General features: G+C 48.4%; 2 long non-coding RNA genes across 2 annotated transcripts; one reads left to right on the plus strand and one right to left on the minus strand.

The window, feature by feature from the left end:
• Nucleotides 1–26,508: 26,508 nt before the first annotated feature.
• On the minus strand, nt 26,509–27,213 carry LOC134943319 (uncharacterized). The gene is made up of 2 exons (XR_010181464.1): nt 26,941–27,213; nt 26,509–26,757 (listed from the first exon to the last, which is right to left on the minus strand). It is a non-coding gene; the product is annotated as an uncharacterized LOC134943319 (long non-coding RNA).
• Nucleotides 27,214–29,245: 2,032 nt separating this feature from the next.
• On the plus strand, nt 29,246–30,247 carry LOC134943320 (uncharacterized). Its single transcript, XR_010181465.1, has 3 exons — nt 29,246–29,541; nt 29,637–29,742; nt 29,926–30,247. It is a non-coding gene; the product is annotated as an uncharacterized LOC134943320 (long non-coding RNA).
• Nucleotides 30,248–72,089: the final 41,842 nt, after the last annotated feature.

The following is a 72,089-nucleotide window of genomic DNA, read 5'->3' on the forward strand; positions in this document are numbered from 1 at the left end:
GGATGATGGGAGTAGGAGAGGCACAGTACAGATAGATGATGGGAGTAGGAGAGGCCAAGTATAGATGGATGATGGGAGTAGAAGAGGCACAGTATAGATGGATGATGAGAGTAGGAGAGGGCTAAGGAGAGGGCTAGAATAGATGGATGATGGGAGTAGGAGAGTCCTAGAATAGATGGATGAAGAGAATTGGAGAAGTCTAGTATAGATGGATGATGGGAGTAGAAGAGGCACAGTATAGATGGATGATGGAAGTAGGAGAGGCACAGTACAGATAGATGATGGGAGTAGGAGAGGCCTATAATAGATGGATGAAGAGCATTATAGAAGTCTAGTATAGGTGGATGATGGGAGTAGAAGAGGCACAGTATAGATGGATGATGGGAGTAGGAGAGGCACAGTATAGATGGATGATGGGAGTAGGAGAGGCCTAGAACAGATGTATGAAGAGCACTGGAGAAGTCTAGTATAGGTGGATGATGGGAGTAAAAGAGGCATAGTATAGATAGATGATGGGAGTAGGAGAGGCACAGTAGAGATGGATGATGGAAGTAGGAGAGGCACAGTACAGATAGATGATGGGAGTAGGAGAGGCCTAGAATAGATGGATGAAGAGCATTGGAGAAGTCTAGTATAGGTGGATGATGGGAGTAAAAGAGGCACAGTATAGATGGATGATGGGAGTAGGAGAGGCACAGTATAGATGGATGATGGGAGTAGGAGAGGCCTAGAACAGATGTATGAAGAGCACTGGAGAAGTCTAGTATAGGTGGATGATGGGAGTAAAAGAGGCATAGTATAGATAGATGATGGGAGTAGGAGAGGCACAGTAGAGATGGATGATGGGAGTAGGAGATGCACAGTACAGATGGATGATGGGAGTAGGAGAGGCCTATTATAGATAGATGATGGGAGTAGAAGAGGCACAGTATAGATGGATGATGGGAGTAGGAGAGGCCCAGTATAGATAGATGATGATTGTCCCATAAGTCACTTTGACAATAGTGTTGTAGAGAATCCTCTAATTCATTAATTCTGTTGTTAAATAAATTGCAGATTTCGTTGCCACCTAAGAGTGAATCTCTTTTTAGGGAATCTTTTTAATCTGATGGTAGCGCGGCTGCTTGGCAGTGAGACAGACACCATAAAGAAATGAAAAGTTACAGTATTCCATTAGACGACAGATATTAACCCCGAGCTTCCGTACAACCTTCCTCTCACTCGCCACAGTTACTGCAGATAAAACACGCCGATGTGTCAGGTGAAAGATCTCCTCGCACTGAGAGTCTGTTCTCCGCCTCACACAATCCGGGACTCATTTCTTTTGCTTTGTTTTAACCTGAATTAAAGGCTTGTTCTGAAATGCTAATGTATTCCCCTCTGAAGGAGAACGCTTCATATCAGATCTCAGAGATGAGAAGAGGAAAGCTGCTGCGGAGAGACACACAGGGGCTCATCCTCAGTGAGTACGGCGCAGTGTGCCTTGCGTGAATGCGTGCCCCACATGGGGGTCATTCTGACCCGTTCGCTCACTGCGTTTTAATGCAGCAGAGCGAATGGATCCCTGCTGTGCATGCGCCGTAGTGCGCCAGCGCATGCCAGACGTCCAAAGGCCGTAGCAGTGATGCGATCGCCTCTGCCTGATTGACAGGCAGAGGCGATCGCAGGGCGGGAGGGGGCAGAACGGCGGCGTTTGGCCGCCATTTCGTGGGTTTGTTCCGGCCAACGCAGGCAAGGCCGGACCGAACAGGGGGCGGGCCACAGCGGCTGCGTGACGTCACACGCAGCCGCTGCGGGTCGGGGAGCGATGAGTAGCTCCCGCCCAGCACGCTAAAGCTGCGCTGTCCGGGAGCTACTCTTACAGTACAAAGGCATCGCCGCTGTGCGATGCCTTTGCACTTCTACGAGGGGGGGCCGGACTGACATGCGGGGTGGGCTAGCCTTGTGCTGGGCGTCCACCCGCATGTCAGGGAAGAAGATTGTAGCTGTGCTAAATTTAGCACAGCTACGATCAACTCGGAATGACCCCCATGTATCGAATTGGTGGAATGACCATGGTGGTCATTCCATGTTGATCGCAGCCAGCAACTTTTAGCTGCTGGTGCGATCAATAGTCCACGCCTATGGGGGGAGTGTATTGTAGCTTAGCAGGGGTGCAATCACTTGTGCAGCCCTGCTAAGCTAAAAAAATTTCAAGCAAAACTAGACTAGTCCTGGACATACTTACCCTGTGCGACAGATACAGCGATGATGGGCCCGGCTTTGACGTCACTCCTCCACCCTCCGTTCTCCTGCATACGCCTGCGTTATACTCACCACTCCCCGAAAACGGCTCCAAACGGTCCGGATCCGCCCTGGAACGCCTCCTTCCTGTCAATCTTCTTTGTGGTCCGTCCTGCGACCGATTTCTTCTTTAGACGCGACGTAACCCAGTGACCCCTGCCGCCGCGCAACGTTGCGCACTGCGGCCACGGCGCATGCGCATTCCGCACCAGTTCGCACCGCAGCGATAAACCGATGCGTGCGAATGGGTCAGAATGACCCCGCATACGCACCTGCATAGAGACGCATGCAGCGCTCATAGTATATCAGACCTTACGATTGGTGGCTTTGGGCAACTTCTGTCCTTTATCCAAAGCTTGATACATCTCCCCCATAATATGTCAAGATGCATTGGACGGCACAATCCATGTATTGTGCATATTGGGTTATTCTTGAGCCTTTAATCAGCTAAACTAAAGAGCTGTGTTCATACGGTAACAAGTACAAATAAGGAACATCTGTCTGCGGCTCAGCCGGGCTGATCCCAGGACTGACAGCTGGAAGCCGCAGGCCTGAGGAGTATTCCGATCAGAGGGAAATTCCGGTGACAGTATAAGATGATGACGTCTCACATCTCTTTCACTGAGATCGCCTTCGCATCTCCTTCACCTGTAACAAGGGAACGGAGCAATTATTTGTAGAGAAAGTAAAATGACGAGCGAGGCTGCAATTTCTGTGTTGTCACCATAACGTATGTGTCACTATCAGCAGGCAGGGGGCGCCGTGCAGCCTCATTGGTGGCGCTATAAAAACAGATCATAATAATTATATCATGAGTTAACCAGGTGAGGCAGCTTTTGGTACTTGGTCACACAGGTGACAGTGTTACAGTAAACTGAAGCAAAACAAGGTCAAGGTATGAGCAGGTCACAATGGTATCTCTGGGGATGATTGGTGTTATATTAATAAATAATAATATAATTTACATACATAACCATTATAGTGCAATGTTAGGCTGCTGGAGGAAAGGTGAGAGTTAGGCACTAGTGGAGGGTAAGGCTACTGGAGGAGAGGTGAGAGTTAGGCACTAGAGGAGGGTTAGGCTGCTGGAGGAGAGGTTAGGGTTAAGCACTGGGACTGGGGGGGTAGGCTACTGGAGGATAGGTGAGGGTTAGGTTACTGGAGGAGAGATAAGGTAAGGCACTAGAGGAGGGTTACGTTAATGGAGGAGAGGTTAGGGTTAGGCACTAGGGGAGGGTTCGGCTACTGGAGAAAAGGTGAGGGTTAGGCACTAGGAGAAGGTTAGGCTACTGGAGGAGAGGTTAGGGTTAGGCACTAGGAGAAGGTTAGGTTACTGGAGGAGAGGTTAGGGTTAGGCACTAGGAGAAGGTTAGGTTACTGGAGGAGAGGTTAGGGTTAAGCACTAGTGGAAGGTTAGGTTACTGGAGGAGAGGTGAGGGTTAGGCACTAGGAGAAGGTTAGGTTACTGGAGGAGAGGTTAGGGTTAGGCACTAGTGGAAGGTTAGGTTACTGGAGGAGAGGTGAGGGTTAGGCACTAGGAGAAGGTTAACCTACTGGAGAAAAGGTTAGGGATAGGCATTGTGGGGGGGGGGGGGGGAGGTAGGCTACTGGAGGAAATGTGAGGAGGGTTAGGTTACTGGGGGAGAGGTTAAGATTAGGCACTAGGGAAGGGTTAGGTTACTGGAGGAGAGGTTAGGCACTAGGGGAAGGGTTGGGGTTAGGCTACTGGAGGAGAGGTAAGGCACTAGGGAAGGGTTATGCTACTAGAGGAGAGGTAAGGCACTAGGGAAGGGTTAGGGTTAGGATACTGGAGGAGCGGTAAGGCACTAGGGAAGGGTTAGGGTTAGGCTACTGGAGGAGAGGGTTAGGCACTAGGGAAGGGTTATGCTACTAGAGGAGAGGTAAGGCACTAGGGAAGGGTTAGGATACTGGAGGAGAGGTAAGGTAAAGTACTAGGGAAGGGTTAGGGTTAGGATACTGGAGGAGAGGTAAGGCACTAGTGGACATGTAAGCACTAGGGGAACAGTTAAACTACTGGAGAAGTTAGGGTTAGGCACTAGGGGAGGGTTAATGTAATGCACTAGGGGAAGGGTTACTCTATGAGAGGGGAGGTTAGGGTTAGGCCCTAGGGAAGGGTTAAGGTAATGCACTAGGGGAAGGGTTAGGCTGAGAGGGGAGGTTAGGGTTAGGCACTAGGGGGTGGGTTAGGCTGTGAGAGGGGGGGTTAGGGTTAGGCACTAGGGGGTGGGTTAGGCTGTGAGAGGGGAGGTTAGGGTTAGGCACTAGGGGGTGGGTTAGGCTGTGAGAGGGGAGGTTAGGGTTAGGCACTAGGGGAGGGTTAATGTAATGCACTAGGGGAAGGGTTAGGCTGTGAGAGGGGAGGTTAGGGTTAGGCATTAGGGGGTGGGTTAGGCTGTGAGAGGGGATGTTAAGGTTAGGCACTAGGGGGTGGGTTAGGCTGTGAGAAGGGAGGTTAGGGTTAGGCACTAAGGGGGGGGGGGTTAGGCTGTGAGAGGGGAGGTTAGGGTTAGGCACTAGGGGGTGCGTTAGGCTGTGAGAGGGGAGGTTAGGGTTAGGCCCTAGGGAAGGGTTAAGGTAATGCACTAGGGGGAGGGTTAGGCTGAGAGGGGAGGTTAGGGTTAGGCACTAGGGGTGGGTTAGGCTGTGAGAGGGAAGGTTAGGGTTAGGCACTAGGGAAGGGTTAAGGTAATGCACTAGGGGAAAGGTTAGGCTGCAGGAGGGGAGGTTAGGGTTAGGCACTAGGGGAAGGGTTAGGCTGAGAGGGGAGGTTAGGGTTAGGCACTAGGGGGGGGGGTTAGGCTGTGAGAGGGGAGGTTAGGGTTAGGCACTAGGGGTGGTGGTTAGGGTTAGGCACTAGGGGGGGGTTAGGCTGTGAGAGGGGAGGTTAGGGATAGGCACTAGGGGGGGTTAGGCTGTGAGAGGGGAGGTTAGGGTTAGGTACTAGGGAATGGTTAGGCTGCGAGAGGGGAGGTTAGGGTTAGGCACTAGGGCAGTGATTTTCAACCTTTTTTCACTCGCGGCACACCAAACAATATTTTAAAATTGCCAAGGCACACCATCCGTTCCCCACAGAAAAAACCTAAAAAACACACATTGGCCTTCACAGTAATAAAAAATCCACACATACATCGGCCTACACAGAAAAAACAATCACATTGCTCCCCACATAAATCCTATTGCTCCCCACATAAATCATGTTGCTCCCTACATAAATCAATCACATTTCTCCCCACATAAATCCTATTGCTCCCCACATGATTCATTCACACTGTTCCCCCCATAAATCCTATTGCTCCCCACAGGAGAAATAACGTAAAAAATATTAGCCCCTACCGGTCAGCTGTCCTCCTCCCTGTCCCTCAGTGGCGGGTGTTGTTCATAGTGGAGTGCTGCGAATACTAAGCAGCGGGCGGTCAGGCAGGTGTGGATGTGGGTGGGCAAGGAAAGCTGTGGATGCACGCGGGAACTGGAAGAAGTGTATGCAGGCAGGTGGGCTGGCTGGGTGGTGACATGCGGCGGCCGTGACCTATGATATCACACCGCCGCATCAACACGGCACAGGTCACAGCCAGAGCATAAATGATCCTCTAAGAAGAGCACGGGCCAACAGTTCACTCTGAAGGGGCAGGAAGCTGCTCTGGCTCCGCGGCACACCTTGCAACTGCTCGCGGCACACCAGTGTGCCACGGCACACTGGTTGAAAAAGCCTGCACTAGGGGAAGGGTTAGGCTGAGAGGGGAGGTTAGGGTTAGGCACTAGGGGAAGGGTTAGGCTGAGAGGGGAGGTTAGGGTTAGGCACTAGGGAGAGGGTTAGGCTGCAGGAGGGGAGGTTAGGGTTGGGCACTAGGGGAAGGGTTAGGCTGAGAGGGGAGGTTAGGGTTAGGCACTAGGGGAAGGGTTAGGCTGAGCGGGGAGGTTAGGGTTAGGCATTAGGGGGGGGTTAGGCTGTGAGAGGGGAGGTTAGGGTTAGGCACTAGGGGGGGTTAGGCTGTGAGAGGGGAGGTTAGGGTTAGGCACTGGGGGGGTTAGGCTGTGAGAGGGGAGGTTAGGGTTAGGTACTAGGGAATGGTTAGGCTGCGAGAGGGGAGGTTAGGGTAAGGCACTAGGGAGAGGGTTAGGCTGCAGGAGGGGAGGTTAGGGTTAGGCACTAGGGGAAGGGTTAGGCTGAGAGGGGAGGTTAGGGTTAGGCACTAGGGGAAGGGTTAGGCTGAGAGGGGAGGTTAGGGTTAGGCACTAGGGAGAGGGTTAGGCTGCAGGAGGGGAGGTTAGGGTTAGGCACTAGGGAATGGTTAGGCTGCGAGAGGGGAGGTTAGGGTTAGGCACTAGGGGAAGGGTTAGGCTGAGAGGGGAGGTTAGGGTTAGGCACTAGGGGAAGGGTTAGGCTGAGAGGGGAGGTTAGGGTTAGGCACTAGGGAGAGGGTTAGGCTGCAGGAGGGGAGGTTAGGGTTGGGCACTAGGGGAAGGGTTAGGCTGAGAGGGGAGGTTAGGGTTAGGCACTAGGGGAAGGGTTAGGCTGAGAGGGGAGGTTAGGGTTAGGCATTAGGGGGGGGGTTAGGCTGTGAGAGGGGAGGTTAGGGTGAGGCACTAGGGGGGGGGTTAGGCTGTGAGAGGGGAGGTTAGGGTTAGGCACTGGGGGGGTTAGGCTGTGAGAGGGGAGGTTAGGGTTAGGTACTAGGGAATGGTTAGGCTGCGAGAGGGGAGGTTAGGGTAAGGCACTAGGGAGAGGGTTAGGCTGCAGGAGGGGAGGTTAGGGTTAGGCACTAGGGGAAGGGTTAGGCTGAGAGGGGAGGTTAGGGTTAGGCACTAGGGGAAGGGTTAGGCTGAGAGGGGAGGTTAGGGTTAGGCACTAGGGAGAGGGTTAGGCTGCAGGAGGGGAGGTTAGGGACTAGGGGAAGGGTTAGGCTGAGAGGGGAGGTTAGGGTTAGGCACTGGGGGGGGGGGTTAGGCTGTGAGAGGGGAGGTTAGGTTAGGCACTAGGGGGGGGGGTTAGGCTGTGAGAGGGGAGGTTAGGGTTAGGTACTAGGGAATGGTTAGGCTGCGAGAGGGGAGGTTAGGGTTAGGCACTAGGGGAAGGGTTAGGGGTTAGTGATATTTGACACTGGAAGTGCCGCTGGATCCACCGGGAAGCCATCATCAGCTGACCGCCATGAAGACATACTCTATTTGCCGTACTTATCGTACCAGTTAAGTCACAACCAGGGGCATTTTGTGGACATTCAAATCATGTCATCATTTCTACAGTGTCGACATGTAGTGGTGTCACGAAGTAGGTGCAGGCTGCACCCGGGTGCCACCCTCGGAGGGGGCGACACCAAGATACCAGCTCCTCCGCAGTGACAGGTCCCAGTTGCTGCATAACGTTGACATTCTGAACACGTCGGCATTCTGACTATGTGACTGCCCCCCCCCCCCCCGTTATTTTTTTTTACTTCTGATAAATTGTGGTTTAGCACAAGATTATTATTATTATTATTAATATGAAATGCTGCAGGTTTCTGTAAATGGTAGTAATTTCCTATTATGCTCTAGGACCATTTCTGTGTATGTAATGTAAGAGATTTATAATTAGACCCCTTCAAAATGTGTCTGTGGCCCCACAATGTTCTAGTTACTACGCCCCCTGGTGGAGACACAGTTACAGGTGCCTTTTTACCTGTAAATGGACTTTTCTGGCATGTCTTAGCTGGCGGACATTGGGCCTCATTCTATACTATAGTGTAACGCGCTGTGCACCTTCCAGACGCACTACTGTATGACAATGCAGCATAATACTTTCACACACACAAGTGCCAGCTATAATAAAAGCAATATTTACGTCACCTCATTTTCATTATTATTTGAAGCAAAATGAATTGATGTGGAGACTGAGCAGTAAATTAGCGCTTTCCCCTTCATCCACTATGCCTGTACGATTCTCATCTAAAGCGATAGGCGTTTCATGTAATGTTTTGTTATTTTCACACCCTACGCCTTTCCCAGAGCATCCTCCAACCCGCTAAACCGGGCGCAGATTGATTTGACAGGAGCGCTTGAATATACTCTGAAGGGGTGAACTTTTAAATGCAGGAGATCGGCAAATAGATACAAATTCTCAGAGGGGCAGATGTATTAACCTGGAGACGGCATAAGGAAGTGATAAACCAGTGATAAGCACAAGGTGATAAACTCACCAGCCAATCAGCTCCTAGCTGTTAATTTACATATTGGAGCTGATTGGCTGGTGTGTTTATCACCTTGCACTTATCACCGGTTTATCACTTCCTTATGCCGACTCCAGGTTAATACATCTGCCCCTATGTTCTGCACTTTGGGGGTCATTCCGAGTTGTTCGCTCGTTATTTTTTTGACGCAACGGAGCGATTAGTCGCTAATGCGCATGCGCAATGTCCGCAGTGCAACTGCGCCAAGTAAATTTGCTATGCAGTTAGGTATTTTACTCACGGCATTACAAGGTTTTTTCTTCGTTCTGGTGATCGTAATGTGATTGACAGGAAGTGGGTGTTTCTGGGCGGAAACTGGCCGTTTTATGGGTGTGTGTGAAAAAACGCTACCGTTTCTGGGAAAAACGCGGGAGTGGCTGGAGAAACGGAGGAGTTCTGTGCGAACGCTGGGTGTGTTTGTGACGTTAAACCAGGAACGAAACTGACTGAACTGATCGCAGATGCCGAGTAAGTGTGGAGCTACTCAGAAACTGCTAAGTAGTGTCTATTCGCAATTCTGCTAATCTTTCGTTCGCAATTTTGATAAGCTAAGATTCACTCCCAGAGGGTGGCGGCTTAGCGTGTGCAAAGCTGCTAAAAGCAGCTTGCAAGCGAACAACTCGGAATGAGGGCCTTTGCTGGAGCATCCGCGCAGTTATCGGCAGAGCGCGCATATTCCGTAAATACATGCCGTGCGCAGTGGCTGGGGGCTCCGTACGTGTTGGATCTCGAGCAGACATGTCCTTTCTGTTGGAGGGCGTTTCTGGGCTGATGCCATGTGGATGATGGAACAGATGAGTCTCCCCTTGTCATGGGAGCAGCGAGGGCATGAAGCCCAAATTCCGTGCTTTTAAACAGTGGTCGCATACGCATGAGGCCGCACAGATACGCGAACGGAGGGATACTGGCGTTAGCGGAGGGTAGTAAATATGGCTGCCACAGATTCCTACAGTGCTGGAATAACAGGAGTACAACATGTAGAGGCCCCTACATATAGCATGGGGCACTGTGGCATAATGTACACTGGGCGTTCTGTGTGGCATAATGTGACATGGGGGCACTACATTGTATTTACACATTATGGGGATGAGTCTTCATGCTAAAGCCACAACCGATGACTTTCCTACTGCTCAGTGGCTGCTGCGCAATTCCGTCTCTGTGCGCCATGCATACTACTTAAGCTGGCCCTGAACTTCTGCCCTTGTGGCCATTCTGCATAGGTTGCAAATGAAGCTTACTGGACATGATACAGATCAGTGTCCAGCTGCCACAATTATGGGTGTGGTATAGAAAACCTACAGTGTCTAGGTAGGCAGTCATTGGGTCGACCCGTTATAGTTGGTGGGTGTGGTTCATAGGGTCGACCACACGTAGGTCGACAGTGTCTAGACACTGTCGACCACTATTGGGCGACAATAACTAAGTCAACACCCAAAATAGGTTGACACAAGTATTAGGTCGACTTGAGCAAGGTCGACATGACAAAAGGTCAACATGTTCTTTTTAAAAAAAATGTAGTGCCGTCTTTTCTTCGTAGAGTGACCGGGAACCCCAATTAGTGCACCGTGTCCCCGCGCATGGCTCGTTCCGCTCTGCTACCGCTGCGCTCGGCACAGGTTACCGTTCCCAATTGTAGTCCACGTGGATCGTAAAGTATGAAAAAGTTTAAAAAAATGAATGAATTTTTTTTGTGAAAAACTCATGTCGACCTTTTGTCATGTCGACCTAGAGCACGTTGACATAGAAACCCTGTCGACATAATGCATGTCGACCAATAGTGGTCCACCTGACTGTCGACCTAAGTGCGATTGACCTAGTGACCGGATATCATAGCTGGCACGCATTAGGTCGACGGGGTCAAAATGTCGACAGGGACAAAAGGCCGACACGACAAAGGTCAGTGCAGAAATGTTTTTAAAGTGTTTTGGGTGTCATGTTGTATGTGTCATATCATATGGGACCACTAGCAGTGGAAACGTGTACCCTCCCGGGCTCGCTCGGCTCACCACGCTTCGGGCAAAGGTGGCTCGCTGCGCTCGTCACGTGTTGCTATCCCCAATCGTCGTCCATGTGCATGGTAAGCCAAACAAAAGTTTGGAAAACATGTAAAAAAAAAAAGTTGGCAAGTCAACCATTTGTCATGTCAGCATTTTTAACCTGTCGACGTAATATACATGTCGACCATACGGGGTAGACCTATTGACTGTCAAGCTAGACACTGTCCATCCAGCTATCATCTGGATACCCATATTTATTACTCCTGAGAGTCCTGATCCGCCCCATGCCAGGGTGGTCCTGAGTGCCGGCGGGGAAGGTCGTCTGCCAGGGTGGTCCTGAGTGCTAGTGGGGAAGGGCGTCTGTCAGGGTGGTCCTGAGTGCTAGTGGGGAAGGGCGTCTGTCACGGTGGTCCTGAGTGCCAGTGGGGGAGGGCATCTGCCAGGGTAGTCCTGAGTGCCAGTGGGGGAGGGCGTCTTCCAGGGTGGTCCTGAATGCCAGTGGGGGAGGGCGTCTTCCAGGGTGGTTCTGAGTGCCAGTGGGGGAGGGCGTCTGTCAGGGTGGTCCTGAGTGCTAGTGGGGGAGGGCGTCTGTCAGGGTGGTCCTGAGTGCCAGTGGGGGAGGGCGTCTGCCAGGGTGGTCCTGAGTGCCAGTGGGGGAGGGCGTCTTCCAGGGTGGTCCTGAGTGCCAGCGGGGGAGGGCATCTGCCAGGGTGGTCCTGAGTGCCGGTGGAGGAGGGCATCTGCCAGGGTGGTCCTGAGTGCCAGTGGGGGAGGGCGTCTGCCAGGGTGGTCCTGAGGGCCAGCAGGGAAGGGCGTCTGCCAGGGTGGTCCTGAGTGCCAGCGGTGAAGGGCGTCTGCCAGGGTGGTCCTGAGTGCCGGCGGGGGAGGGTGTCTGCCAGGGTGGTCCTGAGTGCCGGCGGGGAAGGGCGTCGGTAATCCGGTGGTATACATTGTCTGTGTTTGATCTTTGCTGGAATTACACATCATACAGAGAGCATTGTACAGTATATGAAATGTAACCTCTAGACACACTGAAAGCAGCTTGCGCCCCAGCGTGCTGTAACTAATCCTCTATACAAGTTTAATTAAATAACTCTGGGTTTTGCATTCAACAATTGTTACCTACCAGAGTGATTTCATATTAGATTTCTGCATCAATAACTTCTGCAATGTGAATTAATTGAATCTGCCTTGATAGCTGATTAAACAACAAACTGCCCTAATAAAAAGGGCTGTAGAATAAGGATTGACTGCGATTCTGAAAAATAAAAGGGTTTATTTTATTTGAGATTTTTAATTCAAATTCAAAAGGAAAATGAAGTGAACGTTTCTGTCCGTCGCTTGCCGGTAACAGTTTGTAGGGTTGAAAATAAATGGAATGAAAATACATATTTAATAGTGAAGCAGATGTGCTCTGATTTCCCTGAATATCGGCCGTGGTCGCCTGATGCTGAAATTGTAGTAAATTCAGTGGTAAAGAAAGTAGAGCATCTGTGGTGTGAATGACAATAGCAACAGACAATGCAGAGAGACGAAATGTCATTTTTATTAGATTCTAAGCTCCGATGTCAACGCACGTAGCCTGGCGCGGATATTAAATTGGCCGCCTCGTCAGGGAATACAGTACATTAGTGGGGGATTCAGCTGTGACAGAACATACACATCATGAGCATGGCTGCAGAAAGGTTTCCTAATACCCTAAATTAAATAGAGGTTTCCTGATCAATTCCCTTCTGAGCAGAAGAGGAGATCTGTCTGAATGATCGTCACCTCTATGTGTCAGGTCCAATGGGCCTGAGGCTGAGTCGGATGTGACCCTGTGTGCATCTTTGGCAGTGCAAAGGCAGCAACTTTATGCAAATGCAGCTACAAGCTCTTCCCTGGTGTACGTGGGTGTGTCTACATGTGACAGCACAGGGACACCCACTTTCAGCGTCATGAGATGCTGTAATGTCACCTGATGCGTCTGTAGATGCCACCACTGGTTGCACCATGTTGCACCAGCCCGTTGCTAAATGCAGATTTTTCACCTGAGTGCGGCGCAGCATCTCCGTGCGTCTAAACAGTCACCTCCCAGTCACAGCTCAGGAACGCCCAGCACACTTCCATTGCATTCCTGAGAACAGGCATCCCAGTCGCAGCGGCAACTTTGTATGAGTAATTGAAAAACGTTGACCATTTGCGCAAATATCAGCAATGCACACGACTTACGCCCAATACGTGGAATCCAAGCGGAAGAAGAACCTACAACTTTACAAAGTAAATGAAATGCATTTCCCAGATGTATATATTGTGGGGCTGATGCGGGGATGGACTGGTGCCGTTCCAGGGCACCTGCATAGTAGCGGCGCAGTGCCCGTGGCCGAATGGGAGCATGGTCAGGGCTTATGGGGGCATGGCTTCGAGGGACACTCCCTTCTGTATGTCGAGCAGAGCACCGGGAGGTGGTGCGGCTCCGCCAGCCCTCGTCTACAGGTGCCCGGCAGTCGTGCATATTGCTGGGAGGTGGAGCTGCTCTGCCAGCCCTCGTCTATAGGTGCCAGGCAGTCGTGCATATTGCCGGGAGGTGGAGCTGCTCCGCCAGCCCTCGTCTACAGGTGCCAGGCAGTCGTGCATATTGCCGGGAGGTGGAGCTGCTCTGCCAGCCCTCGTCTACAGGTGCCAGGCAGTTGTGCATATTGCTGGGGGGTGGAGCTGCTCCACCAGCCCTCGTCTACAGGTGCCAGGCAGTCGTGCATATTGTCGGGAGGTGGAGCTGCTCCGCCAGCCCTCATCTACAGGTGCCAGGCAGTCGTGCATATTGCCAGGAGGTGGAGCTGCTCCGCCAGCCCTCGTCTACAGGTGCCAGGCAGTCGTGCATATTGCCGGGGGGTGGAGCTGCTCCGCCAGCCCTCGTCTACAGGTGCCAGGCAGTCTTGCATATTGCCGGGAGGTGGAGCTGCTCCGCCAGCCCTCGTCTACAGGTGCCAGGCAGTCTTGCATATTGCCGGGGGGGGGTGGAGCTGCTCCGCCAGCCCTCGTCTACAGGTGCCAGGCAGTCGTGCATATTGCTGGGAGGTGGAGCTGCTCCGCCAGCCCTCGTCTACAGGTGCCAGGCAGTCTTGCATATTGCTGGGAGGTGGAGCTGCTCCGCCAGCCCTCGTCTACAGGTGCCAGGCAGTCGTGCATATAGCCGGGGTGTGGAGCTGCTCCGCCAGCCCTCGTCTACAGGTGCAAGGCAGTCGTGCATATTGCCGGGGGGTGGAGCTGCTCCGCCAGCCCTCGTCTACAGGTGCCAGGCAGTCGTGCATATTGCCGGGAGGTGGAGCTGCTCCGCCAGCCCTCGTCTACAGGTGCCAGGCAGTCGTGCATATTGCCGGGAGGTGGAGCTGCTCCGCCAGCCCTCGTCTACAAGTGCCAGGCAGTCGTGCATATTGCCGGGGTGTGGAGCTGCTCCGCCAGCCCTCGTCTACAGGTGCCAGGTAGTCGTGCATATTGCCAGGGGGTGGAGCTGCTCCGCCAGCCCTCGTCTACAGGTGCCAGGCAGTCGTGCATATTGCCGGGAGGTGGAGCTGCTCCGCCAGCCCTCGTCTACAGGTGCCAGGCAGTCGTGCATATTGCCGGGAGGTGGACCGTCCCATCAGGCCATTGGCCCTTCTGGCATTTGCAACCATTACACAATTGCATCACCACGCCCCCATCACCTCAGACCCGTCTCTCTCTGTGTCGCTGGGTGTCTTCTTTCTCTGTCACTGTCTCTCTTTGTGTCTCTCACTGAGTGTCTTCTTTCTCTGTCACTGTCTCTCTTTGTGTCTCTCACTGAGTGTCTTCTTTCTCTGTCACTGTCTCTCTTTGTGTCTCTCACTGAGTGTCTTCTTTCTTTGTCACTGTCTCTCAGTGTGTCTCTCTCTGCGTGTCTTCCTTCTCTGTCACTGTCTCTCAGTGTGTCTCTCTCTGCGTGTCTTCATTTTCTGTCACTGTCAGTCTCTCTTTCTCTCTGGGTGTCTCCTTTCTCTGTCACTGTCTGTCTCTCTTTCTTTCTCTGTCTCTCTCTGAGTGTCTTCATTCTCTGTCACTGTCAGTCTCTCTCTCTGAGTGTCTTCATTCTCTGTCACTGTCAGTCTCTGTCTCTCTCTCTGAGTGTCTTCATTTTCTGTCACTGTCTGTCTCTCTCTCTGGGTGTCTCCTTTCTCTGTCACTGTCTGTCTATCTGGGCCTATTTCATTGGTGGATGCAGGAGCAGACTTTTGTTACTGTGCCTTAATGATTATACCGTAGCTGATGGGCGTCTTATTGAGACTCCCACTGGGTGCGACTCGAATCCATAACTGTGCACATAAAGCTGTTGCACGTCAGCGATGTCAGAGGCACTATCGGCTGTTGCATGTCAGCGGCACTATCGGCTGTTGCATGTCAGCGGCACTATCGGCTGTTGCATGTCAGCGACACTATCGGTTGTTGCATGTCAGCGATGTCAGCGGCACTATTGGCTGTTGCATGTCAGCGGCACTATTGGCTGTTGCATGTCAGCGATATCAGCTGCACTATCGGCTGTTGCATGTCAGCGATATCAGCGGCACTATCGGCTGTTGCATGTCAGCGGCACTATCGGCTGTTGCATGTCAGCGATGTCAGCGGCACTATCGGCTGTTGCATGTCAGCGGCACTATCGGCTGTTGTATGTCAGCGATGTCAGCGGCACTATCGGCTGTTGCATGTCAGCGATATCAGCGGCACTATCGGCTGTTGCATGTCAGCGATATCAGCGGCACTATCGGCTGTTGCATGTCAGCGATGTCAGCGGCACTATCGGCTGTTGCATGTCAGCGATGTCAGTGGCACTATCGGCTGTTGCATGTCAGCGATATCAGCGGCACTATCGGCTGTTGCAGGTCAGCGGCACTATCGGCTGTTGCATGTCAGCGATGTCAGCGGCACTATCGGCTGTTGCATGTCAGCGATGTCAGCGGCACTATCGGCTGTTGCATGTCAGCGATGTCAGCAGCACTATCGGCTGTTGCATGTCAGTGGCACTATCGGCTGTTGCATGTCAGCTATGTCAGTGGCACTATCGGCTGTTGCATGTCAGCAGCACTGTCGGCTGTTGCATGTCAGTGATGTCAGCGGCACTTTTGGACATTAGAGCAACCCTATGGTTGCTCAGATGTCAGACGATACATAGGCGCCGGTGCCAGTGCAACTGCATCTTTCAAGTTTCAACGTGGTCCCTGATAAAAACAGGCCTCCAGCACCCCTCCATCTACAGTCACCATCCAGATAAAGATGGTGGCAGTGTTGGACTAAGACAGTGTTGGACTGAGACATGAAGGGCCCACCGGGGAATGCAGTTATAGGGGCCCATGTTTAGGGGTGTGGCCAGTCTCCAGAGGGGGTGTGGCCAGCAGCATCAATGGTTTGCCTAACCATTAGAGAGTGCATGGGCTGGGCTTCTTGATAAATATATATATATAGTATATACTGCTGGCGCATGCATGACAGTGTATAAGATTAATAACAGCAATGTACTGTAGAAAACAGACCCTAGTCCTGTGCAGCATAAAGTAACATATGGATAATGTATAAATCAAATGCACAGTCTAGAACCCGATCCCTAGAGCAGGAGATGGGCCTCCAGGCAGTGGGGCCTACCAGTGGTTTCCTCCGTACCCCAGTGGGCCTCTCCGACCCATTTCTAGGGGACATTTATAGCCTATTTAGGTAGTAATAAACCCAATATTACTTTGTACTTATGTTACACCTGTGGTGAGGAGGGAAGACGGCCGTGTCGGACTGGGGCATGTACGGCCCACCGGGGAATGCAGTGGTAGGGCCCCATGTTTAGGGGTGTGGTCAGTCTCCAGTGGGGGTGTGGCCAGCTGCTACATTGGATTGCCTAACCATTAGTGAGTGCATGGGATGGGCCCCTTGACAAATATATAAATACTGCTAGTGCGTGCATGATAATGTACCAGATAAATATTGGCAATGCGCTGTAGAGAACACGTCATAGTCCTGTGCAGTATAAGGTAACGTACTGTATGTATAATGTATAATTCAAGAACACAGTCTGGAACCTGATCACTAGAGGAGGAGGAGTAGGAGCCCCAGGCAGTGGAGCCCACCGGTGGTTTCCCCTGTACCCCTTAGGGCCAGTCCGACCCTGGAGGACGGACAAGTGTGAGCTGGGTACAGTAAGAGGAGATGTGACCTGTTCAGATCTTGACACCACCCGACTGCTATTGACCCGTCTGGCTGATACGACTTCATAGATTACCACTGACTATATTATGTCATGTTCTGTCCTCGTATCCAGATTCCTTATTTGACATTTCCATTTGATTACTGCAGGAGATAAGATTCCCATTGGGTTTATATAGCGGGGAGTGACAGATGTGGGGGTGTTTGTATTACTGTACATTCCATTATATGGGAAAAGTCACTTTCACATTTATTAATAATACTGTCAAGACGCCGTTCTCTCTTTTCTGTATGACAATATATTACAGTATATTCAGTAGTGTTTGGACGTGGAAATGTGACTTATACATCTATAGCTGTCACGCCGTATTTCAGTACTGTCATGGGACACAGGTGTATGCATCGCTATGCCTGACGTACAATACACGTAACCATGTGTGCGGGGAGATGGGATCCGGACTATAGGTCGACAACGATAAGGTCGACAGTCATTAGGTCGACCACTAATGGCTGACATGGTCACTAGGTGACATGTAAAAGATTGACATGTTCAAATGGTCGACACGTCTTTTTTTTTTGGGGGGGGGGGGAGGGTTTAGCATCTTATTCAACTTTTTTCATATTTGACCATCCACATGGACTATGATTGGGAATAGCAACCTGTGCCGAGTGTAGCGAGCCATGGAAAGGGACACGGGACACTATTTGGGGATCCATGTACTGTGATGCTGAAAACGACACCAAAAAACTGAATGTTGTTTCTACCTTTTTTGTGTCGACCTCTTATAATGTTGATGTCAACCTTTTCTACTGTCTACCTTTTTCATGTCGAATTTTTGACCCTGTCGACCTTTTCTACTGTCTACCTTTTTCATGTCAAATTTTTGACCCTGTCGCCCTTTTCTACTGTCTACCTTTTTCATGTCGAATTTTTGACCCTGTCGGCCTTTTGTACTGTCTACCTTTTTCACGTCGAATTTTTGACCCTGTCGACCTTTTCTACTGTCTACCTTTTTCACGTCTAATTTTTGACCCTGTCGGCCTTTTCTACTGTCTACCTTTTTCACGTCGAATTTTTGACCATGTCTGCCTTTTCTACTGTCTACCTTTTTCACGTCGAATTTTGACTCTGTCGGCCTTTTCTACTGTCTACCTTTTTCAAGTTGAATTTTTGACCCTGTCGACCTTATCTACTATCTACCTTTTTCACGTCCAATTTTTGACCCTGTCGGCCTTTTCTACTGTCTACCTTTTTCACGTCCAATTTTTGACCCTGTCGGCCTTTTCTACTGTCTACCTTTTTCACGTCGAATTTTTGACCCTGTCGGCCTTTTCTACTGTCTACCTTTTTCACGTCAAATCTTTGACCCTGTCGGCCTTTTCAACCTTTTGACCATGTCAAACTTGCGGGGTCGACGCACTGACCGTAGACCTTTTGCTTGTAGCTGTAATGATCCACACCCATTGGAAATGCCCCTGATACCATCAGGACTTTGTACGTGATTATCTTTTGCTCACAAATTCTCATTTAAGCTTTCACATTTTAATATGATAGCTATGTATTTCTGAATGTACCGATACTCCCTATACCTGTCAGTCATTGTTACAAAGGCTATACTGTACATATTATAACTTAAAATATATTCAACCAGATCTCTGTACCCCCCCCCCCCCCCACGCACACACACACACACACACACACACACACACACACACACACACACACACACACACACACACCTGTTATCTGTGCCTCTTGTGTACCCTAATAATTATTACATTCACTTTGCTTGCTTATTAGTATTATACTTACTGTTGCATGTTCTGTTCCTATGGTCTTGTGATTCCAGCTGTGTTATGTTGCTCTGCACAAACTCTAATTTGTAACAATATATACAGTGTGGTGGTGGAACTTTCTGGGGTAGTCTGTGCAGTACAGTGGTCAGTTGTGCAGTATTTGGGTGGCAAAAAGTATCTCCATACAGCTTATTCAGGCTTAAATAAATAAATTATGGTTTAATGTCAACATAGGAAAGATATAATAACCTGCCTGGCCCCCTGTTAAGGCACTACCTCCCTTCTCCGGGATCGGTATGAAATACCTCCAATCAAAATCCCGACGTTCAAAATCCCGACACCAATTGACCGATGGTCAAAATCCCGACAAGGTCAAAATCCCGACATGGACAAAATACTGACATTTAAAATACCGACAAGGTCAAAATACCGACATGTAAAATGCCGACAGGTCAAAATACCGACATGCATTTTTGATGTTTTTGTGTGTGCATGTCGACATAAGTCAACATGGACATCATATAAAGTGTACCGCGTCCCCTCGCATGGCTCGCTGCGCTCGGCACACTATTATATTCCCCCTCCAGGTCCACTGGGACGGTAAAGTATGAACAAGTCGGTTTCAATTAAAAAACTCATGAAAAACTCATGTCGGTATTTTGACCTGTCGGCATTTTACATGTCAGCATTTTGACCTGTCGGCATTTTACGTGTCGGTATTTTGACCTTGTCGGTATTTTAGATGTCGGGATTTTGTCTTTGTCGGGATTTTGACCATCGGTCAATTGGTGTCGGGATTTTGAATGTCGGAATTTTGATTGGAGGTAAACTGACTGCATCCTACTTCTCCAGCTCTATCTATAAAGGGGCAGCTAGTCTGCAAACAACTTCATGTAGGGCGGTATCCTATTAGCAGCGGTACCTACCTATGGGGGTAATTCCAAGTTGATCGCAGCAGGAATTTTGTTAGCAGTTGGGCAAAACTATGTGCACTGCAGGGGGGGCAGATGTAACATGTGCAGGGAGAGTTAGATTTGGGTGGGTTATTTTGTTTCTGTGCAGGGTAAATACTGGCTGCTTTATTTTGACACTGCAATTTAGATTGCAGGTTGAACACACCCCACCCAAATCTAACTCTCTCTGCACATGTTATATCTGCCCCCCCTGCAGTGCACATGGTTTTGCCCAACTGCAAACAAAAATCCTGCTGCGATCAACTCAGAATTACCCCCATAGTCTCACGTAGTAAGTTAGAACCAGTAACTAAGGGGAATAAAGGCGAAAAACATTTCTTGGAAAATGTAAAAGTTTCTACGCTTGTGGAAATGGTAAAGTTTGTAAACTGGCAGATAAAGATAAACAAAACCTTTAAGGGTAGTGCTGATGATAGTATAACTAGGTCCGGCAACAGAAAACTCGGGGCCTGGTACAGTGATATCCCTGGTGCCCCCTCAGATTATTTTATATATATACATATATATTATATATACACACAGTGTATACCGGAATCCCAACCACCGGCATACCGACAGCCGGGTGAGCGCAAATGAGCCCCTTGCGGGCTCGCTGCGCTCACCACGCTACGGGCACGGTGGTGAGCTTTGCGTGCTACGCTATCTATTCTGCCTCCAGGGGGGTCGTGGACCCCCAAGAGGGAGAAAAAGTGTTGGTATGCGGCTGTCGGGATTCCGGCGCCGGTATACTGTGCGCCAGGATCATGACAGCCAGCAAACTGAAGACATATATATATATATATATATATATATATATATATAACCAACACTTGACTCCGGCACTCCAGACGTCCCTACGGACCTACTTGCTGCGGTGCCTTCCTCCGGGGGGTCACCCCAATGCGCAAAGGAGAATAACGAGGCGGCACTCAGAGTCTTGCAGAAAAATCAAACGTGTATTTTGTGTGTCAACGTTTCGGGGACCACCTCCCCTTCGTCAGGATAACAATAACAGTGTACATTTCAAACTTATATAGTGATAAACTTACCCCCCTTGCATGATTCCCCACACTCTCGTCCTCCCCTGGCCACGCCACTCGGGTTTCCGTTCGGCGTCACCACGCGCTTCAGCGGCACCGGAAGTGACGTCGCGGCTCCCTCCTGTGTGGCCATGGAGACGCTGAAAACAAAACAAAAGATATAGAAACACGTGTATGTTTGGAAAACTGCTGCATCAACTGCTTTGCAGATAGAAATGTGCATAGTAGTGCTAACAAAAACCGACAACCTTGTTGTCAATGCATGAAAAAGATATTAAAAAAGTTTTTTTTTTTAAAACAAAAATTTTTCTTTTCTTAAAAAAATGTGCGTTGCATAGATATACATGATGCTGCCACTATTCATCCACATACGTTTTTCAGTGTAAAATATTAGATCAAAATAAGCCTAATCATCAGTATATAAAGTGCGTGCAAGTGCTATATCAAATGACTAATGCGGCTGTGTCTCATCTAGGTCAATGTAGGTGAACTGTCCATGGAACTTATGAACCTGCTATACTTTCAATCACATGAACTGACTCCATTTTTGCTCCCCTTTCACATCTGCTCTACTGCCAAGTCAACAAAAAGGTGTTGGAGCAGACCATGTATGTCACAAAGAGTTCTCCCTGATTATAGAAAATTAATGAGACCTAGGCTATCATTAAGCCCGCCCGGTTTGAGGGTATTGAGCCTATGTATCCACATAGACTCAAGTTGAAGAAGTTTTTTGCCCCTGTTGCCCCCCCCGAGGGGACTCAGGGACGTGATCTATGATACGGTGTTTAAACGTGGCCATGCTGTGTCTATGTTCTACAAAGTGTTTGGCTACTGGCTGTTCGCCACTACCAGTTGCCAGCGCATTCCTAATAGCAAGTCGATGTTGGGCCATCCTCACCTTAAATTGGCATTCGGTCTTTCCAATGTAATAACGTCCACATGGACATATGATCATACGAATTTGGAAGTGCAGGTGAGGGGCCATCTGTTGTTAAATTTTTTCCCGGAGAAGGGATGCGCAATGCTATCACCAGGTGACATATGGGTGCACGTCGTGCACCCAGTGCACTTAAAGCAGCCATTTCCTCGGGTCAAAAAATGCCTGGGAGGGAGTGTCTTCAACCTGGCCATATCGGTCTTGAAGTGGTGTAGTGAAGACCGATATGGCCAGGTTGAAGACACTCCCTCCAATTTAAGGTGAGGATGGCCCAACATCGACTTGCTATTAGGAATGCGCTGGCAACTGGTAGTGGCGAACAGCCAGTAGCCAAACACTTTGTAGAACATAGACACAGCATGGCCACGTTTAAACACCGTATCATAGATCACGTCCCTGAGTCCCCTCGGGGGGGCAACAGGGGCAAAAAACTTCTTCAACTTGAGTCTATGTGGATACATAGGCTCAATACCCTCAAACCGGGCGGGCTTAATGATAGCCTAGGTCTCATTAATTTTCTATAATCAGGGAGAACTCTTTGTGACATACATGGTCTGCTCCAACACCTTTTTGTTGACTTGGCAGTAGAGCAGATGTGAAAGGGGAGCAAAAATGGAGTCAGTTCATGTGATTGAAAGTATAGCAGGTTCATAAGTTCCATGGACAGTTCACCTACATTGACCTAGATGAGACACAGCCGCATTAGTCATTTGATATAGCACTTGCACGCACTTTATATACTGATGATTAGGCTTATTTTGATCTAATATGTTACACTGAAAAACGTATGTGGATGAATAGTGGCAGCATCATGTATATCTATGCAACGCACATTTTTTTAAGAAAAGAAAATTTTTTGTTTAAAAAAAAAAAACTTTTTTAATATCTTTTTCATGCATTGACAACAAGGTTGTCGGTTTTTGTTAGCACTACTATGCACATTTCTATCTGCAAAGCAGTTGATGCAGCAGTTTTCCAAACATACACGTGTTTCTATATCTTTTGTTTTGTTTTCAGCGTCTCCATGGCCACACAGGAGGGAGCCGCGACGTCACTTCCGGTGCCGCTGAAGCGCGTGGTGACGCCGAACGGAAACCCGAGTGGCGTGGCCAGGGGAGGACGAGAGTGTGGGGAATCATGCAAGGGGGGTAAGTTTATCACTATATAAGTTTGAAATGTACACTGTTATTGTTATCCTGACGAAGGGGAGGTGGTCCCCGAAACGTTGACACACAAAATACACGTTTGATTTTTTTGCAAGACTCTGAGTGCCGCCTCGTTATTCTCCTTTATATATATATATATATATATATATATGCGAAAAGGAGGAAGCGGCACTCAGCGTCTTAAACAGGTAAAACGTGTATTTCAACAACACATCTGGTAGTCCTACTACCTAGAGGACTACCAGATGTGTTGTTGAAATACATGTTTTACCTGTTTAAGACGCTTCCTCCTTTTCGCATGTGTAAGCAGTTGTTTAAAGTGAGCACCGGTGCCCAGTCTGCATTTCAGTGGGAGTGCCGATCCTTCTCATAGTTATATACTCTGCTCAAAAAAATAAAGGAAACACTAAAATAACACATCCTAGATCTGAATGAATTAAATATTCTTATTAAATACTTTGTTCTTTACATAGTTGAATGTGCTGACAACAAAATCACACAAAAATTATCAATGGAAATCAAATTTATTAACCCATGGAGGTCTGGATTTGGAGTCACACTCAAAATGAAAGTGGAAAAACACACTACAGGCTGATCCAACTTTGATGTAATGTCCTTAAAACAAGTCAAAATGAGGCTCAGTAGTGTCTGTGGCCTCCTCGTGCCTGTATGACCTCCCTGCAACGCCTGGGCATGCTCCTGATGAGGTGGCGGATGGTCTCCTGAGGGATCTCCTCCCAGACCTGGACTAAAGCATCCGCCAACTCCTGGACAGTCTGTGGTGCAACGTGGCGTTGGTGGATGGAGTGAGACATGATGTCCCAGATGTGCTCAATTGGATTCAGGTCTGGGGAATGGGTGGGCTAGTCCATAGCATCAATGCCTTCGTCTTGCACGAACTGCTGACACACTCCAGCCACATGAGGTCTAGCATTGTCTTGCATTAGGAGGAACCCAGGGCCAACCGCACCAGCATATGGTCTCACAAGGGGTCTGAGGATCTCATCTCGGTACCTAATGGCAGCCAGGCTACCTCTGGCGAGCACATGGAGGGCTGTGCGGCCCCCCAAAGAAATGCCACCCCACACCATTACTGACCCACTGCCAAACCGGTCATGCTAGAGGATGTTGCATGCAGCAGAACGTACTCCTTGGCGTCTCCAGACTATGTCACGTCTGTCACATGTGCTCAGTGAGAACCTGCTTTCATCTGTGAAGAGCACAGGGTGCCAGTGGCGAATTTGCCAATCTTGGTGTTCTCTGGCAAATGCCAAACGTCCTGCACGGTGTTGGGCTGTAAGCACAACCCCCACCTGTGGACGTCCGGCCCTCATACCACCCTCATGGGGTCTGTTTCTGATCATTTGAGTAGACACATGCACATTTGTGGCTTGCTGGAGGTCATTTTGCAGGGCTCTGGCAGTGCTCCTCCTGTTCCTCCTTGCACAAAGGCGGAGGTAGCGGTCCTGCTGCTGGGTTGTTGCCCTCCTACGGCCTCCTCCACGTCTCCTGATGTACTGGCCTGTCTCCTGGTAGCGCCTCCATGCTCTGGCCACTACGCTGACAGACACAGCAAACCTTCTTGCCACAGCTCGCATTGATGTGCCATCCTGGATGAACTGCACTACCTGAGCCACTTGTGTGGGTTGTAGACTCCGTCTCATGCTACCACTAGAGTGAAAGCACCGCCAGCTTTCAAAAGTGACCAAAACATCAGCCAGAAAGCATAGGAGCTGAGAAGTGGTCTGTGGTCACCACCTGCAGAACAACTCCTTTATTGGGGGTGTCTTGCTAATTGCCTATAATTTCCACCTGTTGTCTATTCCATTTGCACAACAGCATGTGAAATTGATTGTCAATCAGTGTTGCTTCCTAAGTGGACAGTTTGATTTCACGTGTGATTGACTTGGAGTTAAACAACACAGTGTAAGTGTTCCCTTTATTTTTTTGAGCAGTGTATATATTTATATATTTCTTTATACACATACTGTATATAAATATGTATTTCTCTCCCTCCTTCCTTCCCCACATACCCCACAGTCTGTCTCTCCCCCAATGACTCCATGCTGCATTCCCAGCTCCTCCACTCCATGCAAAAGCCCTGTAACCCCTCACTGAGCCACTCTTACCCCGGGGAGAGATTCACCTACTCTGCACTTCCCAGTATACAGAGCCGCACACCGCACAGCAGGTACCACGCATTCCTCACACGCCACCCGAAGAGGCCGGCACAGTGCATAGAAATCCTGGCCAGTGGAGCTGCTGCCATGTCCCATAGCTGCCTGCAACAGAGCTGAACCCAGAAAAGCAGGTTGCAAACTCACGACGCACAGTCACTGTGTGTGATAGGCTCCTGTCTCTCTGAGGCTGCGCCTACACCGCCTACAGCTCGCTGCCCTATTTGGACAACACAGCTCACATCCCTGCTGGGCACTAAGTGATTTATCCTTGGGGCCCCTCTGATCCTTGGGGTCCTGTACAGGTGTCCCCTTTGACCCCCCCTGTTGCCAGCCCTGAGTGTAACATCAATAGTTTTATAAACTGCAACTCTGTGTTTGTGGTATATTTGATCATATGCCCAGGCAGATACAGCTATATAGGAAAGAATGCTGATTTGTATCCTTGAACACACTAGAAATATAAATAATTGAGTGACCAATCACAGCATACCACGTCATTTCCAAGAATGCCACCAAGTCAGATTTAAAGGAATAGAACTTGTAGGAATCAGTAAAACAGGTGGTAATAGAGAGAGTACTAGAGAGGAAAGAAACCCATTGGATATTAACTCTGAATACATTAAAGCCAAAAGGGTTAAATGAGGGGTTTGCGATTATCCCAGAATGTGATTGCATTGCATTGCCGCGAACGCCTCTGTCTGACAGGAATAGGCATTCACGGGGTGGTATTGTGGCGTTGCGGAGGGTGAGCGACACACAGGAAATGGGGCTGGGTTCGGGGTGGTTGCGTGATGTCACACGCTTCCGATGTGACCTGAAAAACGGCTGCCCTGTGCCCACCTTTGCAGCTTGATAAATTTGCAAAACTGCAACTGAAGCTGCATAAGGTCCGCAATGACTAGTTGTAGTCCAATCTCTCTGAGTTTATTGATTCATAATTTTAATATAAATATAAATGGGTGTAGTTATATATGCGTGCTTTCAGGTTGTGACATCAGTGTATTGAGAACTGTAATGCAATTTATTTTTAATGAAATTGCTGCACGTCACAGACTCTAGCCCTCTGATGAAGTCGATGATGAAACGCGTTAGGGCGGAGTCTGGTGACGTGATGGACCACTGGAGCTAATGGCATCGCGTCTGATGGCATATCTGACCCTACCTGTGGTGATCTCCGTTTGGCGGCCAACGGCGGGTTGAGGAGCCCATTACTGCCTGAGTGTAATTGTTCCAGTATTTGCAGGTGGAATACATATGGGGGGAGATTCAATTGTTTGAAAAGTCAGTTGGGTGTCTGTTTTTTCCTATCTACTAGACAGGAAAAAACAAACACCCAACCGACTTTTCAAACATTTGAATTCCCCCCATGGAATCATGTGGTAACCAGCCCACACTGGTTACTGGTTGGTACGAGCAACATTTGACTATTTGTTTTCATTGTGAATTTTTATTTTATTTATGCACTATGGAGCACCCCTATACATACTTTGACATCTATGTATGTATATATATATATATATATATATATATATATATATATGACAAGAATTACTCTCCCACTGCGCTATTTCAAATAAAACACTAAAATTAATTAATTATATGGCTGCCTGTATCCTCTAAGTTCCCTGTTAGGAGGAACTAAATGTGTGAAAATATTAAACGAAATAGAGGAGATGGCGCCAAGGGAGTTATATCAACGCCCTACCTGAAAACGGATCCTTACAGTACTCTCCGGATAAATTACGTCAGATAACAAATACTAACATAAAAATTTATTAAAACAACATATAAACCCGACACAAATGTTCATAAGTATACAGAGTTGATACATTTACATTTGTCGCACAATTTGAACAATCAGTTTGTAGTGATGAGGAAAAAGCGTAGATATATCACTACGATTTCCTCCTTCTCCTTATTGTAGATTCGGAGGTAACATCAGATAATAGATAGATAAATAACCCAACGCGTTTCGTCTTGTTCCAAGACTTCATCAGGGGTAAAATCTACAATTGTAGAATAATAAGTCAAAACAAATACATAGCAATAAGCATCTTACACTCACATATAACATGACATATTGGTATCAAAAGAACATGACATAGCAACATGAGGAGGAAAACAGAATAAATAACATGAAGAAAGAGGAAAAAAGAGAACCAAAAAAGCACAGGTAGTGAAAAACATACCTCTTCATTTCAGAACATATTGTCAGCACATAAAAGGTCATTCAAAGATGTATGAACAACGTTTCAATATTTCAATGGGACTTGATTGATACAGCGAGGACCATACCTAATTAAAAAACGTTTAATAACCTTTATTAATTAAAGGACACTTTTTGTTCAATTAGGCAGAGATTGGGATTAATCCAATGGAATGGCACATACCTCATATATCATCAGCTTGAGTCTGACATTCAGATATTCGAATATGGGGAAGATTCATATGTGTATAGAATCTAACTGGTTCACAAGCATAAGGAACCTAATAAATTGATTAATTGGGTATTAATTATAAGAACACCTATGAGTTCATAAATAGACCCCTATCTTATTTTGACACCCATAATTACAAAAATTCTGGTATCAATGTCTGATCACTAATGAACAGATCTCATGACTAACCCGTGTGGTTTCTATATATGATACAGAACAAAGCCACAGAATTGGCTATAACAAACACCAATGTTACCACTATACAACGATCCTCTACTAAATGATCTGATTATAACCAGCCATTTATTCATATTTGGAAAACCCAGGACTAATTGTATTAACCATCAGTATAGTGAACCCACATGATATGTTTATTAGGGAAACCCATCCTTTATGGACAGTATCACTGATCTATGATCGAATAATTCAAAGAAATTAGTCAAAGTGCTACCCACAGGGGGTGTAGTTCATTAGTGCCAATCATTAAAGAAATCTCTATAATATAGCACATACCTCGTCGGTCAGCAGCTTGAACCTGACACTCAGAGACTCAGGAGTGAAGGCAATTCAAATGGGTATAATGTCTAACCAATTTAGAACACGTGGTAGACCTGGTAAATTAATTGGGTTGATATCAATTAGACCATCTATTAAAGTACCAGTATGGTACAAAGAGTTCCCACCCCCTGGAGAAACAAATACTCCTTTCACTTAGTAAGGGGAAGATCTATTAACTATAAAAATTATATAAGTGAGTGTATAACTCATACAACTTAGTTTCATATTCATGAATAAATCTGTCATATTTATATAGTGAATATATATATATATATATATATATATATATATATATATATATATATAATTAGTGCATATCATATACTCTTTTAAAAATTACATTTATAAATGATTAGTGGTTAACCAGTCAATAAAATACATATAGCTGGTACAAAGTGTATACTAATAAATGGGACCACTTTCAAAGTTGATAATATACTATTGTAAAATCAAAAACAAAACCTTACCCTCCAGTGGTGCAGTGCTGACAGCCAAGTCTCTGTATAATGAGGCATTGGACCTGATAACCACCCTTTATAAAGGGAAAAGTGATTACATCACTTCCCTTGCAAAGTGATTGGTGCTCTATATATATGTGCTCTATATATAGAGCACCAATCACTTTGCAAGGGAAGTGATGTAATCACTTTTCCCTTTATAAAGGGTGGTTATCAGGTCCAATGCCTCATTATACAGAGACTTGGCTGTCAGCACTGCACCACTGGAGGGTAAGGTTTTGTTTTTGATTTTACAATAGTATATTATCAACTTTGAAAGTGGTCCCATTTATTAGTATACACTTTGTACCAGCTATATGTATTTTATTGACTGGTTAACCACTAATCATTTATAAATGTAATTTTTAAAAGAGTATATGATATGCACTAATTATATATATATATATATATATATATATATATATATATTCACTATATAAATATGACAGATTTATTCATGAATATGAAACTAAGTTGTATGAGTTATACACTCACTTATATAATTTTTATAGTTAATAGATCTTCCCCTTACTAAGTGAAAGGAGTATTTGTTTCTCCAGGGGGTGGGAACTCTTTGTACCATACTGGTACTTTAATAGATGGTCTAATTGATATCAACCCAATTAATTTACCAGGTCTACCACGTGTTCTAAATTGGTTAGACATTATACCCATTTGAATTGCCTTCACTCCTGAGTCTCTGAGTGTCAGGTTCAAGCTGCTGACCGACGAGGTATGTGCTATATTATAGAGATTTCTTTAATGATTGGCACTAATGAACTACACCCCCTGTGGGTAGCACTTTGAGTAATTTCTTTGAATTATTCGATCATAGATCAGTGATACTGTCCATAAAGGATGGGTTTCCCTAATAAACATATCATGTGGGTTCACTATACTGATGGTTAATACAATTAGTCCTGGGTTTTCCAAACATGAATAAATGGCTGGTTATAATCAGATCATTTAGTAGAGGATCGTTGTATAGTGGTAACATTGGTGTTTGTTATAGCCAATTCTGTGGCTTTGTTCTGTATCATATATAGAAACCACACGGGTTAGTCATGAGATCTGTTCATTAGTGATCAGACATTAATGATACCAGAATTTTTATAATTATGGGTGTCAAAATAAGATAGGGGTCTATTTATGAACTCATAGGTGTTCTTATAATTAATACCCAATTAATCAATTTATTAGGTTCCTTATGCTTGCGAACCAGTTAGATTCTATACACATATGAATCTTCCCCATATTCGAATATCTGAATGTCAGACTCAAGCTGATGATATATGAGGTATGTGCCATTCCATTGGATTAAACCCAATCTCTGCCTAATTGAACAAAAAGTGTCCTTTAATTAATAAAGGTTATTAAACGTTTTTTAATTAGGTATGGTCCTCGCTGTATCAATCAAGTCCCATTGAAATATTGAAACGTTGTTCATACATCTTTGAATGACCTTTTATGTGCTGACAATATGTTCTGAAATTAAGAGGTATGTTTTTCACTACCTGTGCTTTTTTGGTTCTCTTTTTTCCTCTTTCTTCATGTTATTTATTCTGTTTTCCTCCTCATGTTGCTATGTCATGTTCTTTTGATACCAATATGTCATGTTATATGTGAGTGTAAGATGCTTATTGCTATGTATTTGTTTTGACTTATTATTCTACAATTGTAGATTTTACCCCTGATGAAGTCTTGGAACAAGACGAAACGCGTTGGGTTATTTATCTATCTATTATCTGATGTTACCTCCGAATCTACAATAAGGAGAAGGAGGAAATCGTAGTGATATATCTACGCTTTTTCCTCATCACTACAAACTGATTGTTCAAATTGTGCGACAAATGTAAATGTATCAACTCTGTATACTTATGAACATTTGTGTCGGGTTTATATGTTGTTTTAATAAATTTTTATGTTAGTATTTGTTATCTGACGTAATTTATCCGGAGAGTACTGTAAGGGTCCGTTTTTAGGTAGGGCGTAGATATAACTCCCTTGGCGCCATCTCCTCTATTTCGTTTCATATATATATATATATATATATATATATATATATATATATATATATATATATATATGCACATGGGACTGCAGTATCTGTTTATTGATACTGAAGTCCTACGAGTGCCACCTCTACCTGTGTGGGGGAAAATATATATATATATATATATATATATATATATATGTGTACAGAAGAAGCTAGCAGCGCCAAAAATACAGTATCTATGTTAATAAACAACAGTATAGGAATAATATATATGCTCTGTAATAAGTATCAGAACAACACCTGTTGGACACTCCCTTATGCAATTTAGGGCGTCAGCTTGGGTACCTCAAAGAAATTGTAAGCACTGGTATGTATGCCTACTAGTTCCTAAAAATGGTGGAGGGGGGGGGATGAGGTATTTCAAGCGACCAAGGTGTCTAGTCAATAATTGAGAAAAGCAGGTACTATAAAAAATTGAAATTTTAATATTGGGAGTACACTAAAAAAAGGGGGGGTAACATGCAATAAAATGTAATAAAAATATAGCTAGGTTAGTGTAAAAAAGAACTAGGTTTAGACTAAAAAATACAGTAGGGGTAAATTTGTCAAAAAATCATAAAAGTACATAATAACACTAAAAAAAAAAAAAATTTTAAAAAGCAAAAAATGCATAGGATAAAATACAGAACAGGTGAGGAGAAGTAGCTTATCTTATCAAAGTTTGAGATGAGATCAGAATGTCACCCATTCTCATGGGTGACATGATCTCATCTCAAACTTTGATAAGATAAGCTACTTCTCCTCACCTGTTCTGTATTTTATCCTATGCATTTTTTGCTTTTTAAAATTTTTTTTTTTTTTTAGTGTTATTATGTACTTTTATGATTTTTTGACAAATTTACCCCTACTGTATTTTTTAGTCTAAACCTAGTTCTTTTTTACACTAACCTAGCTATATTTTTATTACATTTTATTGCATGTTACCCCCCCTTTTTTTAGTGTACTCCCAATATTAAAATTTCAATTTTTTATAGTACCTGCTTTTCTCAATTATTGACTAGACACCTTGGTCGCTTGAAATACCTCATCCCCCCCCTCCACTATATATATATATATATATATATATATATATATATATATATATATATATATATATATATATATACATATACATATACATATACATATACACTTTCACTTATTCACACCTTGACAAAGGGGCTACGGGCCCTGAAACGTTGGAACTGTGATTTGTTAATACACAGAGTTTTATTTATATAAGCCCTGGAGTGACGCTGTATTTTGTTGGTATGTTATTTGATTGAGAACGGAAGGCACCCTGGCCAGTGGAATCAAGGACCAGGAGTGCCGGGCACCAGACTACAGCACAGTATATATATATATATATATATATATATATATATATATGTTGCATATGGAACTCAGCAATCTCTGTACCTCAGAAGTCAACTCGCCCGGTGCCCTCTTAAACAGCTCTGCAACTGTAAAATAGCCAAACATGGCTATATATATATATATAATGTAAAAAGTTTTGAATACTAGCTAACCCCACACTCTCCTCCTCTGTAATGTGCTCAGACAAAGTAGATAATGAAAGTCTCTATGATATTTACAAGGTCTGGATAAAAGAATACTTCTTACATGTAACAAGCAGAGGTCATATCTTGTCCGTCCTCTCATCTACTAACACTGGAGCAAGCTATAAAATCTTAAACTCTTATACAGAATGGAAACACAGATATCTATAAAAGGCAATGCAGGAAATCTATATTAAATCTATATTAAATCAAACACACAACACCATTTCCTCCATTAAACACATTAAATCCGAAAATTAGAATATGTGACTCGAAGCTTTGACACAATTCTCCAGCACTTTGTATTTAAGACTATTTTATAATTAGATGTCACTTTATAAAAGCCCTTCTGGCAGACATAGCCGTGCTATTAGCTGATTTCCAACTGGGGCGGCACATAGAAGCTGTGGAGGGGAAATTGTGTTAACTCTAACTATTCATACTCAGCATTGTCCATGGTTTTCCAGCGCAATAGTTGGGTGAGGCAAGAAAACTATGAGATTTTAAAGGTTATCAAAAAAGGCATGGTAACTGCTATTCAGAATTTTAATAAAAGTGGATGGAATACAGTTTCTTTTCATTTAGCTTTGAATATGATATCGTCCAGATAGTGGCCGTCATTGGTGATACACATTTGTAGTTGATTTCTGAAGTTTCACATCACTTGGCAGGTCATTTCTGGCGATACGGCTGCAATTCTTGATAAAGCTCACTTTCATATGTCTGGCTACATTAATAAGCAGAATTGACGTCACTGGGCATAAAACAATCCTCATCAGCTTCATGAAAGGCCTCTACACAGCCAACGGGGCCATCTAAGGTCTACAAACATCCACCAAGAACCATTGATGAACTGAAGGCTGCTATATGCCAAGAAATGACCATATCATATTCAAACCCAATTGAAAATAAACTGTATTACACGCACTTCAGATTATGTACTGAAATGTTGAACAGCATTCAATGTGCCTTTTATGTTAGCCTTTAAAACCTGGGAGTTCTTTGCCTCATCGTGTTGTAGCTTTATTTGCTGGCAGAAGAACATTTTCAGGACCTTGGACAGCTGCAGTCATTCCCTTTACTTATACTATAGTGACACATTGGTGGTCATTCCGAGTTGCTCGCTCGCTGCTATTTTTAGCAGAATTGCTAATAGGCTAAAATCCGGCGGTTCTGCGCATGCGTATGCACCGCAGGGCGCACGCGTTAAGCAGTTTTACACAAAACTATGCTATTTTACTCATGGGCGAACTAAGCTTTTCAGTCGCTCTGTTGATCGGAGAATGATTGACAGGAAGTGGGTGTTTCTGGGTGGTAACTGAGCGTTTTCCGGGAGTGTGCTAAAAAACGCAGGAGTGGCTGGAAAAACGGGGGAGTGGCTGGCCGGACGCTGGGCGTGTTTGTGACGTCAAACCAGGAACTAAATGGGCTGAGGTGATCGCAATCTAGGAGTAGGTCTGGAGTTACTCAGAAACTGCAAGGAAATACTTAATAGCAGAATTGCTAATCATTCGTTAGCAATTCTGCTGTGCTAAGATACACTCCCAGGGGGCGGCGGCTTTGCGTGTGCAATGCTGCTAAAAGTACCTAGCGAGCGAACAACTCGGAATGACCACCATTGTTATTTCCCCACTGGTTTCCTTCAAGATCATATAATGATTTACAATACCTTACTGTAGTATTATAACTCTTGGCACTTAATTCCTTTAGGATACTTTATAATAAAACAATCCGAATAGATGTAAATACAATTTATGTATTATTGTTACGGGGTGGATACAAAATCCCGGCAGTCACTATCCTTATGGTCAGGATACCAACAGCGAAATCCCGACTATCAAAATCTCAATGGATCCTGGTAAGTATTTTAACCCTAATCCTTCCCCAAATCCACCCCTCCTGCAGCCTAACCCTAAAAGCCCCCTCCCACAGCCAAACCCTAACCCTGTACTTACCTTCGGAATCAATTGGGATTCTGACTGACAGAATCCTGACCACATCCCATTTTTACAATACTGTCTGATATACTGTATACCTTTTACCATAAGTATATTTCCATCACAGTGAATTACAATTATTATTTTGATTATTTGTCGCCATAGTAATACTAATAATTATGGGTTTGATGCTGCAGTGTCTGTGTGTCCGTCTTTTGCCAGTATTGCTTCTGTGACTTTGCGCAAATATTGCTACAAGTCTTTCCCTGGTGTATAGCCATGAGTCTGCATGTGCAAGGACTGAAACGTCCACTTTGAGCATCTGTAGATTTTCAAATACCACTTAGTGCAGATACTCTGTCAGAGTATAGCCTGCAAAGCAGGGCAGGTCCCAGGTCCACTAGCACACTGTGCAAGACATTTTGGAATGCCCCCTCCCCATATCCAACTATATCCATAATTAATACTTTTATTAACCAAAAAAAAAAACCACACCCATTGGCCCCCACAGAAAAAAATAAAACACGTTTGTCTCTACAGAAAAAACACACATTGGTTCCAACAGGAAAATAAACCATCACATTGCCCCCACAGGAAAAAAAACACAAACTGGCCCCTACAGAAAAAATATATGTCTTAACAGGAAAAAACACACACATTGGCCCCACAGAAGACTGGCCTGAACTGTCCGACCACACAACAGAACTAGTTGTAGGCAGCCACTTCATTTGCAGATGGACATTCAGAAAAAGAGACTCAGCCTTCAAGAGGGGAGCTCCCAGTTAGACCACCAGTCTTTCCGTCACCCTCAGCCATAAAACTTTGCAGCCATAGTGACTCACTCAGTCACTGCAGTGCGTGCATTTTGTGTGGGCAGGATGGCGTGCATCTGCATGAGCTATGACATCACGCTGCCACATCGCCGTCTATAGCTCACTGCCCAGGCCATATCTGAACTGCTCAGAAGGCCTCAGAGCTGCCTGGACCAGATGTTCACATGACTGCAGTGCTGAGTATGTGGTAGGCGTGGCGGTGCATCAGTGCATCTCCCATAATGCACCCATAAGGCGGACTATCTCTGTGTGCCTGAGCCATCGCCCAGTCACCACACAGGAACGTCCAGCACATTTCCAGTATATTTCTGACACTGTGCATCTCAAACGCAACTTCACCTCTGTGTGTACACACTGTGCACCATGAAAACTGGCATTGTGTGCGACGTACAATCAGGGCCGACGTGACATTTGACCTTATTAGTGTAGTAATTCACTGATCGTCTTGATAAAAGTTCTGTGCCCGCGACACTGCTTGCGCATTACCAATAATTTGCTGCGAATGGAATTGTGAGGTCAAAGCTCAACATTCCTCACCTTGAACAAATAACATTATTTCTCTGTGACATTGAGTTTGGGAAAGGCCTAGCACAGTAATATATTGTATAATAGACCTACATTATTCATTATTTACCTACATTACACACACACACACACACACACACACACACACACACACACACACACACACACACACACAGACACACACACACACACACACACACACACACACACACACACAGGAATCTGCATGGCATCAGTCATCTTCTGCAGAACAATGAGAAATTCACAACAGTTGTTCTTGCAAACAAAAGGTTTTGCTAAAGCTAAATATGACGTTCCCAGATTTATCTAAATGTTTTATTTCATGATTATAAAATGAAAAGTCATCTTAAAACATGTCTCGCTGTAATAAATATTGCCCCACAGTACATGTGATTTTCTCTGTAAATTGTCCGTCCAAAAAGGACATTGGGCCTAATCCAGACCTGATCGCAGCAGCAAATTAGTTAGCAGATGGGCAAAACCATGGCCCTCATTCCGAGTTGATCGGTCGCAAGGCGAATTTAGCAGAGTTACACACGCTAAGCCGCCGCCTACTGGGAGTGAATCTTAGCTTCTTAAAATTGCGACCGATGTATTCGCAATATTGCGATTACTAACTACTTAGCAGTTTCAGAGTAGCTCCAGACTTACTCTGCCTGTGCGATCATTTCAGTGCTTGTCGTTCCTGGTTGACGTCACAAACACACCCAGCGTTCGCCCAGGCACTCCCACCGTTTCTCCGGCCACTCCTGCGTTTTTTCCGGAAACGGTAGCGTTTTCAGCCACACGCCCCTGAAACGCCGTGTTTCCGCCCAGTAACACCCATTTCCTGTCAATCACATTACGATCGCCGGAGCGAAGAAAAAGCCCTGAGTAAAAATACTTTCTTCATAGTAAAGTTACTTGGCGCAGTCGCAGTGCGAACATTGCGCATGCGCACTGAGCGGATTTTCACTGCGATGCGATGAAAAATACCGAGCGAACAACTCGGAATGAGGGCCCATGTGCATTGCAGGTGGGGCAGATGTAACATGTGCAGAGAGAGTTAGATTTGGGTGGGTTATATTGTTTCTGTGCAGGGTAAATACTGGCTGCTTTATTTTTACACTGCAATTTAGATTTCAGTTTGAACACACCCCACCCAAATCTAACTCTTTCTGCACATGTTACATCTGTCCCCCCCTTCCTGCAGTGCACATGGTTTTGCCCATCGGCTAACAAATTTGCTGCTGCGATCAGATCTGAATTAGGCCCATTATTTTAGCATGAGAAATTAATTTTATTTGCAAAGGTTCTAGAAATAGAAAATTTTCAGCAAATGTGACTTTAAAATGTCAACAAAATCGCTGCACAGATTCCATGACGCTACAAAGATGCTAATATGCGTAAATTTGTTTCTGCACATCCGCTGTGTCATCTGTGTCTGCGCGACTCTGAATGAGCCAGTATTGGGCTGATTCAGAGTCAGACCAATCTGCTTACTACCTTCTGCAAATGAGAGGATCTGCCAGTGTATGCCGAATATTTGGGACACCTAGCGTTCTTCCATACACAGCTGCAGTGGCGCACCCAGGGGGGGTTTCCGAGCACCCAGAAACCCCCCTCCACTAAAAAAAAAATTTTCTTTTTTTTTTTTATATTTAGCTGCATGAGTATTATTAACTAGGTGCTTCATCGCGCCCTACGGGCGCTCTTCACACCGTCGCAAGGGGCTACGCCCCCTTAACCCTTGCATGCCTTTCTGGGGTTCAATATTTGTACTATATAAAGTATTACCTGCATTCCTTTGTTAGTGGTTAAATATTGCACAATGAAAGGGCGTGCGATGGTGACGGAGGCGCAGCCCCTTGCGACGGCGTGATCAGCACCTGCAGGGCACGATGTACAGAATGTAGCGGGTGCGGGGGGGACTGCGGATGGTGTCTGTAGATGCTGCAGGTGGAGGGGGGGCAGAACTGGGGGTGGGGCCCGGATGGGGAAGAGTCGGGAGGTGCTGCGGGTGGGGGAGGGGCAGAGGAGTGGGGGATGCAGATTGGGGAGGGGTCCGGAGGCACTGCAGGTGGGGGAGGGGCAGGGGTGCCATGGGTGGGAGAGGGGCAGGTGTGGGGATGTTGTGGATGGGTGAAGGGTTCCGGAGGTGCTGTGGGATGGGAAGGGGCGGGAGTGCCGGGGGTGGGGTAGGGGTCCGCAGGCGCCATGGGTAGGGGAGGGGCAGGTACGGGTGGTGCGGCGCATAGGGAAAGATGTCCGGAGGTGCTGCTGGTGGTGGAGGGGCAGGTGCGGTGGTGCCATTGGTGGGGGAGGGGTGGGTGAGGGGGGGACCGCAGATAGAGGAGGGTGTCTACAGATGCTGCGGGTGGAGGGGGGCAGGTGTGGGGGGAGACATATAAAGGGGGTGGATGGTGGAGGGGGCCTGGAGGTGCTGGGGGTGGTGAAGGGGCGGAGGAGTGGGAGCCGCGGGTGGTGTAGGGGGTCTGGAGGCACAGCGTGTGGGGGAGGGGTGGAGGGGAAGGTGCGGAGGTGTGGTGCATTGGGGAGAGGTCTGGAGGCGCTGCGGGTATTGTACCTGCCAAAAAGGTATTTGCAGGGTATGCAGTAACAGGGCCAGGACAGGGGTGACAGGGTCAGAACAGGGTTGACGGGGCCAGGACAGGGGTGACAGGGTCAGAAAAGGGGTGACGGGGCCAGGACAGGGGCGACGGGGCCAGGACAGAAATGACAGGGACAGGATAGGGGTGACAGGCCAGGGTAGGGGTGGCAGGAACAGGACAGGGGTGACAGGGCCAGTATAGGGTTGACAGGGCAAGCACAGGGGTAACAGGGCCAGGATAGGGGTAACAGGGCCAGCATAAGGGTGACAGGGCCAGCATAAGGGTGGCAGGGCCAGCATAAGGGTGACAGGGCCAGGATAAGGGTGACAGGGCCAGGATAAGGGTGACAGGGCAAGGCCAGGGGTGACAGGGACATGACAGAACACAGGGCACGGGAGAGATTGGTATTAGGGACAAAACAGTGGTGACAGACAGATGTGTCTTACCGGAGTCACTGCTGCTGGCTGCTGCTGTTCCACTCCAACCTGTTGGGATCTGCTGCTGGTGGAGACTTGGCATGGCTGACTCTCTTAGGCTGGAGTCCTGCTTCCTCTGCCCGTCCGCATTCCTCCCCCCCTCCTCAGTCACACACCGCAGACCTCGTGCAGCTGCCGGGCACTGTGGTAAGGGGAGACTGGGAGTGACTGGTTAGCCCCCAGGAGATGCTGCGGCTGGAGGGAGGAGGGGGTCGGAGCCTGCAAGCAGCTCGGACTTCTGCAGCGTTACCCGCCGGCTAAAGTGTGTGAAGGAGCTGGGCGCACCTCACTGTGGGTGGCAGCGCTGCAGCTAGCGGTGGGGTTGCCGGGGCTGGAGATAACAGAGGCAGTACGGAACCTGCACAGCGGCAGGTGCCCCACAAAACTGCAGCTAAGAAGCGTGGAGTGTGCCAGAAAGTGACGCTCCTCTGCGCCAGAGAGGGGGGGGGAGTCAAGCACACAGTGAGCCGGTGCCCGTCTGTCTGTACGGCATACCCCCTCACACACCCCCATACCTCCCAAATGTCCCGACTTTCGCGGGACAGTCCCATTTTTTTGGGTCTGTCCCGCTGTCCCACCCGCGGCTCGCAGTGTCCCGCGGTAACGGGGGGGTCAGTTGGAAAGCTCATGTACTGGCTGTTCTGCTTAGCAGAGCAGCGGTGAATAGTGGAGACAGAGGGAGAGGGGGCATTAGGGGGTATGGATTAAGGGGGGGGTTCCAGCAGCAGAGCCGGATTAAGGGGGGGTGCAGGGGGTACGTACCGTTGGCCCTACAGTTTTAGGGGCCCCCCCGGCTCGAGTAGCTCTGTCCCAGCTCAGAAGCCCCCCCCCCCCCGTCCTGCCAGCAACAACGGCAGCATTGTGCTACTGTCAGCACACGCTGCTGCGTGTTGGCAGGTCTGTGGTGTTGCAGGGAGGCAGCAGTCTCCCTGATTTCTTCTGCCTGTGCGGGTGTGTAGGTGGGAACGACCACCTCCTCTGGATTTACCCCTAGCTGAGGGGCCAAAATTCCATTTAAAAAAAAAACAAAAAAAACCCCAGAATATGTGTAAGGGGGCGTGGCCTCGCGTCCCACGATTAGGCCATGCCCCCAAACCACAGCAGGCACAGCAATGAGATAGGGCTCCCCTGTCTCAAGTGCCCTGGCCCCCCCGGACTCATAATCAGCCCCTGGGGGCATGCCAGCAGCTCACAGAGCGCTGGGCATGCCCCCTCATTGACGAAAACGGGGCCCTCCCGTGAAGCCACGCCCCTTTTTCGCTGAGTGTGTGTCCCTCCTTCTGCCTGAAGAAAGCTCCTGCAGAAAGCTGGGAGGTATGCACCCCTGCCTGTGCCATGCCCATACTATCTGCTTCTGCTCCTAGTCTCCTGTAGATTTGGCCAGATCTGTGACTCATTTGACTAACTCCGCCCACTGTTGTGACTCCGCCCAGCGTTAGCAAATGAATCACAAAATCACAGATCTGGGCTATTATATAGGAGATGGCTGTCTAGCGTCCTCTGCAGCCTGCTGTCTTCCTGGTGGCACTTGTAAGTGCAATAAAAGTTTACTTTATTTTAATTATAGTACATATATATCCATGTGCATACATATATACACATGTATATACATACATACATACATATAAACACACACACACACACACACACACACACACACACACACACACATGATATATATACATGTGTATATATACGTGTACTGTATATGTATATATATATATATATATATGCATGTTTAATATGCTATGTATATGTGTATATGTATGTGTGTGTGTGTGTGTATATATATATATATATATATATGAAACGATATAGAGGAGATGGCGCCAAGGGAGTTACATCAACGCCCTACCTAAAAACGGACCCTTACAGTACTCTCCGGATAAATTACGTCAGATAACAAATACTAACATAAAAATTTATTAAAACAACATATAAACCCGACACAAATGTTCATAAGTATACAGAGTTGATACATTTACATTTGTCGCAAAATTTGAACAATCAGTTTGTAGTGATGAGGAAAAAGCGTAGATATATCACTACGATTTCCTCCTTCTCCTTATTGTAGATTCGGAGGTAACATCAGATAATAGATAGATAAATAACCCAACGCGTTTCGTCTTGTTCCAAGACTTCATCAGGGGTAAAATCTCTTAATTTCAGAACATATTGTCAGCACATAAAAGGTCATTCAAAGATGTATGAACAACGTTTCAATATTTCAATGGGACTTGATTGATACAGCGAGGACCATACCTCATATATCATCAGCTTGAGTCTGACATTCAGATATTCGAATATGGGGAAGATTCATATGTGTATAGAATCTAACTGGTTCACAAGCATAAGGAACCCTCCAGTAGTGCAGTGCTGACAGCCAAGTCTCTGTATATATATATATATATATATACACACACGGTATATATATGGGGTGGTCTTCAGTATGCCGACTGATGGGATCCCGGCGCACAGTATACCGGCGCCGGGATCCCGACAGCCGGCATACCAACAATTGTTCTCCCACGTGGGGGTCCACGACCCCCCTGGAGGGAGAATAAAATAGCGTGGCGTGCATAGCGCGCCACCGTGCCCGTAGCGTGGCGAGCGCAGCGAGGCCGCGAGGGGCTCATTTGCGCTCGCCACACTGTCGGTAAGCCGGCGGTCGGGCTTCCGGCGCCTGTATGCTGGTCGCCGGGAGCCTGTCCGCCGGCATACCATAGTGAACCCTATATATGTGTAGATATGTATATGTATATGTATATATATATATATATATATATATATATATATACACACACACACACACACACACACACAAACACACTAGTTTTACGGACCCAGCATATACTGGGTCACCTCAGTCCCCACCCCCGTGATTGGCTCCACCCAGTTCTGGAAACCCCCCCATGCAAATCCTGCGTTTGCCACTGAGCTGTCATTAGTCTCTGGACTTACACACACACACCGGGTGAAATAGATCCCCCTGACATAGGTGCATGCTACATGTGATCACGGGAGTCAGCCTACATGCCTACAACATTCCTGCACCATTCCCACGAGGTAGACAGGGAAGTGTGATCTGTGCACCATTCCCAGTGCACATTACAATGTTGTTGTGCAACCTGCAATGCACTAGCTGCAACGCTGGTAGTTGCACCCCTGGCCTAAACCGTTCTTCAACTGTAGGGGGAAGGGTGACAAATCCAAGGAACATATTTTTATATCACCAGTCACTTCACATCCTATTATTTCATTGGATAGATAATTTCTTCCCAGCAGGAAGTAACATTGGACCATTCCCACGTATATGTATAAGGGCGCCAGTCACGGAATTCCAAATAGACATGTGTGACCTTAAATATTTTTGCCCATGGTTTTGACCTACCGCCTTAGCACAGATTGTCTCAAAAGGCAAAGTCCTTATTTCTTCCACCCCTCGCAGACAAATTACAAAGTATCTCAGCTGAATCTACCCCCAAACCTCACTGGAAAAGAGGTAGAGAACCTTTTCTGAGGCTCCAAGAAAGAGTGTATGCCTTCACTGGCTAAGTTCTGAAGTCCAGGTTTGAAACAAACTCTTCAACAAATGCGGTTGTAGCCTGGATGGAGGTACAGGTCGTTAGTGGAATGAGGTGGATATAAGTCAAGATATACAGTTGCGCTTCTTGATTCTCCTACAGCACCCCGCCTCGGTGATTGTATCTGGAGACAGTCTCTGTTATGTACCTCACTGTCAGCGGCAGATAACCCCTATGAAGAACTGTGGTGCGAGATGTTTCACCAATAACAGTAGTCTTTACCGGAACCACACCGCTCTCTGGTGATTAGCTAATGCCTCGACTTCAGTAGTGCATAGTTGTTAAAGCCTAAGGCTGGGTGTTAGGTTCCTAGTGTTCAGAACAAGGGAGATGTTGCGTAGTGAGTCCTGAGCACCAGAACGTGACGCTGAAACGAGGTGTGGTGTGGAAATAGCCCCTAGCACCCTACCTCCGTTGTTTCACCTGTGTGGTCCGTTCACGCCTGAGTGACTATGGTTTCTTGGGCCCACGGCAGCCGCGTTTGAAGGGCGGATTAGGTCTGCCCAACTCCGATGCCCCCAGGTCTTAGATTGAGACAAGGCGTGAACCGAGACAGGATAATAACAAGGGGACCTCTAGCTAAAACAAACAGAAGGCTAGGGGCTACTAACAACCCAAAACCTAAATATATGTGCGGCACGCCGCCAAAGGAAAAGAACAACAAAGGAAATGCTGTCCACTCGCTGACACAATACCGTTGTGTACCGGCGGTGACAGCACAAGCAGAACCCTCTGCAAAACACCAGAAACAAATTATAACCAAAGAATACTGCGGCCTGAGCCGACGGACGCGGCAAAGCCGCTACTCACGGAACCGGTACAAAAACTGGCAAACGGACAGGAACCCCCAATGTAGCCGATACAGACTCTCAGAACTGGAGGACAGGCAGAATCCCAAACGACAGACCGGTGGACACCAAGAAGCCAGATATTCGACCAGGCACAGACAAAGCCACAGGACTCCTGGACAGGAACGCTTCACGGCAGGACACAGGATCAGACACTGGAATCGACACAGGAACCGACACTCAAAGCATCTAGACAGACACTGCTAGACAGGAGCTCAGGAACTGGCAGGGATTAGCTCAGAACTCAAGAACTCTGGAACCCAGGAAATCTGGAAATATCACCAGCGTCTGTGAATTGCACTGAGCCAGCATATAACAGAGAGTCTTAATTAATTATGTCGTGCAGCTGCCCTGCTGCACAACTGAGAGGTGCAATCAACAGACAGGTGAAGCTGAACACATGGGAACAAGCTGCAATCACACAGACCCACCACCGGCAGCAAACAAGAATCTTCTTAAACCAGAGCAATGGGAAATCCTGGCCTGCAAGACTAGTTATAAACATAAAATAGGAATGAACCACTACCTGTGGTTCATAACACTGGGTACACAGCAGGACAACATTGTACGATATGTACTTTCCGGGCAAATTGGAACGACATATCGTCCTTGTGTACCCGCAATTGCATGCTCACGTGCATCATTAACGATGTCTTCTGGTTGGCCATACTGCACGGTCAATCTGAAGATAAGACTTCTTCCTACCAAGGAGGACACCATCATCAGCCAACGTGTTTCAAGCTCCTGCTCTTCCTCCATGCACCGGAGCCTCGATCCACATAATATCTACACGCCTCTGATACACCAGATTCTGGTAAAGCCTTGAATCTAAAATTATTTGTGTTTTTAAGGAAATTGGGTGAAATATTGTGCTTAATACGTTTTTGCAAACGTATTGTGAAATTGTATGGATATTGGGGGTCATTCCAAGTTGATCGCTCGCTACAGAGTTTCACAGCACAGCGACTATGGAAAAATGGGGCTAATCTGCGCATGCATATGCACCGCAATGTGCAGGCACGTCGTACAAGTACAAAGAGCTTTGTGGTTTTGCACAGGTTCTAGCGACGCTTCCAGTTGCACTGGCGGACACAAGGAGATTGACAGGAAGTGGGAGTTTCTGGGTGACAACTGACCGTTTTCTGGGAGTGTTTGGAAAAACGCAGGCGTGGCCGGGCGTTTGCTGGGCGGGTATCTGACGTCAATACCGGGACCTTCGTCGCAGCAATCATCACACAGGATAAGTAACTACAGGGCTGGTCTTGTTCTGCATAAAATGTGTTTTCTGCTGCTCGGCTGCACAGGCGTTCGCACTCCTGCAAAGTGAAAATACACTCCCCCATGGGCGGCGACTATGCGTTTGCACTGCTGCTAAAAGTAGCACGCGAGTGATCAACTCGGAATGAGGGCCTATGTCTCCTGTTGTCTTTTATATCTTTTGAAAACCTTTTGTCCTAATGGACGTTTGAAGCAGAGAACGGGTTGCACGTGGAAAAGCGAAGTAATATTCCGATCTGTGCTCTCTTGGCGTTGCCACACCTTCACATTTGTTAAATGAGCATGTGTCACATGTGACGTGCGCAGTACCAAATAACAGCTCAACTACATAACCATAAGAATAGCAAGTGGTTTGCGTGCGGCTGAGAACCAGAACCTCTGTCGGGTTAATAATAAGTGAATAATAAATTATGGAACTGTGGGCCTAATTCAACATGGATCGCTATTCAGAGAAATCGTAAATTGAGCGAATTTAGAATGACTGCGCATGCGTAGCATTCGCAGTGTACATGCATGGTGGTGACAGAAATTGCGTACAGATTGTAATCGCAATGTAGCTGCTGTTTGACTGACAGGAAGCCAGCGTTTCTGGGCGGAAACCTGATGTTTTCTGGGTGTGTCAGAAAAAAACGCAGGCATGCCTAGACATTTTTGAGGAGAGTATCTCACGTCAGCGCAGACCACTTCCAGGCCATCTCAGTCGCATATTACTGCAGCCTCAGACCTACTCACAGTTGCTCAGACGCCAAAGATTCTTCGATGTTCCCTGAATTGCGTATGCATCTGCGAGTGGATATCGAACTGCAGTCTGCAATGCATTCGCAATTTTGCACAGGGCGTTTTTTCTTCCTGTGGGGGTCTCCTCTCTACTTGCAGACAACTGCAATTTCTCTGAATAGCCATCCATGTTGAATTAGGCCCTGTGATAAGTAACACAAAATACTGTATAATCCTATATACTATATAATAAAACAAAATAATATGCCAGTGTTTTTCAATGGCGGCACTCTGTTTATAGCTCACTTACGTCCATCTGTTTAATTAAGAAGTTTAGACTTTGTCTTTAAAAATCAGGTACATTTGAGGAGAAACTGTCAAATATTTTTAAGTTATTGCAAAGTTTTATTACACAATTCTTTACATTTTAATTGATATTAAATTAAAAAAACAATGTTTGCCCTTCCGGAGAACAGCAGTGCTTCCCATCTGCTCCCGGCATCCCATTAATAGATGTATTACTTACTCTGCTCTCCCACCTGACATACTGAAGATATTCTGCTTTCCTGAAATCTGAATTCTGTTTTCTCTTGCTACCAGATGTATCACTATTTTATAAATCAGATGTCTTTATATCAGGCACTGTTCAATACAAAATCTCCTCATCTTTTAGGTAGAATCAATCATCTTTATTCAGAAAGCAGCTAGAAGGCATTACCTTGTCTTATTTAGGCGGTGATATATCATGGGAAGGTTTTGTGTTTGTTTTTAAACATGGAAATCGTGGGGGGGTTTCAGCATTTTAAATTATCCCCATATGTGTTAAAGGCTTAGTGTTGGAGATATTGCAGATATCTCCTGCATTATTTAAAATCAAAAACTCGTACACTATCGTAGAACATCAGCAGAACCACAGATCCCGATCTTTTGAGCTTGATCGCTCTATCTAGCTCTATCTAGCACTATTTTCAGGTGGCATTAGTGGGCATATTAGCAAATGCAGCTAGCCCCTGAGAACAAAGAATCTTTTTCGCTGTATATCACGGCATAAAAAAATATTTTTTTCCGGGGATTGTACCATTCTTATTGACACCAGGACATGGGCTCTGATAGTAGTCCATCCCGCTAGAATCCCGCAAGAATTACACTGGAATTTTCAGTGGTTAATGGGGGTAATTCAGATATGATCATAGATGTGCTAAATTTAGCACATCTACGATCAGTTTCTCAGACATGCGGGGGGACGTCCAGCACAGTTCTAGACCACCCCGCATGTTAGTCCCTACCACCCGCAAGGGTGCAAAAGCATCACAATGCTTTTGCACCCGCTGATTTGCTCCCTGCCAGCGCGCATGATCGCAGCGGATGTGTGTGATGTCACGCAGCCACATCTTCCTGCCCCCACAACAGTCCGGACACGCCTCCATTATCCGGACCATGCCCCGCCAATGGCGTTCTAACGTTGTTGCTAGGCACGCCCCTTCCTGCCCCCCGTCCACTTTTAGCATCTCACCAAGCTCCCGGGGTGTGCACCCGCAGTGCGCCCGCTGCAGCAATCCAGTCTGAATTACCCCCCAATGTGCAACGTGAAAACATTAGGATTATAATCGCAAGTAGCTCCAGCCCACCCAGAGAGGAATTGTCCTGCAGGGCTGCTCCTTTGCAGCTACCGGCCGAAATGGGACTTTTTTAAAGAGGCAATCCTTTACGAGGCTAAACCATGCCTTGTACATGATTGCCCCTTTAAAACAACATCAGAGTTCGTCCGGCATCCCGCACTGCCGTCGAACTCAGACTTCATTACATCCGGCCCGACGTGCTAATGTTATCCGCTCTTATGCGCCACGGACTCTGCAATATCCAGACTATACGTCGGCAGTCAAAAGGTCAACCACTAATGGTCGACATGCGTTAGATCGACAGGGTCAACAAGTACGAAAGGTCGACATGACATTGATCAACAGACTTTTTTATTTTATTCTTTTTAAAAAAAAACTTTTTCATACTTTACCATGCACATGGACTATGGGGGTATGCAATTAGGTCTGTTTGTTTGCACCTAGGCGAAAAAACAGGACTTTTCCTATTTTTAGGATGAATGGGGATTCGCCTTATTCAATAGCAGGGCCATTTTTTTCACCATTTTTTTCGCCTAGGCAAAAAAAAACAGCAGGAGTGAAAAACATGGGATAGGCAAATGCACGTTTTCTCACCTGCGCCGATTTGGAGGTTTTTTCACCAATACCTTTTCACTAAAAAAAAGGATGAAAAGGAATTGGCGAAAAAGGCTTAAAAATAGGTGAAAACGGGCCATAATTGAATAGGCAGCGGTGCGAAATCATTAGCTCCGAGATTACCGGAGCAAATTGCAGCGGTAGCAGAGCGAGGCACCTTGCCCAAAGCTGCGCGCCATGTGAGGGGATGCGGAACACTAATGGGGGTTTTTATGGCAGACAAGTGGCAAAACACAGACAAAAAAATTGTCTAACTTGTTTTTTTGGTGTCGAACAATTTCCATGTTGACCTTTTGACCCTGTCTTCCTTTTCCACTGTCTACCTATTACATGTCGGTTGACATGTCGGCATTTTGCACGTAGAGCCTTTGGGGTTGACCTAATGACTGTAGACCTTTTTAATGTAGATCTAATGACCTAAACCCGGACTCTGCTGTAATTCTCTTTTCTGTCCCTGATCAATGTCCAACAAGCTCTTCCCTAAAATAGGAGACAGAGAGGGTCATTCCGAGTTGATTGCTCGCTAGCAACTTTTTGCATCGCTGCAATCAGGTTAAATCTCAGCAAAACTGCGCATGTGTATGCACCGCAATGCGCAGGCTCGTCGTACGGGTACAAAGAGGATCGGTGCTGCGCGATGGATTTAATTAAGAATCCATTCACACAGCCCATCGCAAGGAGTTTGACAGGAAGAAGGCATTTGTTGGTGTCAATTGTCCGTTTTCTGGGAGTGTTTGGAAAAACACAGACGTGTCCAAGCGTTTGCAGGGCGGGTGTCTGACGTCAATTCCGGAATCGGACAAGCTGAAGTGATCGCAGCGGCTGAGTAAGTCCAGAGCTACTCAAAGACTGCAAAAAACGTTTTTGTGCCGTCGGCTGCAACAGCGTTCGCACACTTGCAAAGTGTAAATACACTCCCCCATAGGCGGCGATTATCTGATCGCAGCACTGCAAAAAGTTGCTAGCGAGCGATCTACTCAGAATGACCCCCAGACTTAGGAGACATTATGTTAGATTAGAAACAAGAGTTTTGGGAGAGAGAGGACTGAAAGACTGCGTAGGTCATGAATGTGGCCGAAACAGCGTAAACTCACCGTCTGGGCTTGCGGCACGCCTCTTCATGCAACACGCTGGCACGGAAGGGGTTACAGTTTTTGTGGGAGGAACTTAAGGAAAACTGCCTGGACTGTGATTGGCTGGATTCTGTATAGGGGCTGGTCTGACATACATATAGTCTTCAGACCTAGGACATCCTGCCTCTTCCAGTTTTTCCCATGAGACTGATAAGTATACTGATTTCTATTACTTGTTTCATTTCCTTCTCATCTCATCTCCCTAGCTCTTTTCTCTCTTGTTCTTTCCCTAATCTTCCTTCTATCTGTCCCTGTGTCTCTTCTTTTGCTGTCTTTTTCTTATTTTTTATAGTAAGAGCATTTGTATCCTGTAAACTCTCGTGTATTTTTCGTATAAGCTCGGTGGTCAATGCTCGTATTACACATACATGAGCTTAGACCCCGGCGCAGCGCGGCCCTCCCGCCCGGCCCTCCCGCCCGGCTCATGGTCTCCAATGTGGCCCGGCCAGGCCGGGGTAGGCCTGCCGCGCCTGCAGTGCAGGAGACCTAGTGCGTGCGTGGCCGGGCTCGGCCGCCCGCCCGTGCACACTTCCATCTGCTCTTTCCGTCTCCGTCCCACGCCGCTAGCTGCGGCTGGGGACGGAGCGCCGGGGGTCCGGGGGCGGCTGAGGTGGCTTGCCAGGGACGGAGTCATTCCGTCCCTGAACCCACCGCTTGAGGTAGCTGGCGGCCGCACGAGTCACGTGGGCCGGGACAGCGCTCCAGCCCTACCGCTCACAACTCCCTACCGCCAAGGGGGGCAGCCTCCCAGATATATATGTGCTGTTAGGCACTTTGTTTTATAATACTTGACATGGGTTTTATCCCTTACTAGGGAATTTTTTTTAAAAGGTCAGGCCATGCTAAAACGCTCCAGCGGGGGGTCGCGCGGCAGCCGGACACGATGGGTCCGTGCGGCGCGCGCGTGCTGCCATTCCTTTGGTCACCAGGGGGGCCCATATTAGGCCTGCCCCCGCTGGTGCAGATGATCAAATGCAGGCTCCAGCCCGGCCAGCGCCCTCCCAAGCCCGGGCGGGACGACGCGCCCGCTCTTCTGCTGCGAATGGCCTGTTGCCGCCGTCGGACCTTGCAGAGCCCGTCGGCAGGGGTCGCGGCACGCCCGCCCGTGGGTCGTTCGTGCGGCACAAAGTTCTATAGCCAGACGTGGCCGTGTGGCCCCTGCCGGTCACTCACCCCATAAGGGGTCGGTGTGCGCAGGCGGGGTGGCGAGCGGTCTGCCCCCCCCTCCCCCGTGTCCAGACTGCTTCTTCCTATGCTGCTGCGGACAGCCCTCCGTCGAACATTGCGCTGCCCCTTTCTAGCAGTGACGATGCTCCAGTATCTCGTCCTTAGGCCAATGTTCGGGATCGGAGGAGGGCGAGGCGCAGGCGGTTATGGCAGGATTTATTACAGCGGGACAGCTACGCCGTGATACCCGACAATGATGGATCTTCTGGGTCCTTGCTCACGATGGGTGGTTTGCGAACCTCCCGTGGGGCGCGCGACTCGTGTGTCGGGTCTGATCTTTTGCCGCCTTCACCGGCGGCTGCCCCCTTGGTGGACGCCACCGTCTTGTCCGCCATTTGTGCCGCTGTTGTGTCGGCGGTGGCTCCCTTGTTGTCCTCCGAGCCCGGTGGAATGGGGCTGCCCACTGTTTCTTTGTCGGATAACATTGTGCAATCTCTTACGCCACTCCTGTCCTCTGTGGCCACGGTCACCCCGCCAGCCCCGCTCACAGCGGCTGCGGGACCGGTGGGGGAGCATGGGAACAATGTCTCTCTTTTGTCTCACCAGCCGTGGACGTCGGGACAAATCTGGAGTCAGTCGGTGCATCCACCAGTTGTCCGGCGGGTGCACGGACCGATGGAGGACCCTCTCGTGCAGGTTAGTCTTCATCGGACCCAGACTGGTCCCGGGGGAGCGCCGTTACTCCCCCGAGGCGGATTGAGATCGAGTACTCAGTCCCGGTCCTCTAGCGGGGGCACAGTACGCGTAGGGTTTCCAGCGAGCGCAGTAGACACAGGCATAGGCATTGGGGCACTGACTCTTCCCTTGCCTCCACGTCCTTAGAGGGTGTGTCCTCCTCCTATGGCTTTGCACTGGGTCAAGCGTCGCAAACGGCGCGAGCGCCGGTATTCCACCTCTTCCGCCTCGCACGTGTCGGTTGCGTCGGACACCGTTCACTGCGCCAACACGGCAGTGTACCGTGGTCTCCGGCCCTGGGTCCGGGAGCGGATCCGTAAGGGCCAATATGTCAATGTTTTGCTCTTACTAGCGATGCTCGTATAGCCTTGCTTTCGGCTAAGCAAAAGGGCCGGGGCAGCGAGGACGCTTTGCGCTCCTACCCGACTTGAGTTAGGTACATGTTGATGTTTGCGGCGTGTTACTTACAGACGCGCCCGGACGAACACTTGAACATCGTGCGCCATCAGTTCCTTATACACGTGCTGTACCATAAGTACGAAGGGTTGGCTTGGCGACGTTACTATTAGGACTTCCGGCGCAAACAGCACGGGCGGCAGATCTATAACTTCGGTAAAAAGGATGTGGAATTGTGCTCGGAGCTGCCACAGGGTTCGGCCGGCGCTTAGGACTGTGGTACATCGGGACGTTGGGCTCAACGACCTGCTCTCGTTCTGCCGGCTTTCGAGGGGGTCCATCGAGCGCGGGGCATGGTTAATGCTTCACATTCAATACTGCCCAATGCGGCTTGGGGCGGCGGCAGCGTTTTTTGTCACTCCTGCATCAGCTGTGGCGAAGGCCACAGGATCAAGGACTGCCCCACTCCAGGGCACGTGGGTAATTCCGGCCCGCAGACCCGCGGCCCCAGGCGCTGGCCACAGCCCCCACCCCAATTAGACTACGGGCGCTCATACCCTTGCTGCGACGGTACCCGCGGCCAGTGGACGCCCTATTCTTACACTCGGGTTTTGCATCTGGTTTCCTCTTGCCGATACATGGACTGGCGGGTCCCGGGGCTAGTACGAACTTGCGTTCGGCTCGGGAGTTTCCAGCTGTGCTCCGGCAGAAGGTTGCAGCTGCAGTGTCGTTGGGCAGGATGATAGGCTTTTTCCGGGAACCCCCCCCCCCCCTTTTACCAGATTTGGTCTTGTCCCCCGTAGGCATAGTGCCCCAGAAGTCCGTGGGCGAATTTCGTCTCATCCATCTTTTCTGTCCTCTCGGGTCATCGGTTAATGAGGCTATCCCTATTATCAGGTAGGGTCGTTTACCTATCTGAAAGTTTGATTCGGCTATAGACACCATTCGGTCGTTTGGTCTGGGGCCGGTGATGTGTGAATTGGACATCGAGTCAGCGTTTCGCTCCTCCCGCTGCACCCTTTCGCCTTTCGATTTATGGGTTTTCAACTGGATAATGGCTACTACATTGATCGCTGCCTCCCTGTGGGTTTTTCTCTCTCTTGCGCATACTTCAAAAGGTGCAGTTCTTTCCTCCGCTGGGGTCTGCAGCAGGCGACGGGCGAGCGGGGTATTTCGTACTACTTGGACGATTTTCTTTTGATCGGCCCACCTGGCTCTGTTAGCTGCGTCGTCTTGCTGCAGAGGGCATTGGCAGGGTCCCTGCGCCTCCTTGTTTACCTCGGGATTCAGATGGATATGGTCGGTGGTCTCTGTAGGCTCCTTGGGGACAAGGTGTTGCGTCTTCACGATGGTATCCTCTATGGGCTCGCCGCGGGCAATCTTACTCTACAACAGGCTCAATCCTTCTTGGGCCTGTTTCTTTTTGCTTGCAACGTTATCCCCATGGGTAAGGTTTTTCGGTAGGAACTTGGAACGGGCGACAGTTGGGACTAGACGCCCGCATCATTTTCTTGGTTTAGCACTCAAGGGATTTACCTGTTTGGGACGGATTTCTAGTTCGTTTCACCACCTCCCTGGAGTTTTTCACGTCCGCCTCTGGTGCTTTCGATTTTTGCTGTTGCTGGATATTTTTCCCATACTGGGCGCATTGGAGCTCTGGCGCTATGCCCTGCGTAACAAACAGGTGGTCTGCTGATGCGACAATTTGGGCGTGGTTTTTGCCATCATTAGGCAGGAGTCCACATCCTTGCCGGACTGCGGGTCTTCGCACAGATAGTCTTGCTATGCGGGGTTGAACGACATTACGTTGCGAGCCAAGCATGTCCCGGCCGAGCGCGACGAAATTGATGATACCCTTTCTCGCTGCAACTAGCAGTGGTTTAGGCAGTTGGCTCCTGCAGCTCTAATCCAAGGGGACTTCTGTCCTGCTTCTGTGTGCGGATTGGAGGATTTAGCCCACAGGTCTTTGGCTCCTGCAACTTTCGCGGATTATCTGCCCGCTTGGGAGTGGTGGAGTCGCTACCTTCTGGAGAGGGGCCATAGTGGTAAGATGGCCCATAGTTGCATTGGATTTGGGATGTCTGGGATGGTGGCAGAAGGCCGATCCCTGAACATCTGGGCAGCAGGCCCTCAGGGATGGTGGCAGAAGGCCGATCCCAGAACATCGGGGGCAGAAGGCCCTCCAACATTTAGGTTATTATTTCAATTATAATTTTGAGATATTTTATTTTCATGTGCTGTCCGCTTTCTGCTATGTGTGATTAATATTTCAACCGTCCCTTCGTTAGAGAGGGACTTTTTTCATCCCAGTTTAGATTTAATTGGCCTTCCTTTCAGTCCATAAAAGCAGTCGACGTATGCCCCGACGGTTTGGGGTGTAGGATTCAGCGCTCACGATACGAGGGTACGGGGATACCATACGGGGATACGTGGTTCGCCTCTTCATGGCGGCCTTTACGATGGCCTTCCACGGTGCGTTCAGGGTGGGTGAGCTGGTGTCCGTCTCTCGGACTTCTGCCTCGCCCATGCTGGCGGCCCACGTCATCGTATGCCCCGACGGTTTGTGGTGTCGGATTCAGCGCTCCAAGACTGACGTAGCCGGCTGGGGGGCAGTGGGTTCGAATGGGTCAGGCTCGTGCGCGGGGCATTTGTCCGGTTGCCGCAGCCCAGGCTTATTCGTCCGTACGGCCTCCAACGCCCACCGGGTGGCTCGTCCATTGTGACGGTTCCCCGTTGACCAGATATCAATTCCGGTCGGTTTTGGGACGTTGTCTTTTGTACCTGGGTCTATCTCCGGCCGACTATGGGACTCACTTTTTCCGCATCGGCGCTGCTTCAGCAGCCGCTGCGGCGGGTTGGGCCGAAGTCGAAGTCCAGGCACTGGGTAGGTGGAGGTCTGGTGCAGTCAGACGCTGTATGAGGCCTTTTCCTCCCAGTGCGCCCCTTTGAGGACTAGCCGCTCGTCGCAGTTGCACTTTGCGATTGCGGGGGCCTTGTGGAATTTTTGTTTTATCGTTGGTTTTAATTACGGCTTTTGCCGGCTGACGAAGTTTTGCGTTTTTGCCTCAAGTCAAATTGGGCGACCCCCCCCCCCCTCTGTTAGGGACGCAGGTTAGGTTACCCATTTTCTCCATACCATATTTCATTTATTAACCTCAGTCACACCCTTCTTTTGCAGGAAGGCGGCTAGACCCACGCTTTATATGGCTTGTCGGCCGTGGGTGGCAATGATCTGGTGCGCCGGGTCTTGAGGTCTTTTTAGCTTTGTGTTCTGTTTTATTTAGTTTGGGTTGAGTTTAGTTTTCTTCGTGTTATGCTTTGATTAGTGAGTTGAGTTTTTGGTTCAGGTGGCGGTGGCAGATTGGTAACCTGGCAGTTGGCCGGTTTCTGAACGGTTATTTTAGTTTAACTTAAGCACTTTATTGTTAGTAGGTTCGGGTGAACTTTTAGGTATTTTTATAGTCTTAGTATTAATTTATGGGCACCACCGTACCTGGTGGGGCCCATATGATAGACCATAAACATGTGTGGATATCGGGGCCGGAGGCCCAATTTTTTACCCCATAGGGGCGGAGCGTACCTCCGTCCCTACAATTGTTGGTGGGCAGGGGTAGTTGCAGAAGGTCGACCCCTGGCCTTGGATTTTGGATTTCCGATGTCTGGGATGGAGGCAGGAGGCCGATCCCAGAACATCTGGGGCAGAAGGCCCCCTCACACATATGTTTTTATTGCTCGGGATGGAGGCAGCAGGCCGATCCCGGAACATCTGGGGCAGAAGGCCCCCTCACACACATATGTTTATTGCTCTATTTTGTCATATAATTTTGGATCACCCTTATTAAGTTGTTTATCATGCTTAACCGTTCTTCTCCCAGCCACCTTAGTTAGAGAGGGAAGTCTGCATTTTTAGTTTTAGTATTAATAGGCCTTCCTCTCAGTCAAAATATAAAGCTGACCCCTTTCACGCCAATTACGGTTGCTGTGTCTTTATTTACTAAGGTAAGTGTGCTTGAGTGGCGTGCGGATGCATCTGACGTGTGAAGTTTAAGACTGCGTAGGTAATGAATGTGGCCGAAACAGCGTAAACTCACCGTCTGCGCTTGCGGCACGCCTCTTCATGCAACACGCTGGCACGGAAGGGGTTACAGTTTTTGTGGGAGGAACTTAAGGAAAACTGCCTGGATTGTGATTGGCTGGATTCTGTATAGGGGCTGGTCTGACATACATATAGTCTTCAGACCTAGGACATCCTGCCTCTTCCAGTTTTTTCCATGACCCACCCTCCCGCCCTGGGGAGTTGGTTTTTTGTTGCTCCACTGGGGTTACTTGTGTCGGCTTTTGGTGGCCGGTTTCTGAAAGGTTATTTTAGTTTAACTTAAGGACTTTATTGTTACTAAGTTCGGGTGAACTTTTAGGTATTTTTATAGTCTTAGTATTAATTTATGGGCACCACCGTACCTGGTGGGGCCCATATGATAGACCATAAACATGTGTGGATATCGGGGCCGGAGGCCCAATTTTTTACCCCATAGGGGCGGAGCGTACCTCCGTCCCTACAACTGTTGGTGGGCAGGGGTAGTGGCAGAAGGTCGACCCCTGGCCTTGGATTTTGGATTTCCGATGTCTGGGATGGAGGCAGGAGGCCGATCCCGGAACATCTGGGGCAGAAGGCCCCCTCACACATATGTTTTTATTGCTCGGGATGGAGGCAGGAGGCCGATCCCGGAACATCTGGGGCAGAAGGCCCCCTCACACACATATGTTTATTGCTCTATTTTGTCATATAATTTTGGATCACCCTTATTAAGTTGTTTATCATGCTTAACCGTTCTTCTCCCCGCCACCTTAGTTAGAGAGGGAAGTCTGCATTTTTAGTTTTAGTATTAATAGGCCTTCCTCTCAGTCAAAATAAAAAGCTGACCCCTTTCACGCCAATTACGGTTGTTGTGTCTTTATTTACTAAGATAAGTGTGCTTGAGTGGCGTGCGGATGCATCTGACGTGTGAAGTTTATGTAATTTCTATCAACTTAAACGATTTAAAATCAAATACCGCCTCGTGTGTGATGCTCTTAAGGTGATTCGTGTTGTTTTATTGATGATGATGATGATGATGATGATGATGATGATGATGAATGCAGTCTATTTGATGTTTTATTTGCAGGTTTTCCGTTTCTCTTTGTTGCTTCATAAGCAGGTTGTCTTTGTCACATCTCTGCAGCGTAGACGTCCACAGGTGCTGCAGATTGAGTGTGAGGGTGTCAGGCTTGTTTAATGAAAGCTTCAGGCCAGATGGTCTCACTTCTGCACAGCCCTAGGACACAACACAATGAAAAGCCTCCAGGTGCCTTCTGCACAGTTCAATCTGTGGTTCTGCTCAGGAAGCGACATGACAGATACACTGCAAAGCCCAGAACGGCGAGTGGGAAAATATAAGGAATATGCAGAGCTTCAATCACGAAACATGTTAGCGGGGCAGGACTTGGTTACCCCGAATCCGTCTACTAACATCGGGCCTGATTCATGTTTGTAAGTAAAGCAAATTATCAAGCAACTGGGCAAAACCATGCTGCACTGCAGGTAGGGCAGATGTAACACGTGCAGAGAGATTTAGATTTGGGTAGGTTATGTTTTTTTGTGCAGGGTAAATACTGGCTGCTTCCCGGACATCCAGTAACTACGACCCCATTAGATTTACCCCCATGAGTATATACATATGGTGAAGCCCTAAGAAAAAAATGATATTTCAAAAACAGCATGCTTTGTTTTCTTTAATGGATCAGGAAAGAAAGGTGTGTCCATGAAGGAAAGGATAATTATTGTTGTTATTATTAAGATCAACGTTTATATATAATGCATTGCTTTACAGGAAACGTATTATTCCCATCGGTCCCTATCGAGTGGATCTTACAATCTATGGTGGTCATTCTGAGTTGATCGCTCGCTAGCAGTTTTTAGCAGCCGTGCAAATGCTATGCCGCCTCCCACTGGGAGTGTATTTTAGCTTAGCAGAAGTGCGTACGAAAGGATCGCAGAGCGGCGGCAAAGTTTTTTTGTGCAGTTTCAGAGTAGCTTCAGACCTACTCAGCGCTTGCGATCACTTCAGACTGTTTAGTTCCTGTTTTGATGTCACAAACGCCCTGCATTCGCCCATCCACGCCTGCATTTTTCCTGGCACGCCTGCGTTTTTTCGAACACTGCCTGAAAACGGTCAGTTGACACCCAGAAACGCCCACTTCATGTCAATCACTCTGCGGTCAGCAGTGCGACTGAAAAGCTTCGCTAGACCTTGTGTAAAAAATACATCTACCGTTGTGAAAGTTTGTCGCGCGTTGCGCCGCACACGCATGCGCAGAAGTGCCGTTTTTTTTTGCCTCATCGCTGCACAGCGAACGAATGCAGCTAGCGAACAAATCGGAATGACCACCTATATTCATACTTGCCTACCCTCCCGGAATGGCCGGGAGGCTCACGAAAAACGGGTGACCCTCCCGGCCCCCCGGAAGAGCAGGCAAGTCTCCCGATATCCGCGGGTCACCCCCTGCCCGCCGCCCACTTAACGAGTAAAGTGGGCGGTACGGGCAGGCGATGACGCGATTCTTGTTGAATCGCGTCATCGTAACCACGCCCCCTGCTGTATAATGCCGGTAACCGCGGCATTACACAGTGGGGGCGTGGCTTAAATGGCACGGTCTGGAAGCCACGCCCCATTTCCGCCTCTGTCCCGCCTCCGTTCCGCCTCTGGCCCGCCCCCTGTCACGTCACCTCACTGCCCCCCCCCCTGCTGAGCCGACGGGCTGCTCTCTCCCGGAGAGAGCAGCCCAGAAGTCGGCAACTCTGCCTATATTCCTTACACATTACACTTGTATACACGGAAACATTAGTTTAAGCTACTGACAGTGTCGAAAGACTTCCCAGTTTTTTAGCAGAGGCCACCACATGGTATGGCTCTTACTGCAGGGAGCTGCCCCTTCACATAACTAGCTGGGGTTAGTAGAAGAGTCTGAGAGCCACGTTACCCAATCGGAGGCCTGATTCATGTTTGTAAGTAAAGCAAAAAAAGCAAGTAACTTTGTGTCTGGAACAAACCATGTTGCCATTGCCATGCACAGGGAGCAAATGCATGTATATATTTTCTGTGCAGGGTAAATACTGGCTGAGTCTGTATGTAGCCCCAAAATGTTAGACAGCTTAATTCTTACACTGCAATTTAGAGTTTAGTTTGAACACACCCCACCCAAATCTAACGCTCTCTGCACGTTACATCTGCCCCCCTGCAGTGCAGCACGGTTTTGCCCAGTTGCTTGTTTTTTGTTTGTTTTTTACCTTAGTTACAAACATGAATCAGGCCTCAGGATCTTAGCTGATGGTCAGGGTCACTAGCAAGGAACAGGCAAATAGGTTAGAGGTGCAATGCTCAGGGACAAGCAGGATCTTGTACACGCAGTGCTGAAAGTAGGGTGGTACGGAGTACCATTAAGAAATATGGTACCAGCCCACTGCTGGGGCATAATTTATAAGGGGCATTTTTGTGCGTGGGACATAAAATGGTGTCAGTGGCATAACTGCGTGTGGCATAATATGTAAGACATTACGGTGTGTGGCATAATGTGTAATGGGCATTACGGTGTGTGGCATAATGTGTAATTGGCATTACGGTGTGTGGCATAATGTGTAATAAGCATTATAGTGTGTGGCATAATGTGTTAAGGGCATTACGGTGTTTGGCATAATGTGTAAAGGGCATTATGGTGTGTGGCATAATGTGGCCATGCCCCTATTGTCATGTAGCCACTCCCCTAGTTCCGTGTGACCATGTAACCTCATGACCTCATGACACGTGACCACGCCCATTTTTACTATCAGTACCACTACGAAAACATTTCTACTTGCACCACTGGGTACACGGGAGTAGTCACAGGGAGCTGCAGCAAGGCTGAAGGACCCAATACTCTGGCAGCATCTTGTAGCCGGAGTGAGACATAAAAGGCAGTTTGTGGTACAAGCTTTGCACCCTCATAATGTCTGAAGTCCGCTGTCTTAAGTTGCGGCTAATGCCCACCCTTAGAGGTAGCCCTGGAAAGGGAAAGGCAGCTGGACACAGAGTTTTCAATAAGTTGGTTAGAAGCAGGAGAATGGACACTAGGTGAGCACATACCTGAAGGCAGGATGCCCCCATCAGACAGAGGGGGAGATGTACCAAGCCTTGGAGACAGATAAAGTAGAGAAATTGGCCAAAGCCACCCATAAGCTGTCATGTATCTAGCACGGTCTTAGAAATGACAATTAGAAGATGCTTTGGGCAACTTCCGCACTTTATCTCTCTCCATGGCTTGATATGTTTCCTCCTGAATGAGTAGGTTATAAATGTCAATGAGGTTGGTATGGGTAAGTAAATAGAGATTGGGACTAATAGGTATTGACAGGTTCACAGTAGATCAGCTTTATCCTTACAAAGAAATCAGTTTCCTCGTTAGTCCCTCGTCGTTCCTCACATGAGGGAAACCATGCACTTGATTGTTTACTACAATGCAGTGATAAAGCTGCTGTATAAAACAGCCCCTGGGAGTGAGTGTGCTTGCCGTGCCTCGAGACATGTGAGGTAACTATGGCGACATCGATGGAGGCACTGGCGTGTGTCAGGGTGTACCGGGGCCAGGCCAGCACGGGAGAGCATGAGGTGTTTGAGTTACTCATACACACTTCATTGGACCTGATGTCTGAGTGATACTCCAGCACAGAGAGGTGGAGGCTGTAGATAGCCTCAAGTGAGACAGTGGTTTTGAGGAGACAACTGCTTGTGAGATAAGCACGAGGATGAGTGCTCACTCACAGTGGCTCCTACAGAGATACCTCCAAGGAATCAGGGAGAGTCACACACTTATCAAGCAGTGACCAGTGATTGGTTGCTATGGCATAATTTCTCACTGCTTTTGAGATCAACTTGTCAGAGAGGCATTGGAGTGGAGACAGGTGGTGTCAGGAGATGAGGCTGTACCCTCTTCTCTGGGTACATAGGGGGTCATTCCGAGTTGTTCGCTCGCTAGCAGTTTTTAGCAGCCGTGCAAACGCTATGCCGCCGCCCACTGGGAGTGTATTTTAGCTTAGCAGAAGTGCGAACGAAAGGATCGCAGAGTGGCGGCAAAGTTTTTTTGTGCAGTTTCAGAGTAGCTCAAAACCTACTCAGCGCTTGCGTTCACTTCAGACTGTTCAGTTCCTGTTTTGACGTCACCAACACACGCCCTGCGTTCGCCCAGCCACGCCTGCGTTTTTCCTGGCACGCCTGCGTTTTTTCGAACACTCCCTGAAAACGGTCGGTTGACACCCAGAAACGCCCACTTCCGGTCACTCTGCGGCCAGCAGTGCGACTGAAAAGCTTCGCTAGACCTTGTGTGAAACTACATCATTCGTTGCATTTCTATGACGCGTGTGTGCATTGCGCCGCATACGCATGCGCAGAAGTGCCGTTTTTTTTGCCTCATCGCTGCACAGCGAACGAATGCAGCTAGCGATCAACTCGGAATGACCACCACAATGGTTACAGATATACAGGTCAATTTACAAATCATATTTTTATCAATTACTTTTCATTAAATGTAAGGAACATGATTAATCCCAGTAGGAAATCCCTAGGTACTTAAACAATGAAAACATCAGCCTATGGCAATTATTTCAGCCACGGAACCTGTCACGGAGTCGCACTGTACTTTACACGTACTACTTTTCTGGTGCTTTGTAATTCATCTTGTCACAGCTGTGTCTGTGATAATCTAACAATGATCGTGAATGCTGCAAATTACTGATAATTCCTACATGCGGCCTCCTGCGGGTACAGCAGAAAGAGGCATTTAGCAGTCAGCGCGGGCACAGGCTGATTCCTCTGTAACGGTTCCCATACTTTAGGTAAAAGCTTCTATCAAAGATATCCCACGACTTCTACTGAATCATTCAGGAAATATTTTCCACACGTGTTCTCTGTATATAGAGAACACGACTTTTCCATTTATTACTGACACTGTTCTCTCTTTCTATATATAACATCTCTCAATACGGACAATTATGTGTAATAAATATACGTTTTCTAAGCCTATGCAATATTTGTGTGTGCAAGTTTAATATGCTGTTATCTGGAGGGACAAAATAACAACCACTGGCCCAGTAGATGTATTATTAAGTCAATGGGCGGGATGAATTAAGATACATCGCCGCCCCTCGCCGCTTACCGCAGCGATGTTGATCACATATGTAGTACGCAATGCGGTGACGGAGGCCCCCCTCGATACCTGTGAGGTGGTCTGTGGGGGGTCTCAGTCACCTCCCCCGGATCTTTACGCTGCCTAGACACCGGGAAGCAGCAGCAGGCTGCCCCCGGCGCCTCCTCTTCCACCCTGCAGGTGGAAGGAGCTCCGGCTGCGTTGCTAGGGGGAGGAGGAGATTACCTTCCGGTACCAGGGCTGCCTGGAGGAAGGTATGCCGGGGAGGGAGGGGGGTCGGCGTCGGCAGCGGGGACAGCGTCGGCGGCGGGTTGCGGCGGTCGACGATAAGAAGCCCATAGGCTTCTATAGGGTATCGCCATCCAAAGATGGCGATACCCTGGACGGCGAAAACACGGCGGTAGGGTTTTAGTACATTTAAAAATGCGGTAAAACGATAATGCCCGATTTCATCCGATTTTGGCCTTTCGGGCCGATAAATCGGATGGAAAGTGGCATATCGGATGTGTTTTACATCCGATCCGAAGCGCGGTCCCGTGAGCTTCGGATTGGAGCCCCTAGATCATTAGTGCTGCACTCGTGATATGTCGGATTCCACAGGCATGGCTGGGATCGCATACAATACATCGTATGCAAAAGGACCACATACGATGTATCCTATGCGATCCTGCCACTCGGGAGGCTGCCGGGCGGTTCAAGGGAAATCTTATGCAACATGAGGGTCCGACATGTCGCTGTAGTGTATGGGGCCCTTAACACAGATAGCTCTGCGTCTCTTCCCTAGTGCGCAGCCTCTCACTATTGGTTGCAGTGCACTATACAGATGGAGCCCGGCTCATCTATCCCTATAATAGGATTAATTGAGCCAGCGCTGTCAGACTTAAGGGGGGTACTGACTGGAGAGATGTGTGCTGAGCGATTTTAACACAGACCACACAGCACACATCTCTCCCCCCGCTCAGCACAGCGTGATGTGCTGAGCGAGGTGGGGGGACGGACGGTGGGGCGCTCACTTCACAGGCTCAATCTAGCACCGGCAATAGCGATGCACAGGGCCGCGCATCGCTCTCGCTGGGGGAATACTCACGGCAGATCCCTGCTTAAAATCTAAGCAATCTAGTCAGATTGCTTAGATTTTAAACACAGATCTCTCCGTGTGTACCCCCCCCTTTAATCCGCTGCTGTAATGACTTCATCCCCTGCTGTATTGTTCTCTCTGTATTGTATTGCAGCTGAGAACAATAGATGAAAGGCTTATGCTAATACGCCTTGGTGCACCATGGCGCATCAGAGAAGGCTACATGAGCTGTTCTCTCTGTATTGTATTGCAGCTGAGAACATAGGCAAACGCAGGGGGGGGGGGGGGGGGTTCCAGTTGCCTGGAAACCCCCCTCCTCTTGGCAAGTGGCTCAAATTATGACAACAATAGCAATGGTATATAATACAATTACTAGAACTGCTGCCACATCATACAGTTTAAGGGACAGAGCAGAGCTGCTGCACATGATCAGAGAGTAGCTACCAGGAAGAATAGACAGGAGCCTTATCATCAGGTGGGAGAATGTGGGCTTAGATAGTGCAGTACTGGTTCTATTATGTTTGTTATTCATTAATTTATATACTTATTATAGTATGTTTAACTTTTTCTGACCTATCTTATTTATATTATTTAAATATTTGATACAGCCTACATTGTAGACCATCTATAATATTAAATATTAATACTGTATTCCATACAGTATCCAATGTATAAATAGACCAATATTTACATTAATGTCCAGGGTTGTTACTAGCTTCTTCTGGCGCTCCCCCAGACTCCCGTACTTGCTCCAATGTTCCGCAGAGTGGGAGACTGTGGACTGAATTTGGAAACCCCCCCCCCCCCCCTAGAAATCCTGCGTTTTCCACTGGAGAACAATAGATGGAAGGCTTATGCTAATAAGACTTGGTGCACCATGGTGCACCAGAGAAGGCTAGATGAGCTGTTCTCTATGTATTGTATTGCAGCTGAGAACAATAGATGAACGGCTTATGCTAATAAGACTTGGTGCACCATGGCGCACCAGAGTAGGCTTCATCTGTACTTGTATGCTGATATACAGTACTTCACCATTATTTGTTTTCTATTCCCCCTTCAGACCTACAGTAGCACCCGAAGAACATTAACAAACGGAGCATTAACAAACGGCCCCGATTATTACAAGGCAATGATTTGATGCTTGTACCAATATTGAGGGTTTATTCATTAATATAACTTACACTGCGCTTAAACCGCCTAAACTTTATTTTAGTGCAGACAATTATACAGCATAATGCAGGCTCTAGATTTACATAAAAAAATATAAAAATAAAATCCTATAATTTTTTAGTAATTATTTTTTAGTAATGTAGATAATATATTTAACTTTTTTTTTTATTACTTGCATTCTACTTTTGCAATTGCATTACTGTAACAGGCATCCTGTGCCTCTAGTTGTGCTTGAATAAGTTACATACATGATGCAGATACAGTATGATGACGCTCAGGGCCGGATTAAGGTATGTGGGGGCCCCTGGGCAACAAATTTGTGGGGCCCCCACACACTGTCCTCACAACTGCAAAAAAAACATCGAAGTAGGAGTACAGCATTTATCTGACTCCTCTCTCCGTCCTCCTCGGCAGCTGAGCTGTTCCTTTACTGCTGCGGCCGCCGAGGAGCTTCACTCACAGCAGTGTGAAGTCTCGCAAGATAATGTCAAATCTCGCGAGACTTCACACTGCAGTGAGTGAAGCTCCTCGGCGGCCACAGCTGTAATGGAACGTCTCAGCTGCCGAGGAGGACGGAGAGAGGAGTCAGATAAATGCTGTACTCCTACTCCGATGTTTTTTTGCAGTTGTGAGGACAGTGGGGGTCATTCCGACCCATTCGCACGCAGCGGTTACGTCGCTGCTAACGAAGGAAGCAGTCGCAGAGCCGACCGCAAAGAAGATTGACAAGAAGAAGGCGTACCTGGGCGGATCCGGACCGTTGGAGACCGTTTTCGGGGAGTGGCAAGGAAAACGCAGGCGTGTCCAGCAGAACGGAGGGCGGACGTCTGACGTCAAAGCCGGCCCCAGCATCGCAGGGATCGTCGCACAGGGTAAGTATTTCCAGGGCTAGTCTTCTTCTGCGTGAAAGTTTTTTAGCTTAGCAGGGCTGCACAAGCGATCGCAGCCCTGCTAAGCTAAAATACACTCCCCCATAGGCGTGGGCTAGTTGATCGCAGCAGCAGCAGCAAAAAGTTGCTGGCTGCGATCAACTCGGAATGACCACCTGTGTGTGGTTGTGTGGGGGCCCTGGGAAGACCGCCCCTTTCGCCCCTCCGTTAATCTGGCTCTGATGACGCTGCCGCAATAAACGCCGGGTATTTGTAATACTATAGATATTGAGACGTATGAAGAAATATTGGAGTTACCGCTTACATAGCAAATGTAAAACAGGAATGAAACAAAGTATGCCGTTAGATCTGTATTTATTAATACTATTTTAATAATGAAGAGTATGTAAATACTGTAGGTGCATTTATAAAAATATTTAGTAACAACTGAATACTAAGCATCTGTCTGTCTGTCTATCTACCTAACCACCTACTAGTCTGTCTATCTACCTAACCACCTACTAGTCTGTCTATCTACCTAACCACCTACTAGTCTGTCTATCTACCTAACCACCTACTAGTCTGTCTGTCTATCTACCTAACCACCTACTAGTCTGTCTATCTACCTAACCACCTACTAGTCTGTCTGTCTGTCTATCTACCTAACCACCTACTAGTCTGTCTATCTACCTAACCACCTACTAGTCTGTCTGTCTATCTACCTAACCACCTACTAGTCTGTCTATCTACCTAACCACCTACTAGTCTGTCTGTCTATCTACCTAACCACCTACTAGTCTGTCTGTCTATCTACCTAACCACCTACTAGTCTGTCTATCTACCTAACCACCTACTAGTCTGTCTATCTGCCTAACCACCTACTAGTCTGTCTGTCTATCTACCTAACCACCTACTAGTCTGTCTATCTACCTAACCACCTACTATTCTGTCTGTCTGTCTATCTACATATAATAAATAAAACTGTAAAGGGGGGTACTCACGGGGCGATATTCTAAGCAATCTGACTAGATTGCTTCGAATTTAAGCATTATCGCTCCGTGTGTACCCCCTACAGCGATAGCGATGCGCAGCCCCACGCATCACTATCGCTGCAGCTAGATTGGCCTGCATGCAGGCCAATCTAGAGGGTCGCTCACTTCACCCGCTCACTTCGCCGCGCCGCTGCTAGCGCTCTCAGTGCTGAGACTCTGACACAGTGCCAGAGTCTACAGCGCATGCGCAGTACTCCGAAAAATGGCCGCCGCGCCATTTTTCTGGAGTCCTGCACGTGAGCTGTAGACTCTGGCACTGTGCCAGAGTCTCTAGTGGTCAGTGCGCTAGCAGCGGCGGTGACGGCTACGGGACAGGAGGGGCCCACACACAGTCGCCGATGGACGCCGGAAAGGTAAGTATAGAAGAGATGGGTGCAGTGTGTGCGGTGTGGGGCCGCTCTGTACACAGGGGCCCGTGTGCACCACACCCATTATAGATACGCCAGTGCTAGGGACTGTTTATGAACTATGGAGATGATTAAAAAAATTGTGAATTTTTGTCTGTTTAATTGTCTTCATTCTGGCATCACGCCAAAACTACTAGATGAATTTGGATTGTGTTTTCACTACTGTATAGCTTAGTGACACAGGGGCCGATCACTGCTGTGCGTTTTCGTATAGCGGGCCATCAGACACAAACTGCGCATGCGTATGCACCGTGCCAGATACTCATTAAATGCCCATACCGTGCCAGATACACATTATATGCCTCAGCAGTTGCAGATACACATTATATGCCCCCACAGTGCCAGATACACATAATATGCCCCCAGAGTGCCAGATACACATAATATGCCCCCACATTGTCATATACAGGTGTCCACAGAGGGCCAGATACACATAATATGTCCCCACATTGTCATATACATGTGTCCACACAGGACCAGATACACATAATATGCCCCCACATTTTTAGAGACACGTGACCCCCCAGTGCCAGATACTGGAGCCCCCAGAGTGCCAGCTACACATGCCCACCACAGTGCCAGATACACGTGCCCACCACAGTTCCAGATACACTTGCCCCCAGAGTGCCAGATACACTTACCCCCAGAGTGCCAGATACACTTACCCCCAGAGTGCCAGAAACACATGGTCCCACGTGTCACGTGTGTTCGGCCGCGACCGTGGTGTGCCATGCGCGGGAGGGAAGGGACAGCTGCACTGAGTCTGCATTAGCGTCCATCCCTGTCCCGGGGCCCGCCTCCTGAGTCCTATCATATCAGTAGGCCAGTGGCTGTGCCGACGAGGGGGAGTGCTGTGGGCGGACTAAAGCTAAGCTACTCTGTGCGCGCTGTGCTGTGTCAGAGTAGTTTAGCTTTGCCCCACCCACAGCACTTCCCCTCCCTTTTCGTCACACACACCCGCTGGCACTGCTGCTAGCGCTAGGGAGGCGTGCCGAGATGGATGCCGCTATGGCTCCTGGCAGGCTCCAATATGGCGGCGTGAGTCGCCCTTTAAGGGTGGCAACCTGCGCGGCCGCTCTGTTGGAACATGCCTGGAGCCGGCCCTGTACAGGGGACTGTCGGTATGACCAAAAGGTGATGGTACAGATACATGGGAGCAGGGGCGGATCCAGAAGAAAATGATAGGGGGGGCACCATGGAAGGGGCAAGTACATTTGCGTGCGGCTTCGGTGCATGTGAGGTGGCGCTTCTTATACAATGCCCACAGTTGTAGCGCTCATTATGCAATGTCCACTGTACTGGTAGTGCCCGTTATATAGACCCCATAGTCAGGCCCGGCGACAGGGGGGGTCAAAGGGGACAGCCGGCCCGGGCCCCGTCGTTGTTAGGGGCCCCAAGGTCCAGGCCGGGCCGCCCGCTGTGTGGTTGATTTTTTTTTTTTTTGTTCAGCGTGCGCGTTCTCCCTCCCTCCCTCCAGAGTCCTGTGTTCACCCCTCAGTGCCCCCAGCCCCAGGTCACCTGCCATCCGGTCGTCCGGACCGCCCCTCCAGAGTCCTCACCGCACGCGGTCTCCGTGACTCTGCTGTGCTGTGTGAGTGAGTGAGGAGCTGGACGGAGCGCAAAGCAAGAGTACTGCGGGAATTGGGGAGGCGATGCAAGCCTAGTCAATTAGCGCCGCGGCGCTGGCGGGCGGCTGTGAGTGTCAGTGTGTTGCTGCTGCAGGCAGCCTGCTGGTAAGGCTTTTCTCAGTTCATATAATACATGTATAGGGAATGGGATTTGGGTTTGGTTTAGGGCTGTAGGATTGGTTTGGGGCGGGATGCAGGCAGGCACATTCTGCACATTATGCATGCATTTGCATTCTGCACATATCGATGCATTTGCATGCATGCATGTGCATGTCAGATGAGATCAGATTCATCAATACATTTATTGGCACATGCAGGGAGGGATGTGTGTGACTGTGAGTCAGGGGGCAAGAGGGGGTTTGGGCTGGGGGGGGGGGGGCCCGCAGAGATTTCAGTGTACTGGGCCCCAAAATTTCTGTTGCCGGCCCTGCCCATAGTAGTGGTGCCCCTTATGCAATGCCCGTATTGCCCCCAGTAGTAATGTTGCCTGTAGTAATGCCCCCAGTCATTTAGCGCCCTAGTTGTTATGCCCCCAGTGGTAATGCCCCTGCAGTTATGACCCCAGTAGTTTACCCCCCTTTAGTTTAGCCTCCCAGTGGTAATGCCCCCAGTAGTTTGCCTGCTTGTAGTTTAGCCCCTGTAGTTATGCCCCCCTGTAGTTTAGCTCCCAGTAGTAATGCCCCCAGTAGTTTGGCCCCCCTGTAGTTTAGCCCCCAAGTAGTAATGTCCCTGTAGTTACGCCGCCAGTAGTAATGCCCTACTGTAGTATGCCCACAGTAGTTAGCCCCTTTGTAGTTGGCCCCCAGTAATGATGTCCCCCAGTAGTTTGCCCCCAGTAGATGCCCCCCAGTAATAATGTCCCCCAGTAGTTTGCCCCCAGTAGATGCCCCCCAGTAATAATGTCCTCCAGTAGTTTGCCCCCAGTAGTAATGCCCCCTAGGAGTTTGCCCCCAATAGATGACCCCCCAGTAGTAATGCCCCCAGTAGATGCCCCGCAGTAATAATGCCCCCAGTAGATGGCCCCCAGTAAAAATGTCCCCAGTAGCTGCCTCCAGTAGTAATGCCCCCAATAGATGACCCCCCAATAGTAATGCCCCCAGTAGATGCCCCCCCAGTAATAATGCCCCCAGTAGTAATTCCCCCCAGTAGTAATGCCCCTTGTTGATGCCCCCCAGTAGTAATGCCCCCAGTAGATGCTCCCCCAGTAATAATGCCCCCAGTAGTAATGCCCCCCCACCCAGTAGTAATGTCCCTTGTTGATGCCCCAGTAGTAATGTCCCCCCCTAGTTTGCCCCCAGTAGATGCCCCCGCTGCACTGAGGTAGAGAAAAGAGAACATACTTACCAAGCCACGTTCCCGCTTCCAGACCGCTGCAGTACTCCTCCTCCTGGCGTCCTCTCCTCAGCACTATGAGAGAGACGTCATGACTGACGTCTCTCCCATAGCGCACGCCGCACAGTGACAGCGCCGGAGGCAGGAGCTCAGTACTGGGGAAAAAAGGGGCAAACGACAGGGGGGGGCACCGGCCGAGTGCCCCCCCTGGATCCGCCACTGCATGGGAGTAGTGTTTTCATGTGTTGTTTTCTCTTTTCCTAATGTAACAGGGTCAGGGGAACAGGTACCATCTTCTGGGGTAGATGGCAGTGTGCAGCAGCTGAGAGATTACACAAGTCCGTTGGTTTGGTGCAACTGGCCTTAGCCAGTTTTATTGTGCAGAAAAACAACTGCCGCCGTGCCGCCCCCTCCCGTCCGGCGACCGCCTCTGCCTGTCAGTCAGGCAGAGGCGATCGCTAGGTAGCGACGAACTTCGGGCGTCTGGCATGCGCCGGCGCACTGCAGTGCCGGCACATGCGCAGTTCCAACCCGCTAAGCTGCGAACAACTGCAGCGTGCGATCGGGACGGAATGACCCCCTATATTCCCGGGGTTTTAAAACGCATAGGTAAGACGCCTGGGGTAAATATACAGTGCCTGCCGTCCTACCACTATTCCAGTGATCTTGTCACACTAATTACAGAAAACTTTTATTTGTGAAATTTATTGTATTTGTAATTGGGTAAAATTGTCTATTCAGCCTTGTTTGTTTGTTTCTGTTTGTTAGCTTTCATGATTACAGTATATGTTTGTAAGTTCCGTGGCATTTTTAAGTGCAACTTTATACAGGGAATTTACAGGGAATTTTGACCATGAAAAAATATATAGAGAACAGGGAATCCGGAATTGATTGTGGAAAAACTGGTCCGTCAGTTCAATTGGAAGATTACGGCACAGATGCACAAGTCTGTTAATACAAATGGAAGATGATGTCACAGTTTGGCCACTAGAGGTCACTATAGGTCATCTGCAGTCATCGTCCATCTGCTTTCACCACCAACATGTCCCTTCAGAATTATTATTGGGCACAAGAGTGGTGTGGTCATGGTGAGCTACAGTCAGCGCTGCAAGTGTCCGGGTACAGGTGGGTACGGCGTACCCTTAAGAATTTAGACATGGGTATGCCGTACCTACGCCGCTGGGCCGCCGCTCCCTCCCTCCCCTGCTTCCGCTCACTGTACCGCTGCTACCTTCAATTCGGGGCCGGCCCATGATTACAGATCGGCACCTAATTGAAGGTAGACACTAAGGGGCAGGAGAGGCACGCGCTGCGCTCTCCTCCCCTCACACACAGGAAGCAGCAGCGTGAGGTAAGCAGCAGGGGAAGGGGGGGGGGGGGGGCATTTGTACCTGGCACTGGGGTCATATCAGGCACTGGGGGGCATTTCTGTATCTGACACTGGGGTCATATCAGGCACTGGGGGGCATTTCTGTATCTGGCAATGGGGGCATATCTGGCACTGCGGGGACATATGTATCTGACACTGGGGTCATATCAGGCACTGGGGGGCATTTCTGTATCTGACACTGGGGTCATATCAGGCACTGGGGGGCATTTCTGTATCTGGCACTGGGGGCATATCTGGCACTGCGGGACATATGTATCTGACACTGGGGGGAATTTCTGTATCTGGTACTGGGGGCATATCTGGCACTGGGGGCATCTCTGTATCTGGCACTGGGGGCATATCTGACACTGGGGGGCATTTCTGTATCTGACGCTGGGGGCATATGATATCTGTATCTGGCACTGGGGGCATTTCTGTATCTGGCACTGGGGACATATCTGGCACTGTGGGGGCATTTCTGTATCTGGCACTGGGGTGCAATGTATATCTGACACAGTGGGGGCATTTGTGTATCTGGCACTGTGAGGCAATGTATATCTGGCACTCTGGGGGCATTTGTGTATCTGGCACTGTGGGGCAATGTGTATCTGGCACTGTGGGGCAATGTGTATCTGGCACCAGTGATCGCGCTGAGCCAAAAAAAAAGTGGGTCCCAGGGACCCCTCACTTTTAAAAATTGGGGTCCTACCGGTCTTTTTCGGGGTCCCATCGGAATGAAGGTTCATATTAATCTTAAGCTTGTTTGGACACTACAAAAGTGTTGCAGGGTGGGGGGATGGGGTGACAATGCTGCTGGGCTGTGTAGCATGCAGGACACCCTGCACCAGATGTGTAACTAGGCATTTTGGTGCCCTTAGGAAAGTGAATTGGTGTTCCACCTCCTAGACTGGGAAGCACAGGCAGTGCGCGCCGAAGGCGCGTTGCAAAATTTTAGAGGCGTGGCTTCATGGGGAAGGGGCGTGACCACATAATAGTGCCAATTCACATTACACCACACAGTAGTGCCGCTTATACACATTGCACCAGGTAGAACCTCCTATGCACACTGCGCCAGGTATAGCACTTTATACATATTGCGCCAGAGAGCACGTTATACACTTTGCTCCAGGTACAACACATTATACACTTTGCTCCAGGTAGAGCACTTATACAAATTGCACCAGGTAGAGCACATTTTAAACATTGCACCAGGTAGAACAATTACACACATTGCACCAGGTAGAGCACGTTATACACATTGCGCCAGGTAGAGCACGTTACACACATTGCGCCAGGTAGAGCACGTTACACACATTGCGCCAGGTAGAGCACGTTACATTGCGCCAGGTAGAGAGAGCACGTTATACACAATGCACCAGGTAGAGCACGTTACACACAATGCGCCAGGTAGAGCACGTTACACACAATGCGCCAGGTAGAGCACGTTACACACGATGCGCCAGGTAGAGCACGTTACACACGATGCGCCAGGTAGAGCACGTTACACACGTTGTAGCCATCATCTCGGACTCCCAGTTGTCGTCCCCAGACATAGTGATTGCGGGTGTCAGTGGAGGGGGTGTCTACAGTGATCGCGGGTGTCAGTGGGGGAGGGTGGTGTCCACAGTGATTGCGCGGGAAGGGGGTGTCCATAGTCATCACAGGTGTCAGTGGAGGGGAGTGATCGTGGGTGTCAGCGAGGGAAGGGGGTGCCCACAGTCATCTCAGGTGTCAGTGGAGGGGGTGATCTTGGGTGTCAGCGAGGGAAGGGGGTGCCCACAGTCATCTCAGGTGTCAGTGGAGGGGGTGATCTTGGGTGTCAGCGAGGGAAGGGGGTGCCCACAGTCATCACAGGTGTCAGTGGGGGTGCCGAGGGGAGGAGTGATGACTGACATGTAGTGCAGCATGTCCTCTTCCTGCTCTGGTGCTGCAGCGATGGCCACTGAGCCCAGTGTGGCAGATGTAGGAGTCCGCTCTAAACCCCCAACCCGCACATATAAAGCAGCCAGCTCTCCTCTCTCCCCACACAACACACAAACAGTCACCGGCACTCACTCCCCCCCTTCCCCGCAGCACATACATGGGCACCAGCTCTGACATCCCCTGCCGGAAGAGCACATATAGTCTCCGGCGCTCCTCCCCCTCCCTCCCTCCCTCCCCCCCCCCGTACATTATCACCAGCGCTCCCCCGCAGTACATACAATCAATAGTGCCCGTTCACCCCGCAGCACAGTAAGTCACCAGCGCTCCCCCCGCCGCAGCACAGTCAATCACCAGCGCTCCCCCCGCCGCACATACAATCACTAGTGCTGTTCACCCCGCAGCACAGTCAGTCACTAGCGCTCCCCCCGCCGCACATGCACATACCTGCCAGCCTCACTGGGACTCTTGCATAATGTTCCAGGGAGCCGCGCGATCATGGCGGGACCCTGTGAAGGAAGTCACTGCACATTAACAGGAGAGGAGCGGTAAGGCTCCACCTCCTATTTAAATCCAGGAAACAGCAATCACTCTGATTTGCTGCTGCGGAGCGCGTCCCCGGGGACCCTCCCATTTTTGAAAACTGAGTCACCGGACTATAAAAGTGGGTAAAATACGCGCTATAGCGCGTTTTTGCGATCACTGGGCACTGTGGGGCAATGTGTATCTGGCACTGTGG

The sequence above is a fragment of the Pseudophryne corroboree genome, chromosome 7 (assembly GCF_028390025.1).
Source record: "Pseudophryne corroboree isolate aPseCor3 chromosome 7, aPseCor3.hap2, whole genome shotgun sequence".
In the NCBI taxonomy this organism is placed as follows: domain Eukaryota; kingdom Metazoa; phylum Chordata; class Amphibia; order Anura; family Myobatrachidae; genus Pseudophryne; species Pseudophryne corroboree.